General features: G+C 43.3%; 1 protein-coding gene across 4 annotated transcripts; it reads left to right on the top strand.

Moving 5' to 3' along the window:
• Positions 1 to 860: 860 nt before the first annotated feature.
• DCAF11 (DDB1 and CUL4 associated factor 11) lies at positions 861 to 60,011 on the top strand. Of its 4 annotated transcripts, none has more exons than XM_077299458.1 (15): positions 861 to 995; positions 16,003 to 16,145; positions 35,446 to 35,573; positions 41,974 to 42,092; positions 43,642 to 43,697; positions 43,818 to 43,918; positions 46,730 to 46,876; positions 48,562 to 48,616; positions 49,346 to 49,414; positions 54,339 to 54,396; positions 54,557 to 54,742; positions 55,073 to 55,226; positions 55,310 to 55,462; positions 58,329 to 58,435; positions 59,568 to 60,011. In XM_077299458.1, exons 2-15 carry the CDS (start codon positions 16,111 to 16,113, stop codon positions 59,682 to 59,684), a joined length of 1,485 nt encoding a protein of 494 aa, XP_077155573.1. In that variant the 5' UTR covers positions 861 to 995; positions 16,003 to 16,110; the 3' UTR covers positions 59,685 to 60,011. The 4 variants fall into 4 exon arrangements, with proteins under 4 accessions (XP_077155573.1, XP_077155564.1, XP_077155569.1 ...); XM_077299449.1 differs by having other exon boundaries at positions 867 to 995; positions 16,003 to 16,168; XM_077299454.1 differs by lacking the exon at positions 861 to 995 and adding an exon at positions 1,040 to 1,225 and having other exon boundaries at positions 16,003 to 16,168.
• The last annotated feature ends 12,078 nt before the right edge of the window (positions 60,012 to 72,089 follow it).

Raw genomic sequence — 72,089 nt, forward strand, 5'->3', positions numbered from 1 at the left:
GTCTCGGTCAGCTTGAGTTTCCATCACCCGAGAGCTAGTCTGTAATTTTTGTGTTTCTGATGTTCCCATGCCATTGGGGAATCATGACAATCGCTGTCCGCGATGGGGCTCACAATCTAAATTCCCTTTCAGTATGTCTTTGGAATGTGGGAGGAAACCCACGCAAACACGGAGAGATCATACAAACTCCTTGCAGATGTTGTCCTTGGTGGGATTTGAACCCAGGACCCCAGCGTTGCAGTGCTAACCACTGAGCCACCGTGCCGTCCACTTTATGCCCACTTTGATGCCAGTTCTGATGCCCAGAACCCATTTGGGCCAGGCTGGAGAGACCTGGGTTTGATGTGGGCTCCCTGTTCTATATGTCTGCAGTGTGAGCTCAGTGGCCCAAAGTCATTTAACCCTTTCATTAATGCCCTTCAGTCCCCACTTTGATGCCCATTTTTGTGCCAGTTTTATAATTTTTGTAGCTGTTGTTTTCACATCAGGGCTTCTCACTGCATTGTATGTTATTATTGTGATGATTATTATTTGTTGTTAAACCTATAAACAGAAAAGAAAAAATTGACGAATAAGAAGCTGACGAATAAGAAACCAACTTCAGCCTCGTTGTGTACAGAGACTACCTGGTCAGAGAACTCATGTAGTCGTGCAGCTTGACCAGAAGTGACTTTAGAGGTTGTATGTTAGTTATCTCACTGAGAAATAGTCTGAAACAGGTGGTAACGGAGCAATGGACTGCATTCACCAAGATATTTCTAGTAACGAAGAGGTTAACCGTCACCTCGGTAACCGAACCGACCAATGAGCACATGATCGCTCTTCCACAGCGAAACATTGTAAACAAGGGGGCGGGACAATCCGAAACCAATTGCTGGCGGCGCAGGAAAACTCAGGCGACCTGTTATCCAATCAGGCAGCAGTCACGTGCCCACTGCCCAGTCTGGGAACCGGAAGCTGCAGAGAGACGTTCTGGAGAGATGTAAACACTGTGTGTATGTATCCTTATATATAGCATGATTATCCCTCCGCGGTCTCTGTGCTGGCCCGAGCGGGAGAGGAGCCGGCCCTCAGCCGTGTGCTGTGCGTGCCCGCGTCATGTCACCGGGCAGGACCGGCTCCTAGGAGTCTGCTTGTTATTGTGCAACAGTCACTGCAGTGATGTTCCGCTGACGCCGTGAGGCCCAGCTATGGCTCTGTCCACATGCGGTGTTATGTGCCGTAGGTATGGCGTCCTGGGAGAGAGCCAACAAAGCCGGAGCATGAAGGAACGTCTGCTGTGTGAGCTAGTGAGCCGGGCTGCAGGCGGTCCAGCACTGGTTCTGACAAGCGTTCACAGAAGTAGTGTTAAAATGTTGGAATGTGCTCACAGGCTGCTGTGGGATCTGTGTGAGGAGGCCCCCGATAGTGTGAGCAGGCCCCCGATAGTGTGAGCAGGCCCCCGATAGTGTGAGGAGGCCCCTAATAATGTGAGGAGACCCCTAATAATGTGAGGAGACCCCTAATAATGTGAGGAGGCCCCTGATAGTGAGAGCAGGCCCCTGATAGTGAGAGCAGGCCCCCGATAGTGTGAGCAGGCCCCTAATAATGTGAGGAGGCCCCTAATAATGTGAGGAGGCCCCTAATAATGTGAGGAGACCCCTAATAGTGTGAGGAGGCCACTGATAGTGTGAGGAGGCCACTGATAGTGTGAGGAGGCCCCTGATAGTGAGAGCAGGCCCCTGATAGTCAGAGCAGGCCACTGATAGTGTGAGCGGGCCCCTGATAGTGTGAGCAGGCCCCTGATAGTGAGAGCAGGCCACTAATAGTGTGAGCAGGCCCCTGATAGTGAGAGCAGGCCACTAATAGTGTGAGCAGGCCCCTGATAGTGAGAGCAGGCCCCTGATAGTGTGAGCAGGCCACTAATAGTGTGAGCAGGCCCCTGATAGTGAGAGCAGGCCCCTGATAGTGAGAGCAGGCCACTAATAGTGTGAGCAGGCCCCTGATAGTGAGAGCAGGCCACTAATAGTGTGAGAGCAGGCCCCTAATAGTGAGAGCAGGCCCCTAATAGTGTGAGGAGGCCCCTGATAGTGAGAGCGGGCCACTAATAGTGTGAGGAGGCCCCTGATAGAGAGAGCAGGCCCCTGGTAGTGAGAGCGGGCCCCTGATAGAGTGAGCGGGCCCCCGATAGCGTGAGCGGGCCCCCGATAGCGTGAGCGGGCCCCCGATAGCGAGAGCGGGCCCCCGAGAGCGGGCCCCCGATAGAGCAGGCAGGTAGCATAGAAACAGCTGTATACAGGAGCATATACTGTGTATAAGGGGTCACTGCTTCTAGTGGAGAACACCACATGTATGTATTACTACCATGCTCCATAGGGGACTGTATACAGGAGCGTATACTGTGTTTAAGGGGTCACTGTTTCTAGTGGAGAACACATGTATGTATTACTACCATGCTCCATAGGGGGCTGTATACAGGAGCGTATACTGTGTATAAGGGGTCACTGTTTCTAGTGGAGAACACATGTATGTATTACTACCATGCTCCATAGGGGGCTGTATACAGGAGCGTATACTGTGTATAAGGGGTCACTGCTTCTAGTGGAGAATGGCACATGTATGTATTACTACCATGCTCCATAGAGCGCTGTATACAGGAGCGTATACTGTGTATAAGGGGTCACTGCTTCTTGTGGAGAATACCACATGTATTTATTACTACCATGCTCCATAGGGGGCTGTATACTTGAGCATATACTGTGTATAACCAATCACTGCTTCTAGTGGATAACACCACATGTATGTATTACTACCATGCTCCATAGGGGACTCTATACAGGAGCATATACTGTGTATAGGCAGTCACTGCTAATAGTGGAGAATACCACATGTATGTATTACTACCATGCTCCATAGGGGGCTGTATACAGGAGCCTATACTGTGTATAAGGGGTCATTGCTTCTAGTGGAGAACACATGTATGTATTACTACCATGCTCCATAGGGGGCTGCATACAGGAGCATATACTGTGTAACACCAATCACTGCTTCTAGTGGATAACACCACATGTATGTATTAGTACCATGCTCCATAGGGGGCTGTATACTGGAGAGTATACTGTGTATAAGGGGTCACTGCTTCTAGTGGAGAATACCACATGTATGTATTACTACCATGCTCCATAAGGGGCTGTATACTGGAGAATATACTGTGTATAAGGGGTCACTGCTTCTAGTGGAGAATACCACGTGTGTATTACTACCATGCTCCATAGGGGGCTGTATACAGGAGCATATACTGTGTATAACCAATCACTGCTTCTAGTGGATAACACCACATGTATGTATTACTACCATGCTCCATAGGGGTGTATACAGGAGCGTATACGGTGTATAAGCAGTCACTGCTTCTAGGGGAGAATACCGTATGTATTACTACCATGCTCCATAGGGGGCTCTATACAGGAGCGTATACTGTGTATAAACAATCACTGCTTCTAGTGGAGAATACCAAATGTATGTATTACTACCATGCTCCATAGGGGTGTATACTGGAGCGTATACTGTGTATAAGCAGTCGCTTCTAGGGGAGAATACCTCATGTATGTATTACTACTATGCTCCATAGGGGGCTGTATACCGGAGTATATACTGTGTATAAGCAATCACTGCTTCTAGTGGAGAATAACAAATGTATGTATTACTACCATGCTCCATAGGGGGCTGTATACAGGAGCGTATACTGTGTATAAGCAGTCACTGCTTATAGGGAAGAATACCACATGTATGTGTTACTTCCATGCTCCATAAGGGCTATATACAGGAGCATATAATGTGTATAAGCAGGCACTGCTAATAGTGGAGTATACCACATGTATTTATTACTTTCATGCTTCATATGGGGGCTGTATACAGGAGCATAAACTGTGTATAAGGGGTCATTGCTTCTAGTGGATAACACCACATGTATGTATTACTACCATGCTCCATAGGGGGCTGTTTACAGGAGCATATACTGTGTATAAGGGGTCACTTCTAATGGAAAATACCACATATACAGGTGCTTCTCACAAAATTAGAATATCATTGAAAAGTTAATTAATTTCAGTTCTTCAATACAAAAAGTGAAACACATATATAGAGTCATTACAAACATTGATCTATTTCAAGTGTTTATTTCCGTTAATGTTGATGATTATGGCTTACAGCCAATGAAAACCCAAAAGTCATTATCTCAGTAAATTAGAATAATAATAAACACCTGCAAAGGGTTCCTAAGCATTTAAAAAGGTCCCTTAAACTGTTTCAGCAGGCTCCACAATCATGGGGAAGACTCCTGACTTGACCGATGTCCAGAAGGCAGTCATTGACACACTCCACAAGGAGGATAAGCCACAAAAGGTCATTGCTAAAGAAGCTGGCTGTTCACAGAGTGCTGTATCCAAGCATATTAATGGAAGGTTGAGTGGAAGGAAAAAATGTGGTAGAAAAAGGTGCATAAGCAACCGGGATAACCGCAGCATTGAATGGATTGTTAAGAAAAGGCCATTCAAAATTTGGAGGAAATTCACAAGGAGTGGACTGCTGCTGGAGTCATTGCTTCAAGAGCCACCACACACAGAGGTATCCAAGACATGGGCTACAAGTGTCGCATTCCTTGTGTCAAGCCACTCATGACCAATAGACAACGCCAGAAGCATCTTACCTGGGCCAAGGAGAAAATGAACTGGACTGTTGCTCAGTGGTCCAATGTGTTGTTTTCAGATGAAAGTAAATTTTGCATTTCATTTGGAAATCAAGGTCCTAGAGTCTGGAAGTCTGGAGGAATAGTGGAGAGACAGACAATCCAAGCTGCTTGAGGTCTAGTGTGAAGTTTCCACAATCAGTGATGGTTTGGGGAGCCATGTCATCTGCTGGTGGAGGTCCACTGTGTTTTATCAAGACCAAGGTCAGAACAGCCGTCTACCAAGAAATTTTAGAGCACTTAATTCTTCCCTCTGCCGACAAGCTTTTTGGAGATGGAAATTTCATTCTCCAGCAGGGCTTGGCACCTGACCACTGCCAAAAGTACAATACCTGGTTTAAAAACAACAGTATCACTGTGCTTGATTGGCCAGCAAACTCGCCTGACCTTAACCCTATAGAATCTATGGGATAATGTCAAGAGGAAGATGAGACACCAGACCCAACAATGCAGACGAGCTGAAGGCAGCTATCAAAGCAACCTGGGCTTCCATAACACCTCAGCAGTGCCACAGGCTGATCACCTCCATGCCAGGCTGCAGTGATGCAGTAATTGATGCACATGGAGCCCTGAGCAAGTATTGAGTGCATTTACTGAACATACATTTCAGTAAGCCAACATTTCAGATTTAAAAATAATTTTTCAAGCTGGTGTTGTAAAGTAATCTAATTTACTGAGATAATGACTTTTGAGTTTTCGTTGGCTGTAAGCCATAATCATCAACATTAACAGAAATAAACACTTCAAATAGATCGCTCTATTTGTAATGACTCTATATATATGAGTTTCACTTTTTGTATTTAAGAACTGAAATAAATAAACTTTTTGATGATGTTCTAATTTTGTAAGAAGTACTTGTATTACTACCATGCTCCGTAGGGGGCTGTATACAGGGTTATATACACTACGATCACTGCTTCTAGTGGATAATACTACATGCATACAGTACTACCATGCTCCATAGGATGCTGAATATAGAATTACTAGATGGTGGCCCGATTCTAACGCATCGGGTATTCTAGTATATGTATGTAGTTTATTTATGAAGTTTTCAGAATAATGCAATTTATACACAGGATTCGGCCGGCCGGGCGCGACCAATTAGCGAAGCGTGGTTCAAATTCCCCTCTAATTCACGGCCGGACTGCGCCTGTCGCTGATTGGTCACGGCCGGCCGCGAACAATCAGTGAAGCCAGGGCCGGCTCCAGGTTTTTGAGGGCCCCGGGCGAAAGAGTCTCAGTGGGCCCCCCTCTTTAACACATACCATTCATGAAGCACAGATACAGCAGAGAAATATAACACAGCCCACGTAGCATATAGCACAGCCACGTGGTATATAGCACAGCCCACGTAGTATATAGCACAGCCCACGTAGTATATTGCCCAGCCATGTATATTGCACAGGTACGTAGTATATAGCACAGCTCACGCAGTATATAACACAGCCACGTAGTATATTGCCCAGCCACGTAATATATTGCATAGCCCACGTAGTATATAGCACAGAAACGCAGTATATAACACAGCTCACGCAGTATATAACACAGTTCACGCAGTATATAACACAGCCCACGTAGTATATAGCACAGAGACGCAGTATATAACAGCCCATGCAGTATCTAACACAGCCCACGTAGTATATAGCAATGTAGGAACCATATCCCTGTTAAAAAAAGAATTAAAAGAAAAAATTGTTATATACTCACCTTCCGTCGGCCCCCGGATCCAGGCGAGGCGTTTAGCGATGTTCCTCGTGACGCTCTGGTCCCAAAAATGCATTGCGGTCTCGCACGATGATGACGTAGCGGTCTCGCGAGACCGCAATGCATGGCCCGGAGCGTCGCGAGGAGCGGGAAAGGCGCCGGAAGGTGAGTATATAATGATTTTTTATTTTTTTTATTATTTTTAACATTAGATCTTTTTACTATTGATGCTGCATAGGCAGCATCAATAGTAAAAAGTTGGTCACACAGGGTTAATAGCAGCGTTAACGGACTGCGTTACACCGCGGTGTAACGCAGCCATTAACCCTGTGTGAGCGCTGACTGGAGGGGAGTATGAAGGGGGCAAATTCGCGGCCGGACTGTGCCCGTCGATGATTGGTCGCGGCCTGTCAGCCACAACCAATCAGCGACGCGGGATTTCCGTGACAGACAGACAAACAGATGGATGTGCCCCTTAGGCGATTATGTATATAGATATACTCTGTGTTTGTAACTGATAGTATACAAATATCAAAAGACTGACCATCACTTCCAAATTGAATACTGGTGTGTACAGGTTCTTGCTGAAACTAGACATCTCCATACATAAATAACAAATAAAGTAGCACTCTGTAGTGCTGTTGTCATGACACAGCTGTTGGGTGACTCGGGACCAGGGGCTCCTTCCCTGTCTCTAAAGGTACCTTCACACATAACGATTTCGTTAACGATATCGTTGCAACGTCACGCTTTTTTGTGACGTAGCAACGATCCCGCTAACGATCTCGTTATGTGTGACAGCGACCAACGATCAGGCCCCTGCTGGGAGATCGTTGGTCGTAGGGAATGATCAGCACCTTTATTTGGTCGCTGATCACCCGCTGTCATCGCTGGATCGGCGTGTGTGACGCCGATCCAGCGATGTGTTTACTTGTAACCAGGGTAAATATCGGGTTACTAAGCGCAGGGCCACGCTTAGTAACCCGATATTTACCCTGGTTACCATTGTAAAAGTTAAAAAAAAACAACAAAACACTACATACTCACATTCCGATGTCTGTCGCGTCCCCCGCCGTCAGCTTCCCGCACTGACTGTCAGTGCCGGCCGTAAAGAAGAGCACAGCGGTGACGTCACTGCTGTGCTCTGCTTTACGGCCGGCGCTGACAGTCAGTGTGGGAAGCTGACGGCGGGGGACGTGACAGACATCGGAATGTGAGTATGTAGTGTTTGTTTGTGTTTTTTTTTTTAACTTTTACAATGGTAACCAGGGTAAATATCGGGTTACTAAGCGCGGCCCTGCACTTAGTAACCCGATGTTTACCCTGGTTACCCGGGTGCTGCAGGGGGACATCGGCATAGTTGAAGACAGTTTCAACGATGCCGAAGTCGTTCCCCTGATCGTTGGTCGCTGGAGAGAGCTGTCTGTGTGACAGCTCCCCAGCGACCACACAACGACTTACCAACGATCACGGCCAGGTCGTATCGCTAGTCGTGATCGTTGGTAAGTCGTTTAGTGTAACGGTACCTTAAGACTAGGGGGCTCACTAGCTCGCCCTATTCCCCGGGATACTTCTGAAGGTGAAGATGCCTTGACTCCACCCTTGTCTTATCTCCTGAGTCATCCCTCCTTCTGTACTCTTCCCCCACTCAGGGAAGAGGGGCGCTACTGTGCACAGTAGTAGACCAACCCGACAAACAAGGCAACACTAACAAGGGTTAATAGAAAACTCCAGGCATACAAAATATTCACTCTCATATAACAGAGGAATGCATCAGGATGTGCAGGAAGGGGAAAAAAACAAAATAGAGAAGGATAAGGAATTACCACGTGCACAAACCAATCACTGATAACTTCTCCATCTCATATGAACTCTTTTCCCACCCTTAGCCATGCAGCAATAAAGCTAGCTCTGACAAGGATTTGCAACAGAGCCCAGATTATAAAGGAGAAAGGAGTGGCTAACCGAGCTCAGCTGTGAGCACAGGGATTTCCAACATGGCCGATTAACCCCTGTTCCGCCAGAAGGAATAAACACCATTAAAATTAATAAGTGCTTCTTATTAGCGCCGGAGTAGGAGCAATCAAACGCTGTGACCTTCTGGCTAGACACTGTCGTGGTAACCCCGTGACATCTATAACATGCGAACATGAAATATATGGAATTTGAATTGCATTACTGCACTAGAAAACAGGAAAAAAACAAGATACTTACTCATAATTTGGCCGATTCGCGCATGCCCAGCCGCCAACAATAAGGCGATTTTCTTTGCTGGAGACCTAACCTATTGTGAATCCTCTCCTAGGCTGATAGCCTACATTTATATGGGTAGGTAGGACCCTGCTGGAATTAAATCTGCCATGGGCTGTTGGGTGGAGTTCTCAGTCAGAGAGCCTATGTATACAAATATCAAAAGATCGCCCATCTTAAAGGGACACTGTCACCTGAATTTGGAGGGAACAATTTTCAGCCATAGGGGCGGGGTTTTCGGGTGTTTGATTCACCCTTTCCTTACCCGCTGGCTGCATGCTGGCTGCAATATTGGATTGAAGTTCATTCTCTGTCCTCCATAGTACACGCCTGCGTAAGGCAAGATTGCCTTGTGCAGGCATGTACTCCGGAGGACATGTGTGTATACTGGCTCTCTGACCAGCACTCCAATTTGCAGCAGGATCCTACCTACACATGCAGGCTTCAGCCTAGCAGAGGATTCACATTAGATAGGTTACCAGCAACCAGAGACTGCTTGTTGTTTGCTGCTGGGCATGCACGAATTGGCCAAATTCTGTGCTAAGTATCTTCGACCTTTCCTATTTTCTAGTGCAGTAATGCAATTCAAATTTCATGTATTTCATGTTTACATGCTATAGTACTACAGAGTGCATCTTTATTTTGTCATTTTTATAGTTTTGCATGTATGCACATGGTGACCACAAAAGCAATCCTTGATATCAACAGTTAATGGAAATAGGTACTGTTTTTGTGGTCACCCTGTACTGAGACCATGCGTCTGCCCCCACAAGATGGTGTAAATAAGAACTCACGTCAATTGTGTTCAACAACTCCAGAGGACACAAAACAAAATCGCTGAGCTAATGTGGATAATTTTGCTTCAAATTGGCAAAATCGACTTTGATCAGACTCCACAAAAGCAGTTGGATAAATTTCCTGCATCCACTTAAACTTGTCTGCAACTATTGGGGCCTAACATTCTCCTTACTTATGATGCAGTCACTAATAATATTTCATGAATACCTCCTGTTCATGTTCTGCAACAAGGATCTGATGGTAATTTTTACTGGTAGGATCCTCCCTGCCATTAAGGAGTGTCATTGTTACTGAAGACATTTAGGAGAGCCGAGGACTACACAACGAAGCCAGCTGTAAACGTTGTGAACTGGTCTGTGCACAATCATTGAAGATTGACATTAAGGCTGTATGCACACATTGCAGATTTTTCGCTATAAAAACACGAAAAAAACACATACATTATGCATCCCATCATTTAGAATGCATTCTGCAATTTTTGTGCACATGATGTTTTTTTTTTTTCCGCGAAAAAAACGCATCGCGTTAAAAAACGCAGCATGTTCATTAATTTTGCAGATTTTTTACGGATTTCCCACTATATTATTGCTTTGGGAACCTCCGGAAAAATAAAAACGCGGTAAAAACACATGCGGATTTCTTGCAGAAAATGTCCGGTTTTGCACAGGAAATTTCTGCAATAAATCCTGAACGTGTGCACATAGCCTAAAGGGAACCTGTCACCCCCCTCAGACATTTGTAACTAAAAGAGTCACCTTGTGCAGCACTAATGCTGCATTCTGACAAGGTGGCTCTTTTAGTTATGCTCCCTGCACACGCTGAAATAAACGTTTATAAAATGTGCCCCCTCATACCGTGAAACCGTCCCGGAGGCCAGACTTTCCTTATCAGACGCAGCACAGTCGTCACTCCAGGCCTGTGGGCGCCTCCTCTTGCAGCATTATCGTCTCCGGCGCCTGCACTGTAAGTACGAAGGGCAGCGCAACTGCGCATGCCCCCCCAAAAAACTTAATGCGCAGGTGCCGGGGACGATAATGCTGCAAGAGGAAGCGCGCACAGGCCCAGAGTGACGGATGTGAGGCGTCTGATTAGGAAGGAAAGTCCCGCCTCTGGGACGGTTTCACGGTATGAGGGGGCACATTTTATAAACATTTCTTTCAGCATGTGCAGGCATCATAACTAAAAGAGCCACCTTGTCAGAATGCAGCATTTGTGCTGCCTGCACAAGGTGGCTCTTTTAGTTACAAACGCCTGAGGGGGGTGACAGGTTCCCTTTAAAGGCTCTGCGCAAACAATGGTCAGCATGAATCAATCTGGGCAGTATTATTGCAGCCATTCTATATTTTACTCTGAAACACCGCAGTGTCTTGGAGAATTCATACTTTGTAAAGCCAGCTGGGGACTGTGTCTCAGCTGACTATTCCAAGGCAGGTCAGAGCTAACTATTCCGGGGGAGGAAGGGGGGGGGGGCAGCTTATCCCTGCCCCAATTCCATTGACCTACAGGTCTCTAACTATGTGAATAGAGGTGACCGCTGTCATTGTAATGCTGTCTGTGATGATATTGAGACAACTGAGGAAGAGGAAATATGAGTAAAATAAAATTGACCGCAGGTGAATCCGCATGTGATCACTGAACCTCGCGGCTTCACTAAGTTCAGTACATTCTATGGATGAAACTTCTCTTGCGTCTCCGCTAGAGAAATTGACATGCTGCGGTCTGGAAAGACGCACCTCATATCCGTGTCCACGGGTGAGCCGTGGGCATCTGTGGACGCATAATGGACATGGGATTTCTGGAAATCCCCTCCACTATGCTGTAACATATGGTCGCTGCGTGTTTGGTGCTGCACAAGTACGCAGCGTCCAATCTGCAAGAACTCCGGATCGTTAGCACATACCCTGATACTCAGCAATCACATGATTATTGTCTGTCTCCGGCATGGCATAACTGTTAGGTCTCGGCATTTACAGATCCTCTCTAACAGCCACTATTGTCACCAGTAGGAGGCATTATTCCCCTGTAATTTGGCATCCTCTAGTTACAGCAGTACTTGCTTCTCTCTACCCTTGTTTTTGTACAGAGTGTGTTAGTTATTCTTGAGACATATGCCATGTATGATTTACATGAAAATGTTTGACAGTAAGGGTATGTGCACACGTTGCGGATTTGCTGCAGATCCGCAGCGTTTTTTGAGGTGCAGAAACGCTGCAGATCCGCAATTGATTTACAGTACAATGTAAATCAATGAGAAAAAAAAAAATGCTGTGCACACTTTGCGGAAAATCCGCTGCGGAAACGCTGCGGTTTAAAAGAAGTAGCATGTCACTTCTTTTTTGTGAATCTGCAGCGTTTTTGTACCCACTCCATGATAGAAAACCGCAGGGGTAAAAACCGCAGCAAATCCGCAAGAAAACCGCAGCAAAAACGCACAAAAAAACGCTTCGGAACCGCACAAAAGACCGCTGGTGCGTTTTCTGCCAGGAGAGACAGAATCCGCACCAGAAATTCCTAAGCCTAATCCGCAATCTGTTGCGGATTGTATGCGTCTTTCGCAGCGAAAATGTATACACAACACAGCCCATTGAATTCAGTGGGATTCCATAATGTTGTGCTAATGCTGCGTGTTTTTCCACAGCGGAATCGCATTGCGGAAAAATACGTAGCATGCACATTCTTTGTGCGGAATTGCGGCGATTCTGCACACATAGGAATGCATTGATCCACTTACTTCCTGCAAGGCGCTATGTCCACCATGCACAAAGTAAGCGGATCATGTGCGGAAGGTACCTGGGTGTGGAGGAGAGGAGACTCTCCTCCAGGCCCTGAGAACCATATGCCTGTTAAAAAAAAAAAAAGAATTAAAATAAAAAATAGTTATATACTCACCTTCTGGCGGCCCCGGATCCAGGCCAGGCCTTAGCTATGCTCCCGGCAGCTCCCATTCCCAGTGATGCCTTGCGACAATGACCTGTGATGACGTGGGTCTCGCGTTATGCTACGTCATCTGGGGTCATTGTCGCGAGGCATCACTGGGAACGGGAGCATCGCGAGGATCGTGAAGGCTGCGGGGGACGCCGGAAGGTGAGAATATGACGATTTTTTATTTTTATTATTTTTAACAATATATCTTTTTACTATTGATGCTGCATAGGCAGCATCAATAGTAAAAAGTTGGTCACGCTAGTCAAACACTATGTTTGACAAGTGTGACCAACCTGTCAATCAGTTTTTCCAAGCGATGAAGAGATCGCTTGGAAAACGCTAGCATTCTGCAAGCTAATTATGCTTGCAAAACGCTAGTGTTTAGCAGGAATATGCATGCCAATTCTGCATGCGTTATACCCACGGCAGAGAGTTGCAGAATTGCCGCGGCAATTTAGCCTAAGTCCTTTATGTTATGGCATTATAAGGATTGAAGGGTTCTCTCTTTTGTAGTTCGTGGGTCTGTGAAATTGATATCTAAATGGATGCCAGTTACAGTAGAAAACTGCTAAATTATGTCTCATATTCATCCAGAGCAGTTATTTTCTTGCCAGTCTTGGTGAAGGAGCAGAGTTGAGTCAAGCCGCTTCTGATTAATGAAGAGGTGCACTCCTCTTCATGAATCTGGAGCCTCTTATGAGTGGCAAGCGCCTCTGTCAGGGTTTCAGGATTTCTTGCATACAGAACTCCACAGCTCGTGATGAATTAGACAATCTGTGACGTCACACCCCTGCTGCGCACCCGTTCCATTTTGACTTCTTCCAGCTGGTAGAAACTGGCATTAAAACAGAAAGAATAGTAAAACTTTGGCGCACCTTTTCAAAGCTTTTATGCCATTTTTGGGGGAGTAAAAGCTTTTTGATAAATCAGGGCCAATGAGTAAATGTTCCTCTAGAGCTTTTATGGCATCAAAGTTCTGAAAAAATGTAATGTTGTCTTAGGGTATGTGTACATGGAAGGTTTTTTTTGTATCTGTTACAAACTAAAGGCCCCGTCTCACATAGCGAGATCGCTAGCGAGATCGCTGCTGAGTCACAAGTTTTGTGACGCAACAGCGACCTCCATAGCGATCTCGCTATGTGTGACACGTACCAGCGATCAGGCCCCTGCTGCGAGATCGCTGGTCGTGTCGGAATGGCCTGGACCTTTTTTTGGTCGTTGAGGCCCCGCTGACATTGCTGAATCGGTGTGTGTGACACCGATCCAGCGATGTCGTCACTGGTAACCAGGGTAAACATCGGGTTACTAAGCGCAGGGCCGCGCTTAGTAACCCGATGTTTACCCTGGTTACCAGCGTAAATGTAAAAAAAAACAAACAATACATACTCGCCTTCTGATGTCCGTCAGGTCCCTTGCCGTCTGCTTCCTGCTCTCACTGACTGCCGGCCGTACAGTGAGAAGTGAGAGCACAGCAGTGACGTCACCGCTGCGCTCTGCTCTCACTGTACGGCGGCACTCAGTCAGAGCAGGAAGCAGACGGCAAGGGACCTGGACACCGAAAGGCGAGTATGTAGTGTTTGTTTTTTTTGGTAACCAGGGTAAACATCGGGTTACTAAGTGCGGCCCTGCGCTTAGTAACCCGATGTTTACCCTGGTTACCCGGGTGCTGCAGGGGGACTTCGGCATCGTTGAAGACAGTTTCAACGATGCCGAACTCGTTCCCCTGATCGTTGGTCGCTGGGGAGAGCGGTCTGTGTGACAGCTCCCCAGCGACCACACAGCGACTTACCAACGATCACGGCCAGGTCATATCGCTGGTCGTGATCGTTGGTAAATCGCTAAGTGAGACGGGGCCTTAAAGTTTTCTTGTGACAATTGCTTTAGGAAAAGGTTGGTAAGGGTTTTTGTTTGTTTTTTGCTCTTTAATTGGACACTGCCTAGTTTAGAACTTTTTCCCATCAGGAGCCAATTCACAGACTTGACAAGTATTTTCTTTTTTTTTTTTACCAGGACTTGTTCAAAACCTGAAATGGAAAAAAAATGCTCAAAATAGTGAACATATTATCAGCAAAGTGGTCTTAAAATAGAAATGAAGTGTTTTTTAGGCGTTTGTAGAATAAATCCACTCAAAAAAAAAAACTTGTTTAGATACCTTTGCATGGCTTTCCACCACAGTTATGTATTTTACACACGTTCTCTGCTCTTCTCGCTTGACACGGGGCATGGTTTAGCTGGAAAGGCATGGCTTAATAGCGCCCTTCCATCAAATTTTGGCTCATATTTCTGGTACAAAATAAGCCAAGTAATATTCTAGGACCAAAACACTCACTATGGGGCTAAATAAACCTTTTTAAACGGAACCTGTCACACCCAAAATCGAAGGTGAGCTAAGCCCACCGGCATCAGGGGATTATCTACAGCATTCTATAATGCTGTAGATAAGCCCCCGATGTATCCTGAAAGATGAGAAAAAGAGGTTAGATTATACTCACCCAGGTGCGGTCCCGGTTCTGTTCTGGTCCGATGGGTGTCGCAGTCCGGGGCCTCCCATCTTCTTACGATGACATCCTCTTCTTGTCTTCACGCTGCGGCTGTGGTGCAGACGTACTTTGTCTGTCCTGTTGAGGGCAGAGCAAAGTACTGCAGTGCGCAGGTGCTGGGCCTCTCTGACCTTTTCCGGCGCCTGCGCACTGCAGTACTTTGCTCTGCCCTCAACAGGACAGACAAAGTACACCTGCGCCGGAGCCGCAGCGTGAAGACAAGAAGAGGACGTGATCCTATGAAGATGTGAGGCCCTGGACCGCGACGCCCATCGGACCAGAACCACAGCGGGACCGCCCCTGGGTGAGTATAATCTAACCTCTTTTTCTCATCTTTCAGGATCCATCGGAAGCTTATCTACAGCATCACAGAATGCTGTAGATAAGCCCCTGATGCCGGTGGCCTTAGCTCACCTTCGATTTTTGGGGTGACAGGTTCCCTTTAAGTTGTTTCAGATCTATAGGTGTTGGTATATAACTAACTGCATTGTTTCTTTACTATGTTTATTAATATCAGTTAGTTTCACTTGTTCCATAATTAAAAGGATTGTTCACTATCCGGAGAACCTCTTTTCAAATTAAGTAGTCATCATAGACCCAGCAGCTAATCAGCGGCTGGTATGGGGCTGCTGTATTCTTACTTCTTATGCCTGTCCGACCATTCATCCAAGAGCTCAGTGTCAGGCTAGTAGCGGCTGCTAATTGGCTGTAGGCCTAACATGACATAACAATGTCACGTGAAAAAAAACCCTACAGAACTGGAGCCAACATTGCTGGATTTGCGTTGATTCGAGAGGTGAGTCTGTTTTTTTTTTTTTTATAAGGGGGTGTACTTAATATTAAAATGGCTTTCCAGGTTATAGACTACCAATTTAATACTTGCTTTTCATTAGATATCTTTCTGATGTAAATATGTTATTTATGAGTGCACTGAAAGAGAAACGTTGAGAAATACAAGGTCCATAAACAAAAACGCCAGCAGAAATATATGTCTGTTATGTTGATTTTTGTCTTTTTTCTGTGTGATAAAGGCTGTTTTATTAAGGCTTTTATGGTGTACAGGGGAATGGAGGATGGGAACACGCAGTAGCAGCAGTGCGGGTGGAGGAGGATCGTCAGGGGATTCGCCAAGAGGCTCCCGCAACAACTCAGGATCGCGTGGGCTACGGGATGATGATGACGAGGAGAACGTTGACCTGGCGCAGGTATTGGCGTATCTTCTGCGCAGGTAACAACACCCCACACATGTCATTGTACAGATCACATATATATCCTTCTATTTCATCCATACATGAAGCATTACGCCCTCACCTCTTCCCAAATTTATATAGTCCTATGGTTCTTGGTGTTGACCACTTAATCCTCTGTATCTGCTTTGATAAAGCCTCCACCGTAAGCTGAAACATTGCAGCGGGTGAAAAGAAGAATCATGGATTTTGGATGACACTTCCATCTTTTAATGTCGCATTGCTGTTACGAGAGGATAGTTGGCGTCTGGAGGCCATGCACTACATTAGTTTTGTGGTGCTCTCTGCTGCTCATGTCTTTCTTTATAATTGCATTGCTTGTTTGTACAACCAAATACATCTAAATGGAGAAAAGGAGGAGGTACAAACAGGTGAATATTAGCAAATGTTCTACATATTGTGCACTATAGTACTTCTTCCTAGGCCAATGTCAAACATTTTGCTCTCAAACTTCCAATTCAAACGAAGGGTGCATTTATGCTGGACATTTAAGGGGTACAATTATCCTCTTGAACACTAATTTCCCAATAATCGGCCTGTGTAAACACCCTGACAAACGAGCAAAACGCTAGTTCGTCTGGTGAAAGGATTTTTAAGCTCACTTAAAAAATCATCATTGGCAGCACACTGTCCTGTGTAAACAGGACAATGTGCTGCCGAGAGCAATGTTATTCTATGCTCACAGAATGACTGTAATAATGATTGTTCTGTCATCGTGAAGATGTGGTCCGCCTTTAAGCAGGCTATTAAATGACCATCAATCAGCTTGCATATAGCCAATTGGCAATTGTTGAGTGGTAATTCTTGCCAATAGTTTCTGATTCCACATGATGCTTAAGATTAAGACAGCAATCCGATATTTGCTTTAAACTAACATTATAGATAACGTTTATAGATAATGTTTAGATAATTTCAAGAACAAAGATCATACAGTAACAACTACAAAAAATCATAATCTTAGGCCTTATTCCTCTCTTGTGATGCTACTCTATCACATATATCACTTTCTTTACAATGTGTCCAGTTTTTGTATCTTTGTATTTTTTTATCCTGAAGTCATATAATTTATTGTGCCATATTCTTATTCTCGCTGCTGCTCAAACTGCTGTATTCAGGCATAGAATGGATGCACTCCCATTTAGTCAATGTACTGCTTTTATATGATAATTTATAATGCTAGCACAGTACTAACTTTAGTGCAGAAATAATGATTCCCATAGAAAATGATCAATAACACTTTGCCTTGTAATGCTAAAAACCCCATAAAGGGCATGTTACTAATGCAGTTGTATAGTACAGTACAACAATGTATAATAACATTGCTGAAATAATACTGTTATACAGTGTTAAAACTATACCTTTATGTAGACCGTGTGCCGGGGTGGTCTCTCCCAGAATACAGCAGGCCGAGGACAAAGAGCATGACCAAACAATTTGTCAAGGAACAACTTTTTACTAATAACGAAAACTGTGTTACCCCGGAAACGCAAGAAAGTAACACAGTTAAACCTAGCCCGGGTCAGCTAGGACCCCTGCGCTGCACAACAGATAGGCCCAGTATGTTCTATCGGGTACACTAAAATTTGCCTGACTTGTGGGTCTTCCTAAGGCCCCTTTCACACATCAGTTTTTTGCTATCAGTCGCAATCCGTTGAATTTTGCAAAAAACGGATCTGGCAACTGATGCCGCCGGATCCGTTTTTTTCTCATAGACTTGTATTAGTAATGGATGGCCTCACGTTTCATCCGTCGTTTGCCGGGTCGAAAATTGTCTGTCTGGCGGCCAGAGACGACAGGACAAAGTAACTTTTTTTTGTCTACGTCGAAAAAACAGACAGCGTCGGATCTGTCGCTGTCCGTCGTTTGCTAGAATGGAAGCCTATGGGCGCCGGATCCGTCAAATGACAGAATCCGGCGACGGATTCCGTTTTTTTTTTTTACTGAGCATGCTCCGATTTTTTTAGGATCATTTAGCCAGCCCCCCTAGTCAGATCCGTCGAAAAAACAGATCCGTCGCATCAGTTTTTCACAATCTGTGATGGATCCGTCGAGCCAACGGATTGTGACTGACGGCAAAAAACTGATGTGTGAAAGGGACCTAATGCGGTAACCGAGTTACTCAGAGCAAGGGTGTAATTAGATGAGTGCATGAGGCGGCCCATGCAGCACAGACATTCACAAACTTAGCAATTCTCTAAAATTACAATTCTGTTATACTATCTATACACAAGCTCACTCACTGAGGGGAATATCTAGCTAAGGTTCACACAGCCCTCTTAGCAAACAATGTCTCTAGTTGAGAATTTCGGTTTGGCCCCAAACTCTCTGTAAAGTCTGCGTGCGTGCACCCACAGGATCCCTGTGGTGGGGCCTGAGTTCAGGATTTACCGGCCGCTATCTGAACACAGAAGTAGCGGCCTAATCGTCCCAATGGCCGTTTAGCTTGGAGACTGTGGAGTGGATCCCGGGCTTGTCACCTGGAGCGCAGTTTTTGCCTGACAGGCTAGCAGAAGGCCATTCATGTCACAGCCGATGCTATGGGTGGAATCTAACTCTGTATCCAACCGTAGTCGTCTCCCCGATGTGATTCTTCTTCTCTGACAGGAATCACCGGAACAGTTGCACCTTTCCTCAGTAATCTGACCAGCTCCTAGCACACTGCACACACCCTTTCATCTTAACTCTCCTGTACTCCTGTCACATCTGTCTCTCTCTAACTGCACTTCAAGATGGCCGCCTGTCACTCTCAGTCATCCTTCAGTTTTCCAACTGTCGCTTGGGGCGGCTCAAACTGGTTATCTCCCTGTGTGCCTGCTGACATACAGGTGACAGTCGTATGAATCCGCAAACCGCTGCCATCTAGGGGCTAAAACACCGATAACATCTTTTATGTTTACACAGGTAAGCAGGTGTGGAGTGGGAATCTTCAACCCCCCCCTCACATTTATTTAGAGAACAAATACAGATCCTGAATAATATTGCCTTACAGCACCCAAGTATTTTCGCAACTTATAAATGTTCGCTGCATATCTGCACTGACTAACTGCAAGCTCACAACCAAGGACCAGATCTTCTTAAAACGGCCATATTCTATGAACTACTCCAATATTTCCTGCTACAACTGTCCCTTTCTGCTCATACTGATATTTCTACTTTACACAGTGACGTAACTAAAAACTAATGAGCCCAGTGCAAAACCTCTATCAGGGCCCCCAAATATCACAGGACTTTAATACTATAGGACTTCTCATATGGGCCAAAGGGACCTTTTGGGCTGCCTTACGCTACAGGGCCAAGGTTCGACTGCAATCCAAGTACCTACTAGTTACGCCCCTGGCTTTACATCATTGTCTAATTTACTGCCCTGTTCCCATGTGCTGTTGTGTATAAATATGTGATTCTTCACATACTGTGTTAAGTTATACCTAATGAAAAGGTCTAAGTAGTCTTGACATCCTGCTATTTGTCAGCACCATCTTCTGATTTAAAGGGAATTTGTCATTCCAAATTTACCCTTTAAACTAACCACATAGCGTTGTAGGAGATGGAGCAACATACCGTAAATCTGTTCGTCTGTTGTCCCTAAAAACCAACCTTATTGTAATAAGCATATGAAGGTGCTAAGTCTGCCGTTGGCTCTCTCCCCCACTGAAGTCATAATAGAGGTGACAAGTGATGTCAGAAGCGAGAGAGGGATTTTTGTTCTCTCCTCCACTGAAGCCATAATAGAGGTGACAAGTACTGTCAGAAGCGAGGAGAGAGTGATTTGTGTTCTCTCTCCTGCACAGGAACCGTGATCATGTAACTGAGCTTTATCCTAAGACCTCACTGGCTATAGGCAAGCCAGAACTGTCAATCAACTTAGGAGTGGCAGTAATCAAAATAAGTAAGTGGAACGGAGTACCTAAGAATTCAGTCACACCAAGGGTGCACTGAGCATCTTCAGTTGCTTATTACAATAAAGTTTTTTGGGGGGGCAACGGAGGAACAAATTTAATAGCAAAAATAATAAAAAATTATTGTTGCTCCATCTCCTACAATTCTATGTGGTTACTTTGTGTAAATTTGGGGTGAGAAACTCCTTTTTAAACTGTAAAAAGATATGTATTATTTCCTGTAACTAAATACAGAAAAACAAAGATACACAAATAGTAATGAGGACAGTTTGAGCATGAGTTTGTTCACTTTTGTTCAGACGATTTTGCTTTAGGATTGGAAACTCAGAAAACTTATCTATGTATCCAAAATCCTGCTGCATCAGTCTTGCCAAATATTAATTAGAAATATCTTCAATGTCTTCACACAATTACTCTTCCAGACCAAAATGAGTTTATGCCCAGTAAGGTTGTTAGTCAAAATATTCATAGGTTGGGCATACTCTGTCTACTTACCGGTGACAGCAGTGCGTTCCAGTCCCCTTTTCTGGTGCTGAGGGGCGAAAATGATGAGACAGAGGATATCTAAGTGTGCTGAGCAGGAGATTCAAGATGGTGACGTGGCGTCTGCACCCGCAGTGAAACCTGGGCGGGCTGCCATGCATCAAAAAGAAGCTGCAGCTAAGTTGTAGCAGTTCGCCAGACCCACTTCCCTGGATGAGGGATGGAGCCTCAGAGGAGAACCTCTCAAAATGAACATTCTCAGCAGTTAAGACTCTATCACTAAGGAGCCTACTCTCACTGGCGTAATGTCAGCAATAGAGATATGCAGTAAATCTCTGAATAATATTGTATACCAAGTGGGGTGCATTAAAGGGAACCTGTCAGCAGGATTGTGCACAGTAACCTACAGACACTGTCAGGTCGGCGCTGTTATACTGATTACAATGATACCTTGGTTGATAAAATCCATCTTGTGATTTTTGTTTAATTTTTATTTTAAGAGGAAGGTGTGACCATTGTGAGACATGATTTAAGGAAACAGGCTGAAAAAAAACATTGAATGAGAGGAAAGAGTGAGTGAAATGGATGATATGCTCTTACCTATGAAAAAGGACGTACATAACCATGGTAGAATCCTAGAAATTTTCTGAGCGAAACAGGATGATCTGGAGAACCAGCTATGCCGGAATAATATACGTTTTTGTTGGGGGCACCTGAGAAAGCGGAGGGAAATAAGCCCACTGAATTCTTTGAGGACTGGATTCTAAAAACATTTGGGAAAGATAATCTGAACCCACTTTTTGCTACAAAACTTGCCCATTGTGTTCCAACTAGCCCACTTTATCCAGGTAGCCCCCCACATACAGTGCTCATAAAGATCCTACACCTCAAAGAGAGGAATTTAATACTCTGTATGGCGAGAAATACTTCTGTCTTATCAGTGGACGGGCACAAGATCTCTTTATTTCCCGATTATTCGGCTGAGGTGCCGGAAAAAAAGAGCCCAATTCCTGGACATTAAACGGAGGCTCCGCCGATTAAAATTGCTTTACTAAATGTTATAGCCTGCAAGGCTTAGGATGGCAGCAATGAACTCCACCTTCTTTTTCAAAACGCCGAACGACACACTTGCATAGATGGATCAGAAGGAGAGACGCCTTCGGGACACCCAGATAAGGCAGTCAACACCTTGATATGTGTAAGATGAGTGCATAATGTGGACTTCTTTTTTTTGTGATTTTGTTACGTTATTCATGATTCTAAAGTCATAAATCAACATGGTCTAATGCGGTCCATTGTCGCTAGACAGGAAGCGACTCCAACTCACAAATGATGAGATAAAAGATCATTTTTATATAATACTAGCTGTACTACCCGGCTTCGCCCGGGTTAATGACTGCTGTTAGCAAAATAGAATGTGTTAACAAAAATTTATTCTGCACACAAAAACCACAAAACAAATAGATAGAAATGTAATTATTAAAAGGCAAAAACTAAGCAAATAGAAGCATTTCACAACATATATTAGCTTTGTTATACTGAGAATGTCTTTGTTGCCTATATTAACCAATCAGAGCTCAGGTTAATTAACTGTAGCAAAATAGAAGCTGAGCTGTGATTGGTTGCTATTGGCAGCCTGATAAATCCCCAGCCAACAGGAAGCCCTCCCCCCTGGCAGTATATATTAGCTCACACATACACATAATAGACAGGTCATGTGACTGACAGCTGCCGTATTTCCTATATGGTACATTTGTTGCTCTTGTAGTTTGCTTATTAATCAGATTTTTATTTTTGAAGGACAATACCAGACTTGTGTGTGTTTTAGGGCGAGTTTTATGTGTCAAGTTGTGTGTGTTGAGTTGCGTGTGGCGACATGCATGTAGCGACTTTTGTGAGATGAGTTTTGTGTGGCGACATGCGTGTAGCAACATTTTGTGTGTTGAGTTGCATGTGACAGGTTAGTGTAGCAAGTTGTGTGCAGCAAGATTTGTGCATGGCGAGTTTTGCGCGTGGCGAGTTTTATGTGTGGTGCATTTTGAGTATGTGCAAGTTTTGTGTGAGGCAACTTTTGCATGTGGTGCAACTTTTGTACATGTGGCAATTTTTCTGTGTGTGCAAGTTTTGCATGAGGTGAGTTTTTGACTTTTGTGTTTCGACTTTTATGTGGCGAGGTTGGTGTGTGTGTGTGGTGAAATGTGTGCTGAGGGTGGTATATGTGTTCAAGCACGTGGTAGTGTGTGGCGCATTTTGTGTTTGTGTTCATATCCCCGTGTGTGGTGAGTATCCCATGTCGGGGCCCCACCTTAGCAACTGTACGGTATATACTCTTTGTCGCCATCGCTCTCATTCTTTAAGTCCTCATTGTTCACATCTGGCAGCTGTCAATTTTCCTCCAACACTTTTCCCTTCACTTTTTCCCCATTATGTAGATAGGAGCAAAATTGTTTGGTGAATTGGAACGCGCGGGGTTAAAATTTCACCTCACAACATAGCCTATGACGCTCTCGGGGTCCAGACGTGTGACTGTGCAAAATTTTGTGGCTGTAGCTGCGACGGTACAGATGCCAATCCCGGACATACACACATACATACATACACACATTCAGCTTTATATATTAGATATACCTGTATGTAATCTCCTGTATATAGTATATACCTGTGTGTCATCTCACCTATATATAGTATATATCTGTGTGTCATCTCCTGTATATAGTATATACCTGTATGTCATCTCCTCCTATACATAGCATATACCTGTGTCATCTCCTCCTGTATATACTATATACCTGTAGGTAATCTGCTCCTGTATATAGTATATACCTGTGTGTCATCTCCTCCTGTATATAGTATATACCTGTATGTCATCTCCTCCTGTATGTAGTATGTACCTGTATGTCATCTCCTCCTCTATATAGTATATACCTGTGTGTCATCTCTCCTGTATATAGTATATATCTGTGTGTCATCTCCTCCTGTATATAGTATATACCTGTGTGTCATCTCCCCTGTAAATAGTATATACCTGTGTGTCATCTCCTGTATATAGTATATAGCTGTATGCCATCTCCTCCTGTATTAGCCCTCGTTCACACGTTATTTGGTCAGTATTTTTACCTCAGTATTTGTAAGCTAAAATGGCAGCCTGATAAATCCCCAGCCAACAGTAAGCCCACCCCCTGGCAGTATATATTAGCTCACACATACACATAATAGACTGGTCATGTGACTGACAGCTGCCGGATTCCTATATGGTACATTTGTTGCTCTTGTAGTTTGTCTGCTTATTAATCAGATTTTTATTTTTGAAGGATACCAGACTTGTGTGTGTTTTAGGGCGAGTTTCGTGTGTCAAGTTGTGTGTGTTGAGTTGCGTGTGGCGACATGCATGTAGGGACTTTTGTGAGATGAGTTTTGTGTGGCGACATGCGTGTAGCAACTTTTTGTGTGTCGAGTTGCATGTGACAGGTTAGTGTAGCAAGTTGTGTGCAGCAAGTTTTGCGCATGGCGAGTTTTGCGCGTGGCGAGTTTTATGTGTGGTGCCTTTTGAGTATGTGCAAGTTTTGTGTGAGGCAACTTTTGCATGTGTTGCAACTTTTGTGCATGTGGCAATTTTTCTGCGTGTGGCAATTTTTCTGCGTGTGCAAGTTTTGCGTGTGGCGAGTTTTGCACGTGTGGCGAGTTTTGCATGTGGAGAGTTTTGCGCGTGGCGAGTTTTGAGCGGCGACTTTTGTGTTTCTACTTTTATGTGGCGAGGTTGGTGTATGTGTGGTGAAATGTGCACTGAGGGTGGTATATGTGTTCGAGCACGTGGTAGTGTGTGGCGCATTTTGTGTGTGTGTTCATATCCCCGTGGTGGTGTGATTATCCCATGTTGGGGCCCCACCTTAGCAACTGTACAGTATATACTCTTTGGTGCCATCGCTGTCATTCTTTAAGTCCCCCTTGTTCACATCTGGCAGCTGTTAATTTGCCTCCAACACTTTTCCTTTCATTTTTTCCCCATTATGTAGATAGGGGCAAAATTGTTTGGTGACTTGGAAAGCGCGGGGTTAAAATTTCACCTCACAATATAGCTTTGACGCTCTCAGGGTCCAGACGTGTGACTGTGCAAAATTTTGTGCCTGTAGCTGCGACGCCTCCAACACTTTTCCTTTCACTTTTTCCCCATTATGTAGATAGGGGCAAAATTGTTTGGTGAATTGGAAAGCGCGGGGTTAAAATTTCACCTCACAACATAGCCTATGACGCTCTCGGGGTCCAGACGTGTGACTGTGCAAAATTTTGTGGCTGTAGCTGCTACGGTTCAGATGCCAATCCCGGACATACATACATACACACACACACACATTCAGCTTTATATATTAGATAGAGATAAAAGACAAAATAATTAAAAAAGACAGGGCAATGAACCGCCAAAAAAAGGGGAAGAAAACACAGTAATAAAGCAGTGTCAGAGGTGATGGGATCAAAAAACAGGGATAGGCAGTAAGAGAACCCACTGGGATCCACTGAAAGAAGCAAAAAAGTAAAAGCTACCAGTAATATGGTCGATATTGTGCAATGTAAAGGTGCCAGCCAGTGCTAATGGGCTAGGAGACGGTACTATGAAAGAACCTGTGATACTGCTTCCTGTTAAAGATGCTATAAGTAAAGGAGGCAAAAGAAATGCAGGGGCTGCGATGTGCAAGTGCAGTAAATCTCTCCGCTCTGCGTTGATATAATACCCCTATAAAAGGCACTCCAAGGACGATCCTGTAACTTTTCACCAAAATAACCAAAGTACAAGAGCAATAAAGGGCCAATGAGCCCTTTACCTGGGTAAAAATGGTGCTGTAATCATTGAGGCTGTCTGTGCTTCCCTATTCCCACTGGGATAACTCGACTGCAATCAGTATGAGATGCCTATATTTAAATATGCAAATACCTTCAGAGTACAGCAGTTCTGAGGCAGTGGTGTCACTCTGCGCAGCCAAGGTGATGGACAGTGTAGAGTGGGAATACTTATGCATGGTGATGTCAAATATGGGTTTTGGTGAGAGATTCATTGCATGGGATAAGTTGCTATACTCTACTCCATAGGCTAAAGTAAATTGGTTGATATCCGGGTCTTTTTTTTTTTTTTGCACAGGGGAATGATGAATGTTCCCCCTTACTCTACTCTTATTATCAATAGCAATTGAGCCTTTGGCAGAAGCATTGAGAATATCAATATTAGTGAAGGGGTTTAAATATGGTTCTTTAATTGAAAAAGTCACTCTTTATGAGGACAATATGTTACTGTTTCTAAGTAATTTGCCCAATTCATTAAAGGAGGCAATTTTAATAATAATAAATTATTTTGGAACCCTTTCAGGTCTTAAAATTATTTGGAATGAATCTTCTCTTATGATCCTAGGCCCAAAGCCATCTGCATATAAAGAATTCTGAGGTCAACTAAAAGTAGTGACTTCATTTAAATATTTTGGGAATTCAAATCAGTGAAAGTTTGACGGATTGTGAAACGCTAAATATATTACTAATGCTAGTCAGATTCCAACAAAAAACCAATGCATAAACTCCCGATGGCTGCAATCAGGAGAGCCAACCTAATTAAAATGGTTCTTATGCCAAAAACTCTCTATATTCTGCATAACTACAGACCTGTCTCTAACCTTTCCTTCATCTCTAAACTCCTGGAACGCTTGGTCCACTCCCGTCTAATCCGCTATCTCTCGGATAACTCTCTTCTTGACCCCTTACAATCTGGTTTCCGCTCTTTACACTCCACTGAAACTGCCCTCACTAAAGTCTCTAATAATCTAATAACAGCTAAATCCAAAGGTCATTGCTCTCTGCTGATTCTCCTGGATCTTTCTGCCGCATTTGACACTGTGGATCACCAGCTCCTCCTCACTATGCTGCGCTCTATAGGCCTCAAGGACACAGCCCTCTCCTGGTTCTCCTCCTACCTCTCTGACCGCTCCTTCACTGTATCTTTTGCCGGCTCCTCTTCCTCTCCTCGTCCCCTTACTATCGGGGTTCCGCAGGGCTCAGTCCTAGGCCCCCTCCTTTTCTCTCTTTACATGTCTCCTATTGGACAAACAATCAGCAGATTTGGGTTCCAGTATCATCTCTATGCTGATGACACCCAATTATACACTTCTTCCCCCGACATCACCCCTACCCTAATTCAAAATACCAAGGATTGTCTGTCTGCTGTCTCTAACATCATGTCCTCCCTCTACCTGAAACTAAATCTCTCCAAAACGGAACTTCTTGTGTTTCTCCCTTCTACTAACCTCTCTCTACCCAACATCGAAATTACCCTGGAGGGTTCAACCATAACTCCCAAGCTGCATGCCCGCTGTCTTGGGGTCATATTCGACTCTGAACTTTCCTTTACTCCCAATATCCGATCACTCACTCGCTCTTGTCACCTGCATCTTAAAAACATCTCCAGAATCCGACCTTTTCTCACCGTTGAAACTGCTAAGACGCTTACTGTCGCTTATTCATTCTCGTCTGGACTACTGCAACTCTCTTCTGATCGATCTCCCTCTTACCAAACTTTCTCCTCTCCAATCCATCTTGAATGCTGCAGCCAGAGTCATATTTCTGTCCAGCCGCTTCATCGATGCCTCCATCTTGTGCCAGTCATTACACTGGCTACCCATTCGCTACAGGGTCCAGTATAAACTCATCTCTCTCACCCACAAAGCTCTCCACAGATCTGCACCGCCTTATATCTCCTCTCTCATCTCTGTCTATCGCCCTACACGTGCCCTGCATTCTACAAATGACCTAAGACTAACATCCCCCGTATTCCGAACCTCGCACCTCCGTCTCCAAGACTTCTCTCGTGCTGCGCCAGCTCTCTGGAATGCATTTCCCCAGACGGTCAGACTGATACCTAGCTCCTACCTATTCAAGCGCGCTTTAAAAACCCATCACTTCAAACAAGCCTACCACATCAACTACTCAGTAAACTAACTTCACCCTGTTCCCTCCTTCCAATCCTTCAAAATATTATCTGCATGTGAATCTGCACCCTACTATTCATCTGTCTCCACACCCTCCATGCACATGATAACTGCACTTGATACTTGACTATTGCACTTAAACACACGGGCTGATAACCGGATCATGCAGCTTTATATGAAAATCCCTATTTATTATAATTGCCAGACCGGAAATAACAAGCACTTTTCACCTATTGTGTCCCCCCATTTCCTTGTAGATTGTAAGCTTGCGAGCAGGGACCTCACTCCTAATGTCACTATTTAAATTGTCTTAACTTGTACTGAATTTATTGTCTGTACATGCCCCGCGTAATTGTAAAGTGCTGCGGAATATGTTGGCGCTATATAAATAAAAATTATTATTATTATTAATGTCCATCTGGCTGCCTAAGCGTAATTTCTATAAAAGTGACAGTGTTTTTCGTGATTTTATATGGAAGAAGGGGAATCCTAGGATTAAGTTACAAAAGCCTAAAACCAATGGTGGTTTAGCAATACCAGATCCCTTTCTATATTATGTTTCTTTGCAATTGCAACATCTATGAGGCTGGAACAGAGAAAATGTGACACCTACCACCTTAATGACCATGCTGAGATGGGTGCTAAAGAGATACAAATTGGTTCAAATGTTGGACTCTGGAAGATTTTTGATGGCACTAACACCAACTCCCGTGACAAGGCTTGGTATGGATGGAAATTGGAAGAAAAGCCAAAGATGTATGGTACTTAAAATAATAGGTGTCATTAAATATTTATTGATTTGGAAAAACTCAAACTACTTAGAACTTGATAAACTAACAGAGTTTGATCTTTGGGAACCTGCACAATAACCCAATTGTATAATGAGGGGTATTTTAAAACATTTGAGATACTCGGGCAAGACTTTGACTTACCGAACAATGGTTTTTCCAATATTTAAAACTCAGGCATGCCTGTGCAGTTCAAGCCAAATGTAATGTATTGACCCCAGTGGTGTCTGCCCCTTTCCTGGAAATGGTGGTGTCTTGGGGAGACACAAAAGGAGCAATCTCTGTATATTATAAACTAGCTGTTTCCAGCCAGCTAACGCTCGGCACGCTCAGGAGCCTCGTGTGGTAATGTGGGGGGACGGAGCATCGTGTGGTAATGTGGGGGGACGGAGCATCGTGTGGTAATGTGGGGGAACGGAGCCTTGTGTGGTAATGTGTGTGGACGGAGCCTCGTGTGGTAATGTGGGGGGACGCAGCCTCGTGTGGTAATGTGGGGGGACGGAGCCTCGTGTGGTAATATGGGGGAACGGAGCATCGTGTGGTAATGTGGGGGAACGGAGTATCGTGTGGTAATGTGGGGGAACGGAGCCTCATGTGGTAATGTGTGTGGACGGAGCCTCGTGTGGTAATGTGTGGGGACGGAGCCTCATGTGGTAATGTGTGGGGACTGAGCCTCGTGTGGTAGTGTGTGTGAACGGAGCCTCGTGTGGTAATGTGTGTGGACGGAGCCTCGTGTGGTAATGTGGGGGGACGGAGCCTCGTGTGGTAATGTGGGGGGACGGAGCCTCGTGTGGTAATGGGGGACGGAGCCTCGTGTGGTAATGTGTGGGGACGAAGCCGAAGCCTCGTGTGGTAATGTGTGGACGGAGCCTCGTGTGGTAATGTGGGTGGGCGGGATTATGTGTGGTAATGTGGGGGGGCGGGATTATGTGTGGTAATGTGGGGTGGTGGGATTATGTGTGGTAATGTGGTGGGGGGCGGGATTATCTGTGGTAATGTGGTGGGGGGCGGGATTATGTGTGGTGATGTGGGGGCGGGATTGTGTGGTAATGTGGTGGGGGCGGGATTATGTGTAGTGATGTGGTAGGGGGCGGGATTATGCATGGTGATGTGGGGGGGCGGTATTATGTGTGGTAATGTGGTGGGGGCGGGATTATGTGTGGGGGGGGTGAGATTATGTGTGGTAAAGTGGTGGGGAAGTGGGATTATGTGTGGTAATGTGGTGGGGGGCGGGATTATGTGTGGTGATGTGGGGGTGGAGCTACTGTGCAGGGGGCTGGATTAGCGAGTAATCACGATGCCTCTTATATATATATAGATGTTTATTGGAATCTAGACTGAGAGGAGAACCCGTCTCCTAAAAGAGAGATGGCGGAAAGATGTCGGCGGCCCCGTATACAATGAGACATGGGAACATATAGAGCAGGATATTCCTAGGGTGTTTGTTAGCGAGTCAGGTAGACTCCCATTTATTCTTAGTTCATAGGGTATATAGTACACTTCTGTTATTTAAAATGAGGGTAAAATCAGATTCACAATGTTGGAAATGTAATATGATGGTGGCAGATTTAATACATTTAATGTGGAATTGCCCACATCTGAGGTATTTCAGAGACATTATAGATCTTATTAACTCAGTGTATGATTGTCAGATTCCTTTGGAACCCTTAATTTGTGTTCTTGGCTACACAGCTGAACTTCCTGCGATTGAAAATCACCGATTGGTTATTGCAGGTATACTGCATCAGGCTCGGGGAAATGTAGCTTCGTATTCGAAAAATTCTTATTCTCCAATTGTTGGAGAGGTAATAATAGCTTTGAATAACACTGTACGTCTTGAGAAATATGTTTACCAGAAAAGGAGGACATATCAGAAATTTGGGCACCCTGGCTGGAAAGAGTAAATCTGGACAGTAACGTGGTCTAGAATGTTTTGAACTATGAGCAGATTAGGTGATTACGGTAATGTGTGATTCTCTTCATAAATAGTTGTTAGCATAAGTGCCCTAACTGGTATAATAGGGTGTTGTTTTTATGTATTCGCCAATGTTTATACGGGTATCTTTGTATTCTTTTATCAACAGCAGCATTTGGACGTTGGTTTGGAAGGAAGAAGTAGGAGGGGTAAAGTGTGTGGGGTTTAATTTTTTGTATGTTTTTTTGAAATGTTTAGTAAAGATTATCTAATATATTAAAAATGTGTAGTTAGTGGGAATTCTTAGCACTGGACACAATTGTTGCATAGTTCTCCATGGGCCAGAGTATAAATTGACATGGAAGTTTCTGAATCAATTAGTTTATCCAGAGGTACGTAACAGGGTGGCTCCCTTGTCGCATTCCTGTTTGCTATGTTCATTGAACCTCTGGCAATTAAAAATTTGGTGTAGTTGTGGTGGAGAGGGAATAAGATGCGGATGTATATTTTGTATAAAGGATACTTGTAACACTCTTCTTAAAAATATTCATGCAGTTGAAGCCCTTTGGTTCCTATGATGGCTTGGTAATTAATTGGGGGAAGTTGGTGTTACTTCACTTGATGATGGTAGTAATCGCTCATCGGCAGAGTTGAAAAAAAAAATTAAATCTAAATCATTTTTGAGTTCTGAATATCTTGGTAATTAGATGTTGGGAGGTTTTTAACCCTGAATGTCTTACCAGTGGTCCAAAAGATTGGAGATACAATAAAAATTTGAGGTTCGTTACCGCTATCTAGGTTAGACAGGATTGGTAATTTTATCACAACTGCCTTATGTTTTATGTAAAAACTAATGAACTAGCTTTGGGCCGTAAGAGGGTTAGAATGAAGGTGAAATATTTAATAAAAGAGAAGGAGGGCAGGTCTTACATTTTTTTTTCAGGGGTGTTTTATAGCTGCAAAGCTGCAAGAATCAACGGAAACTAAATAATTTAGCTTTATTGGGGAACTAATTTGTAGGGAAGATGAACTCCATTTAAAGGACAGTAGAAAAGAGGAGCTGTATCTTTCAATTTTGGAATCAAGTCAGTTGGGCCGAGGAGTGTTCACTCTAGTTCTGCATTAACTAAAAGCTGGGTTTTATGGAAAAAGTTTTTTAGCATTGAGATGGCATAAGGGTGCAAACTAATATGGGATATTTTTTTTAGATAATATCAATTGCATCCAACCATAACCAGGCATCAATGGTATTAGTATTTAATCAGCTGTAATACTCATAAGAAATAGTGTGCATGTATAATTTTATTTTCCATGGATATAGTAGAGAGCTTGAATTTATTAGCTAGAGGAAGTGTGAAATGGACATTAGTAGAATGGAGGAGAGACAATGGTTGAACGTACATAGAAATATTGGAAATGTTTCATAAAGTGCGATTCACAAAATTTGACAAAATTTCACGGGGTGTATTACACCCCAAAGGCCCTAGTTAAAACGAAGCCAAAAGAAGAGGACATTCTATGTTGCCAGTACCCTGGTGCAGGTTTATACATTTGATATGGCATTGCTACGCTCTCAGGCAGTACCGGTATGGAATTTTCCAAGTTATCCACCTAAGGGCAGGATACATTTATCTATCCAATGTTGCTAGGCACTTTGTTTTAGCACTTGGCTCTACACGGCCTTTTCAGGTTGTTCCTAGGTTGGTGGGACTCATTGATCAGATGTAATTTTCTATTGAATATGCTTTATTGAAATATTTGCTCTCATAATATGTGTGCTATGTTGACAAACTAATTTGGCTTCCAAAACTGGTAAAATAACATTTAGGCTACGTGCACACTGCGTCTTCTGGCAGAAAACGCAGCTGACAATTCCTGCGTTTTTCATGCGTTTTTCGTGCGTTTTTAGTGCGTTTTTTTGCAGTGCAGTTTTGGTGCAGTTTTGTAGTGCGTTTTTTTATGCGTTTTTTATGCTGATTTGTCAGCTTTTTAAAGCTAAATAAAGAGATAAAAGTTTAAAAAAATATATATATATTTACGTGATGTCATTTCCCAGTCATTTCCTAGTCCAAGGCGGAGGAAGGTGAGTATATAATGTTTTTTATATTTTTTAACCTGTGACATACGTGGCTGGGCAATCTACTACGTAGCTGGGCAATATACTACCTGACTGGCCAATATACTACATGGCTGGGCAATATATTACGTGGACATGCATATTCTAGAATACCCAATGCGTTACAATCGGGCCACCATCTAGTGGGGTAATAAGGGTTTAACGTCACCTTGACATTGTAAGGTGACGTTAACCCCAGTTAATAATGGAGAGGCGTCTATAAGACGTCTATCCATTATTAACCCCTCAAAAAAAATTGGCATAGGCTCCCGCCCAATTTTCATGTCCAGAAAGGGAAAGCCAGCGACTGCAGGCTGCTAATTTGTAGCCAGGGAAGGGGTTAATCTTCCCAGGCTATGAATATCAGCCCACAGCTGTCTGCGTGGCCTTACTGGCTATTAAAATAGGAGGACCCCAGAAAAAAATGACATAGGGTCCCCCTATATTTTATAGCCAGAAAGGCTACGCAGACAGCTACGGGATGATATTCATAGCCTAGAGAGGGGCCATGGATATTGCCCCCCCCCCCCCCCCCCCGGCTACAACTACCAGCCCGCAGCCGCCCCAGAAATGGCGCATCTCTAAGATGCGCCAAATCTGGCGCTTAGACTCTCTCTTCCCACTCCCGTGTAGCGGTGGGATATGGGGTAATAAGGGGTTAACGTCACCTTGACATTGTAAGGTGACGTTAACCCCAGTTAATAATGGAGAGGCGTCTATAAGACACCTATCCATTATTAACCCCAAATTACTGAACACAAAAAAAAAGACACAGGAAAAAGTATTTTAATATTCTACATTTTACCATACTTACAAATCCCTTGATGATCTGTAGTCTTTTCCGACATAGTCCATTAATATCGAGTGCCCCTCGACGATCTGCCATGGAGAACAGTCACACTAGGAGACGTGACTGCTTTCCACGGCTGCACAAACACAATGACAGGAGCTAAAGCTCCTGCAGTGTGCCTGCGCATGCGCGCAAGTTTACCGGAGTTCAATGAACTCCGGGTCTCTAGCTTTACGGCACTGCTGCGTGAGAGATTTCACGGCAGTTCAATTGCCGTAAAGTGAGCTCCCGGAGTTCATTTAACTCCAGGAAAAGAACGGGCAGCTCCGATACACTGCAGTAGCGATTAACTCCTGCAGTGTATCACCGGAGGACGTCGTGGGATGTCCTTTATTTTGGGACAAGGATGATCGTGGATGGTGGCCTTCAGGGACGTATGTGGTGAGTATGTACTACATGTTACATGTGTGTTTGTGTTTTTAACCCATTGTAGTCAGTCGCCTGACGATGGGACAACTCTCCCATCATCACATTTCGATGGGAGAAGTAGTCCCACCCGACGAATGACTACAATGAGTCGCTACTGACAGACACACAGACAGACACACACACACAAGACACTATACATACCATTTCTACCATACGACTCCATTTTCGCTACACTCCGCCCACACACTTCCTCCACATCACTGACGTCACTTCCTTCTGCTGCGGTTTTGACACCCAAATCCGCATAAAATCTGCAGATGGTATTTACATCTGCAGTTTTTATGCGGATTTGACCCACAAAATGGGAGTCAATGGGTGCAGAAACGCTGCAGTTCTGCACAAAAGAAGTGATATGCACTTCTTGGAAATCTGCAGCGTTTCTGCACGGATTTTTCTGCACCATGTGCACAGCTTTTTTTTTTCACATTGATTTACATTGTACTGTAAATCACAGTGCAGTTCTGCAGCAGAAAAAAACGCTGCAGAACTGCACTAAATCTGCATCCTGTGTACACAGCCTTAATAAGGCACTTCTGTTTTATATTTTAATGGATATAAAAAACACGGGATACTATTTTCCTGAATTCCTGATATTGATTTTTGTATGAAGCATCTTTACACGCAAAATGTCATTTTGCGTCTTTGGAAGAAAGACATATTCCCGGTTACATTATGTTGGAGGGGTGGTGGTGGATCTTGAATTAAGCTGCATGTATCCTGAAAAATAATAGTGAAAAAGCATTCATAAAAACTCTAGTTTCTTAATTATCTGTTAGTGTAAACAGGCTAACTTGCAAAACGCTTGTTCATCGGGTAAAATAATCTTTTACGCATCATTAAAGATCATAGTTTTCTGCGGTGCATTGTCCTGTGTAAACAGTACTTACACTAATCGCTGTCATTTCATACCGTCAGTCTGTCCATGTAAGCAGACCATTATTGTACAGGAGGTCATAGATTTTCGGTGTCCTGAGAATCCTCTGAACGTTGCAGATGTTTCAATACAATGTCTGACTGTTTAACATTATGTATTTTACACAAAAAAACATTTTTTTGGGTTGGGTTAACCAAAAATTATATTTTCAATCCATCAAATAAAAATTAGCATGCCACTTCCACCCATGGCTCAGCCAGGCATTGTCAGTAGTCTGGTTGAATGCTCGGTCTCTTTCAATTCCTGTAGCTGATGACTCCGTTCTTACACATCTTTACGGAAGCAGAGCATATTAAATATTGCATATTTATTAGAGAAATTTTGAGAATGGCCATTAAACAGTGGACTGAGCTGTGGTATCCTTCTGGCCGTCGCTGGACCTACGAATCAATGATTGGTGAGAGTGCCCGGATGATGGATCCCCACCTATCTTACAGATAGGTCATCAAAATCAAAGCCTCAGACGACTTTTAAGAGATCTAATGTCAGTGGGACGTGAGGGCACCATTGCTTACCCAAATAAAAATGGCCTTTTTTTAACAATTGCTGTGGCCCTTCTAGTTCCGAGATCCTTATTATTATATCTTACATATTGCTCTGGTTGGCACCTAATGTGTGCAATCAAGTGTAAAAGTATAGGCAGTATATTCTGGCCTTTGTCAGTCAAATTACTTTTAATATTAACCATTTAGTTGAATCCTACCCTGACATCCACTTTTCAGAATCATTTCATTATAATTTTACAAAAGTAAAACACATCACACACCTCTGCAAATATTCTCCCATTATTCAACACTTTTACTGGTCAGGGATATTTCCATTCTCCCAATTTATAGTAAAGGAATGTTGTATTCTTACTAATGTTTTCTATCCTCTGTATTTCAGGGGGCAGGTTCGGCTAGTGCAGGGAGGGGGGCCCGCCAGCTTGCACTTGGTGCAGTCGCTGTCAGATTCTGATGATGACAATGACAGTGCTTGGGAGGGCTGCTTGGGAGACCGCTATAATCCTCCAGGTAAGTAATAATTCAACATCTTTGAACTTTTATCTCACAATTGTTTCTTATAGGTCTCAGTGCATAATTATTCTGAAATCCACATGACCATATAATATTGATCCAATCACTAGATATTTTGGCTGATTCATGATGAATAGGAACATTAATATTGTGGGTGTGAGGCTAGGCTGCCTAGGTGTCCCCACACCAATGCCAGGCCTTGTGCACGGCTGGCACTTGTCCTATTACCCAGAATAGGATGCACGCATAATACCTGCCATGTGCGCAGTAACACCGCTCATTTTCCGATGCAAGCGCGAAAGATGATGGAGGACAACTTTAAAGTGGTAGTCCAACAAATCCATTTTATACAGGATAGTAATGGTGTGTCAGAAAATCTGAAAAAACTGGGTCAAAATCCTCATATATTTACATTCAGATCATGAGAATGAGAAATGGATATGAATTGTACATTCGTTCTCACCTATAAGGGAACTATACATAGTTTACATAGTTATTAAGGTTGAAGGAAGACTTTAAGTCCATCTAATTCAACCCATAGCCTAGCATGCGCTAACATGTTGATCCAGAGGAAGGCAAAAAAAACCCATGTGGCAAACAGTAAGCTCCACCATGGGGGAAAAAATTCCTTCCCGACCCCACATACGGCAATCAGACTAGTTCCCTGGATCAACGCCTTATCAAGGAATCTAATATATATACTCTGTAACATTATACTTTTCCAGAAACGTATCCAGTCCCCTCTTAAATTTAAGTAATGAATCACTCATTACAACATCATACGGCAGAGAGTTCCATAGTCTCACTGCTCTTACAGTAAAGAATCCGCGTCTGTTATTATGCTTAAACCTTCTTTCCTCCAGACGTAGAGGATGCCCCCTTGTCCCTGTCACCGGTCTATGATTAAAATGATCATCAGAAAGGTCTTTGTACTGTCCCCTCATATATTTATACATTAACATAAGATCACCCCTTAGCCTTCGTTTTTCCAAACTAAATAGCCCCAAGTGTAATAACCTATCTTGGTATTGCAGACCCCCCAGTCCTCTAATAACCTTGGTCGCTCTTCTCTGCACCCGCTCTAGTTCAGCTATGTCTTTCTTATACACCGGAGACCAGAACTGTGCACAGTATTCTAAGTGTGGTCGAACTAGTGACTTGTATAGAGGTAAAATTATGTTCTCCTCATGAGCATCTATGCCTCTTTTAATGCATCCCATTATTTTATTTGCCTTTGTAGCAGCTGCCTGACACTGGCCACTGAATATGAGTTTGTCATCCACCCATACACCCAGGTCTTTTTCATTGATGGTTTTGCTCAGAGTTTTAGAATTAAGCACATAGTTATACATCTTATTACTTCTACCCAAGTGCATGACCTTACATTTATCCCCATTAAAGCTCATTTGCCATTTATCAGCCCAAGCTTCTAGTTTACACAAATCATCCTGTAATATAAAATTGTCCTCCTCTGTATTGATTACCCTGCAGAGTTTAGTGTCATCTGCAAATATTGAAATTCTACTCTGAATGCCCCCTACAAGGTCATTAATAAATATGTTAAAAAGAAGAGGGCCCAATACTGACCCCTGTGGTACCCCACTACTAACCGCGACCCAGTCCGAGTGTACGCCATTAATAACCACCCTTTATTTCCTATCCCTGAGCCAGCTCTCAACCCACTTGCACATATTTTCCCCTGTCCCCATTATTCTCATTTTATGTATCAACCTTTTGTGTGGCACTGTATCAAAAGCTTTTGAAAAGTCCATATACACTACATCTACTGGGTTCCCTTGGTCCAGTCCGGAACTTACCTCTTCATAGAAGCTGATCAGATTTGTCTGACAGGAACGGTCCCTAGTAAACCCATGTTGATATTGGGTCATGAGGTTATTCCTCTTCAGATACTCCAGTATAGCATCCCTTAGAATGTCCTCCAGGATTTTACCCACAGTAGAGGTTAAGCTTACTGGCCTTTAATTTCCGAGTTCAGTTTTTGTCCCCTTTTTGAATATTGGCATCACATTTGCTATACGCCAGTCCTGTGGTACAGACCCTGTTATTATGGACTCTTTAAAGATTAAAAATAATGGTCTATCAATGACTGTACTTAATTCCTGCAGTACTCGGGGGTGTATCCCATCCGGGCCCGGAGATTTGTCAACTTTAGGGATTTTTAGATGCCGCCGTACTTCCTGCTGGGTTAAGCAGGTAACATTTAATTGGGAATTTTTATCACTAGTCATATTGGCTGCCATGGGATTTTCTTGTGTAAATACTGATGAAAAAAAGTCATTTAGCATATTGGCTTTTTCCTCATCCTCATCCACCATTTCACCCAGACTATTTTTAAGGGGGCGAAAGGTTTTCAACCTCTATACAGCGATATATAGCAAAATGTTGAAATGGAAAATATATCAGGAGGTTGCATAACTTTGTGCTGTTCATTAAAGGGAATCTGTCTGCAGGAAATATACCCACCCTTCCAACTATTTATATTCGTATGCAGCTCTTTCATAGACAAGTCCAGCAATACCTTTACCTGGCCAGCCTGTTCTTCCTTTACTGAGAAATCAGAGTTTTACTTGGTATGCAAATGATATTAAAGATCTGACATCTCTGTCACTCCAGCTCTATTCACTGCCTAATGTTGCCTTCTCCTTGAGGTTGGCTGATGGGTTTTTTGCCTTCAAGTCAGACAACATAGAGGCTGTCAGTCAAGTGGTAGGAGGAGGCGGCGCTGGTTGGGGAACAGAGTTGGAGTTGGAGTGACAGAGGCTTCAGATAGCTCTTCAGCGTCATCTATTATATAAAGCTGAATGTGTATGTGTGTGTGTGTGTATGTCCGGGATTGGCATCTGCACCGTCGCAGCTACAGCCACAAAATTTTGCAGTCACACGTCTGGACCCCGAGAGCGTCAAAGGCTATGTTGTGAGGCAAAATTTTAACCCCGCGCGTTCCAATTCACCAAACAATTTTGCCCCTAACTACATAATGGGGAAATAGTGAAAGGAAAAGTTTTGGAGGCAAATTGGCAGCTGCCAGATGTGAACAAGGGGGACTTAAAGAGTGAGAGTGATGGCGCCAAAGAGTATATACCGTACAGTTGCTAAGGTGGGGCCCCGATATGGGATACTCACCACACACGGGGATATGAACACACACACTGCCACGTGCTTGAACACATATACCACCCTCAGCACACATTTCACCACACATACACCAACTTCGCCACATAAAAGTCGAAACACAAAAGTCGCCGCTCAAAACTCGCCACGCCCAAAACTCGCCACATGCAAAACTAGGCTCACGCAAAACTCGCCACACGTGCAAAACTCACCTCATGGAAAACTCGCCACACGCAAAACTTGCACACGCGGAAAAATTTCCACATGCACAAAAGTTGCTACACATGCAAAAGTTGCCTCACACAAAACTTGCACATACTCAAAACGCACCACACATAAAACTCGCCACGCGCAAAACTCGCCATGCGCAAAACTTGTCTATTATGTGTATGTGTGAGCTAATATATACTGCCAGGGGGGAGGGCTTCCTGTTGGCTGGGGATTTATCAGGCTGCCAATTTAGCTTACAAATACTGAGGTAAAACTACTGAGCAAATAACGTGTGAATGAGGTCTAATACAGGAGGAGATGACACACAGATATATACTATATACAGGAGGAGATGACACACAGGTATATACTATATACAGGGGAGATGACACACATATATATACTATATACAGGGGAGATGACACACAGGTATATTCTATATACAGGAGGAGATAACACACTGGTATATACTATATACAGGGGAGATGACACACAGGTATATACTATATACAGGGGAGATGACACACAGGTATATACTATATACAGGGGAGATGACACAGGTATATACTATATACAGGGGAGATGACACACAGGTATATACTATATACAGGAGTTGATGACATACAGGTACATACTATATACAGGGGAGATGACACAGATATATACTATATACAGGAGGAGATGACACAAGTATATACAGGAGGAGATGGCATACAGGTACATACTATATACAGGGGAGATGACACACAGATATATACTATATACAGGAGGAGATGATACACAGGTATATACTATATACAGGGGAGATGACACACGTATCTATATATATAATTGTCTAAGGGTTTTTCCGTCTGTCTGTCTGTCTGTCCTGGAAATCCCGCGTCTCTGATTGGTCGAGGCCGCCAGGCCTCGACCAATCAGAGATGGGCACAGTATCGACGTAGATGTCATAATGTTGCCATGGCGACGATGATGTCATAAAGGTTGCCTCGACCAATCAGCGACGAGCACAGTCTGCTGCAAATTGTGGAATCATCATTGTCCATATACTACGGGGACATGCATATTCTAGAATATCCGATGCGTTAGAATCGGGCCACAGTCTAGTATACTATATACAGGAGGAGATGACACACAGATATATACTATATACAGGAGCAGATGACACACAGGTATATACTATATACAGGAGCAGATGACACATATATATGACACACATATATATATATATATATATATATATATATATATATATATATATATATATATATATATATATATATATGATATAAAAGAGGAGATGACACATAGGTATATAGAGGAGGATATTACATACAGCAGGTATATACTATATACAGGGGAGATGACATACAGGTATATACTATATACAGGGGAGATGACATACAGGTATATACTATATACAGGAGATGACATACAGGTATATACTATATATAGGAGGAGATGACATACAGGTATATAGTATACACAGAAGAGATGACATACAGGTATATACAGGAGGAGATTACACATAGGTATACACAATATACAGGAGGAGATGACATACAGCAGGTATATACTATTTACAGGGGAGATGACATACAGGTATATACTATATACAGGAAATTACATACAGGTGTATACTATATATAAGGGAGATGACAAACATGTATATACTGAGGGGAAAATGAGCGGTGTGAGGTGAAAATGAAAAGGTGTGAGTGCCAAATGAGAGGAGTGAGGGAAAATAGTGGAGTGATCAGAAAATGACAGATGTGAGGTCGAAATGACAAGTGTTAGGGGGGAATGAGAGGAGTGAGGGTGAAAATGAGAGGTGTAAGGGAGAAAATGACAGATGTGAGGGGGAAAATGAGAGGCGTGATGGGAAAATAAGAGAAGTGAGGTGCTATAACTAACCACAGATATTTACTATGCCCAGGCAACGCCGGGCTCTTCAGCTAGTTTGCATATAAATTTGAAGGCTTATTTCTCAGTATTGGAGGAACTGACTGGCCATGTAAAGGTATTGCTGGACTTGTCTTCGAAATAGTTAAATGCACATATAAATATTTTGGGTGGGTGAAAATCTTGCTGACAGATTCCTTTTAAATTAAACTTCTTATACGTATAAGAAAACCTAATGATATTCTTGTATTAATGTTTAAGTCATAAAAAATAATTTATTGTCTCTTTGGTTACCGTATTTCTTTTGCTCAGGATTTCAGACCATTAGTGGTCTGCTTGTAGCTGTTCTTCAGCTCATGAAAGCCCTCTTCTATTGTCAGGTCCCCATCGTGGGAAGGAGGCCTTGTTGCTAGAGTAAATTTAATTTATTATAGGCAGGGTAACATGGCTCTTTAAGTTCATTTTCCATGTCAGTCTTTTGGGAGTATTTTCTACTGACTTTTAGCCTGACATTTTTTTGGTAGCTCTTGCCGCATTACTAGAAAGATAGAAGAGTTTAGTGGTGTGGTGGAGCTTCCTTCTGCCCTACAGATTTTGTGTAATTTATAATTAGGTGGTTTTCTGGCAAACAAACAGGCAAAGATGCAAAAAGGATTGACTTTTAGGATTGCTTCATCCAATAGGTGATGCTGCAGTTCAAGTACACTTTCTCTCTGAAGAGGCTAATAACATATATAAATTCCCAGAGGAGCATCACATGGCCTTTTAGTCTCCTTATGCATTGTCCACATTCCTTGTTAGATGCCTTGTCAGAGGACTCTCATTTTGCCAAATCAGATCTTCTGTTTTGCATTCAAACTACACACAAATATGTGTCTACAAGTGGAGTTTCTGGTTTGGCTTCTTATCCTAAGTGATGAGTTAAAGCTTGTTGAAGGCTCGATATTGGCTTTTAGGCTTGCTATATCCAGTAGGCTGTGTTAGCCTTCAAGTCCTTTTCCTCCCTGCAGAAGCTATTTGTATATGTCTCTTAATAAACTTATGACATTTTACTCCAACGCTTTTTGCACTGAGAGAGCAGTGTATGAAATGCCGGTCTAAGTAACGTCGCATTCATGTTGCATGAATTTTTTTTTGTTTTCTGCTCTTGCAGTTGATACCATGCCAGACACTGCAGTACTGGATCAGAGCCAGATAAGAACACAGGTCTTGCTAGCTACTGGAAGGCTAGGAGCCCGCAGACAGCAGAATATTACCTGTCAGCTTCTGGAGGTAAACTTGCATTATTATGGTTGGATCTTGTGCCTCCAGGAACAATGGGGCACATATATTCACTCTACTTTCTGTTCAGGGGTGACAATGTGTTGAGAAGCTGAATGTCCCCCATACATGTCTGATGCTGGATATATTATATAGTCGGCATCTGTGTCTAATGGCAGAGCTGGACTCTGTTTGCTACTGTTAACCATTTAGTTGCCTGTGCCGATCACTGACAGTGGCATTTAAATGAAACTTTTGCTGGTTTGCCTGCGAATCGACTACGACAACTAGATTCCAGGGTACCAATGGGTGGCCATGGCAGCTGGGGACTGGCTGAAGGCTCTGTGACTGCCATGTTGGTACTCTAGAGGAGCTCAGTCATGGGCTAAGCTTTATAGCAGACTGTGATTTTACTGTATACTACGATACTGTAGTATTGAAGTATATTGTATATGTGATCAGCTAATCACAGGTTCCAGTCCCCAAACTGCACGAAAAACTCAAATAAAAATGTAAAAATAAGTTTAAAAAAAAAAAATATATATATATATATATATATATATATATATATATATATATAAAAGGAATCGCTATCCATTTCCTCCATGAAAAATAAAATATTAAGAAAATTAAACATCTGGTATTGAAACATCTGTAAAAATCAGGTTTATCAAAATGTAAAATGAACACTATACAGAAAAAAAAAATCAAAATGCCTGAAATGTGTTTTTCAGTCATTATGCCTCACAAAGTAAATACAGTAAAAAGTGATTAAAATGTCATATTGACCCCAAGATGGTATCCTTGAAAACATCAGCTCATCACACTAAAAACTAACCCTCACAACTTTGGAAAAATAAAAGTGTAAAATGGTGACAGAAACCAATTTTTTTTATATGTACTTCTTTCTTTATTTTTTTTTTTTAACCATGTAAATTAAAAATAATATATATATACAAGTTTGGAATTACCATGACCATAGTGATCTGGAGTATCATGTTGACAGGTCATTTGGTCCGTTTTACCACCCAACGAAGATTATTAAAACAAAGCTGAAAATACAATGGTGGAATTACATTTTTTTCACCATTTATCCTACTTGTAATTTTTTTCCCGTTTTTCCAGTACATTTTATGCTACAGAACATTAATCAAGTTAAGGCTCTTGGAAAAAGAAGGGGACAAAATTTAAAAGTTACCTAGTCCTGAAGGGCTTAAGCTAGCTTTGTGTGAATTCTGGTAGAATTTGCAACAAAAAACTGTCTTTCATCACTTGCACCATATGTATTTTTTAGTTCGATCAAGCAGCATCATCATCATTTATCATGAGTAAGTGTGATAAATCTGGTGCATATTAAGGTCTCAGTTTACACTGCCCAAAAGTTAGACTGTATTACTAAATATGCCTCAGTGAGTTGTTGTAATATTCCCCCTTTTTAAATTAAGTTTTCACAAATTATTATTGTTATTTTAGACTGGCTATATCAGGCCAGCAATTATTGGTAACAAATCTGAATATTTTACTAAATTTTTTATACCATTGTTGGCTTTGTCGAATACAGAGAGAGCGAGGAGGTTGTGGATTCTCGCATGGCGTGCGCTGCCGCATGACATCTCAGTGAGTATTTAGATTTAGGCTTATGGTGACTTTGCCTGTTTTGGTAATACTCCCCAATGAGATACATTGCAGCGGTCTGTGTCTTAAACAGTAAAAATCTTTAAAATTGCTTTGTTGCAGCTTTCTGCCAAACCATGTTTCTGCCACGGATTCTTACTCTCAGAAGGCCTTCTGTGGGGTATATGCTTCAGATGGATCCATCTTTATGTCTGCTTGCCAGGGTAAAGTATTTTCTATATTGCTACTTCTTGCACTTCTTGCACTATCTACAACTATTTAGTGTGTTAATGCAAAGGCCTGCATTGTCCACAAGCAGCATGAATCATACATTGGCTGGGGAATTTCAGCCTTGTACGCTTTATTCTGCTGCATTTCAGAGAAAAGATACTTTGAGAAGCTGTCAGGGAAACATCGGTCTCTGACTAGTCCAGGGCAGGTCCCCAGTGTCTTCTCCCTGCCGGTCTCTCCGTGAGTGTGTGTATGGGGACATACCAGCCAGACTAGAGGAGCGGGCAAGGAGAAGCCTCCAGGGGTCTGCCTTGTATTCTAAATTGCTTCTTATATTTACAATACACTGGGGATAAGTGATGCATTCCATTGTTCTTTTGAGCACGAACCTGGGATTAAGATATAACTATTTCTTTACTATAGTTTACTTTCTCATCATTAAATGGATTGTCCGGACATATAATTTTGATGACTTATCCTTTAAATATGTCATCTGTATCAAATTGATGGAGGTCCAAGACCCAGCGCCCCCATCAAGCAGTTGTTATTAACTCTTCTCGGAGGTTGATGTCACTCGTAAATGGCGCTGGAACTGTTCTGCTGCATTCAAAGTGTAATGGCCACTGATTGAAGGTAATAGGACCTGACCTGCATTTCTAGGCAGCAGCCAAAGCACATTGAATGTGAGCCGTGCTGTTCACTGTTTGCATCCAGCTGCCACCATATCTATTAACAGCTGATCAGTAGGGGATGCTGAGTGTCGGACTCCCACTAATTTAACATTTTGACATAGGCCGTTTTGTATTTTTTAATCCCATACTTTGTAGCCAGTCGTACTGTCCGCCATGCTCTATACGCAGTGATGGCTGAAAGTGTTGTCACCCTTGAAATTGTTCCAGAAAATTAAGTATTTCTCCCATAAAATTATTGCAATTACACAGGTTTTATTATACACATGTTTATTTCCTTTGTGTGTATTTGTGTGCTCGGAGGACAGGATGCACACTTGTTGTCAGCAAGTCACTTTTCTGTTTATTCAGGCAAGAATGCTGTTTCCATTTACAGCAGTGTAACTCATGTAGCCCCCCCTGTTACCCAGGTCATGATGACTTTATTTACCATATACACAAAGCATGTTTTGCAGAATCTTGAAAACATTGCATATGAGATAAGAAGTATAACATCCTTGAATATGAGACTATGAGGCTACAACACTAATATAAAACAAATTCTAGAACAAGAAGGAAAAACACTAACCCTTCTATTTCAAAATTGTGGCAAGTAACAGGTGTGGGTAATATGAAAATCACGCCTGAAACCAGATAACAAGGGGAGAAGTTGACTCAGTCTTTTCATTCTGTGACTATGTGAGCCAAACTAAGCATGGAGAACAGAAAGAGAAAAGAACTGTCTGAGGACTTGAGAACCAAAATTGTAAATCTCAAGGTTACAAGTCCACGTTCAGAGATCTTCATGTTCATTTATCTACGGTGCGCAACGTAATCAAGAAGTTTACAACCCTTGGCACTTTGGCTAATCAAAGTGGACATGGGCGGCAGAGAAAAATTGATGACCGTTTGCAATGAAGGATAGTCAGGATGGTGGATAAGCAGCCCAAACAAGTTCCAAATAAATTCAAGAGGTCCTGCAGGCTCAGGGTACAACAGTGTGAACACGAACGTCGACATTTAAACAAAATGAAATGCTATGGCAGGAGACCGAGGAGAACACTGCTGACACAGAGACATAAGAAAGCTTGCTGTTGCGAGTGTGGGAAAGCTGGGCTTGCTTCCTAGGTTACTCAGCAGGACAGTGACTCCAAACATATTTCAAGAAGCTCCCAAAGATGGATGGAAACAAAGCGCTGGAGTCAGCAATGAGTCTGGATCTAAATCCCATTGAACACCTGTGGTCTTAAAATTGCTGTGGGGAGAAAGCACTCTTTAAATATGAGAGACGCGGAGAAGTTTGCAAAAAAAAAAAAGGTCCAAAATTACACTTGAGAGGTGTAAGACGCTTGTTGATGTTATAGGAAGCGATTGATTGCAGTTATCTATTCAAAAGGGTGTGCAACCGAATATTAAGTTGAGGGTGCCCACAATTTTGTCTGGCCAATTTTGGATGTTGTGTGTGAAATGATGTCCAATTTGCCTTTCTTTCTGGAGTTTTTTGTGTTGTTCAAATACACACATAGGAAATAAATATGTGTAATTGCAATAATTCTCTGGAAGAAATACTTCAGTTTCTGGAACAATTTCAAGGGTGCCAACACTTTTGCCCATGACTCAATGTGTGGATTACACTAACTATAGTATTTGACTTTGGCACACATGTTCAGTCTGTCTTTTCATGTGAAACGAATGACAATTCTTTTTGGTTATGCGTTATATGGGCTATGTGTTCATTGCCCATATGTTATATCTAGCTGGTTGGGTGGCTGCAAACTACCGACATGCCTGTTGGACCAGGGTCCTGAAAGTCTTTTTGTTTAACTCTAGTCTACACATAACTGTTCATATTAATTGAAAGTGTTTTAGAGTGTGTATTCCACCTTATGAAGTAGGGACGTAGAGACTTGTACGTATGTTCCAATGTTTTTAACAAAATGTATGTATAGAACATAAATGAATTTGCATAGTTGATTTCTAAAATGAATATCGCTGAGTGCCTTGGTTGTGCACTAATGTCTTTTTCTGTTGTCCTATAGTTATAGTAGAAAAAAACAAATTGTTCATATCTATGGTCAGTTGGGTCAATCACCCAAACATTGTGAACCCTGTCTTTTGTTTTGTATTCAACCTCAGATCAGAATATTCGCCTTTACGACTGCCGCTATGGGTCTTTCAAGAAGTTTCGAACAATAAAAGCTCGAGATGTGGGCTGGAGTGTCCTTGATGTAGCATTTACTCCAGATGGGGGACATTTCCTGTACTCCAGCTGGTCTGACTACAGTTAGTATATACCCATTTATCCAAATATAAAAAATTTTTTTATCTCTGCCTATTCTTTATACTAGGATCATTTTCTGAATAATCCGAATAATCTTACAAAGGATGAAATTGGTCCAAGTAGGACGTTTTACACTTTCAGATATTTTGCTATGATACATGAATTTTTTTTCCTTCCTCATCTGTTAAAATAGTCCTAAAATAATACTTTTCAATTGAAGTTGTCTTTCAGATGCTGTTTGCACACTATAAACTTTGTGATTGGTAGCCAAATTGTTACGCTCGTCAGATCAGTTTGATGGAGGATACTACAAACTTTGATCAGCTCAGTTGGCTATTGACACACACGTTTAGATTGTTATTGGTTTGATTGGTCATAAATTAGTTGGATATCTGCTTACGTAAAGTCACTCTTCAATTGAATTGAGCTGACTTGTCACTATACAGATATCCCTTTTATTACATGATCCCTTTTAGACAGTCAGTAGCATGAAAAGCATGATTTGACATAGATCCCACACTTCCATCAACCAAGAATCATAGATTGACATACTGTGTTTTCATAGTTGCTGACTGGCTCAGAGGAATCATGATAAGCCACGTGATTCCACAGAAACAAGAATGTATTGTAACCTTTCAAGAAATGCCATGAAAGAAAGCCAAGAGACCGACACCGGCAAGACTCACTCCAAGGGTACAGGTGCCGAGTTGAAATGGAAGACAACAATCAAATATCCAAAATCATCATATAGAAGAAACGAACTGGCTCTCGCCGTCCGAATAAAAATTGTCCTTTAATATGGAGTCATGTAAAAACAAGACAGGTAGGCAAAAAAGTGGTAAACGTGCAAGACGACGATCGTTTCACGCTAAATAGCGCTTCTACGGGTCATGACGTGAAACGGTCGTCGTCTTGCACGTGTACCACTTTTTTGCCTACCTGTCTTGTTTTTACATGACTCCATATTAAAGGACAATTTTTATTGGGATGGTGAGTGCCAGTTCATTCCTTCTATATGGTGATTTTGGGTATTTAAACCTTTCACTTTGTTTGAAAGTTTAGTATATGTACTTGTACCCTGTATTTGTATAAGTTACAAATCTTTAAAGTAGTGAAAAGCTGAGAGACCAAATTCTTGATGAAAGCTGCAGAGTATTATGCAACTTCAGTCTGTTTCCCCTGCCTCCTGCTTGTAAGAGCTGACAGGTAGAAACCAATCAGCAGAAGACAGGCAAGGACCGCATCACATAGGAATATACTGAAACTCTGTTGTACACATCAGGGGACAGCAGTTTTGTCACCTTGTATAATAATACTATGGGACATAGAATGGATAATGCAAATATGGTTTATCTCTTGTATGGACATATTAGTTTGAAAACTCTGATAAGTTTATTGTATGCTGAACAACAAGAATATTAGTGGACCTTGTTGACAGTGTGGAGGTATGGATAAGAGAATGTTTTTTGGTATTATAAAATGTAAAAAGAAAAAACAACAGGAACAGTGGTGGAGAAGCACCAGGGTGAGTATCAGCTGCCTATGATGGAAAAACATTGATTCCAAAACTGGTTTCTAGTGGTGGCTTAGATTTGTCCAGACTTGTTATTAATATTATATGCACATAGGTAAGAATATTACAGTACACATTTTTATATGCAATAATTAAGTTTTTCATTGATTACAGTTCACATCTGCAATATATATGGGGACACAGAATCGCACACTGCACTTGATCTCAGGTACTATTTGCAGCAACAATATGTTGGATATCGTACATATTTTCTGTATCATGTTGATTTTGTGCATTGTACTTCCATCTAGGAAAGTAATTTTAATCCTGTCCTGCTGGTGGGGTGCATTAACATGTACATCACAATGCCCAGTGACTAAACAGCTTGTAGCTGTAGTAAGCAGCATGGAGAAAAACTTTCAGCACCATCACGTTACCCTTTAGATGTCACTAAGGCTATGGTCACTTTATTTTCAGACCACACTTGAAAAAACGTATTTGTGCGGAACTCCCAATAGAGCCTTTCACCATAATGGGGCAGAAGGAGTCACTCACTTCGTGCTCTGTCTATCCTCTGTTCCTACTGTCTTTTTTAGGAGCAGTTAACCACAATTGTGTGCTCTCCTAAAAAAGACAGAGACTGCCAGAACAGAGGCTAGACCGAGCACAAAGTGATTCCTTCTGTCTCATTATAATGAATGACTGCATCAGGGATCTTGTACGAATCTGGTTTTTAGGGCTGTAGATGGTGGCTGCAACATAACCACAAACATGTGGCCTGAACAAAATGTGAACATACTCTAGGTTCTTGACTTGTGCCATACAAAGGTTTACCATGTTTTTTCAAGCAATTTAGTAACAGTTCAGGCATTTACATTTATTATGGCATCTTTGTTGCACTATATGAATATTTGGTAGCCTTTTAATTCTTGTCTGATCTTTCCTTTGATCCAAATAGTCCATCAGAGAGACGTTTTGCTGTATTTTCCCTCACAGTATCCCGTGACGGTCGGGAAGTGCTTGGTGGGTGAGTACACAAATGGAGTATGATAAGAAATATATCTGCATATATATATATTTTTAAATATGGTTAATTCCAAGGTTTTGAGCATAAATTACATAAAGATCAACAAGGAAATTAACAGGTACAGTGTACCAACATTTATAATCATGGTGCCAATATACAACGTCAAGTACAATGCCACAGAGGAAAGAGCCACAATAGATGTGTAAGGGAACATGGTATTTTATGGTTTATATGAATAAGCAGGACAGCTGTCAATACAGAATGCACAAGTAGCGGTAATATCGAGACCTGTGCAATACCTGACAAGGATCTAAGAGGTAAGGTTTCTCCTTGTGGAGAGTGACATGCCAGGTCTGGCATGCCAGTATGAGACTTAAACTAAGCCTTGCATGCTCCTCTAGGAAATGAAATATGTAAATTGTCTCTTCAGAGAGGATGAGGATTTGAACTCTAGTGCCACCGATTGGAAGTGGCAATCTTGCAAGTCATTATCGACCCTTTAACGAGCCTTAAAGTATGACTTAGGATAAAAGCTAAATCAGAATCTCAATTTGTAGGCATCGTGTTTCGAGGTATTGCCCCTCATCAGTACAAAGTATGAGATCTGATTTGGCCAAGTGAGAGGCTAAGACTGGGACCTAAGGGGTAATGTTTCTCTTTGTGGAGAGTGACATGCCAGGTTTGGCATGCCAGTATGATCATTGGTTTTAGCACTAGAAAACAGGAAAAAAAATTCCAAGTGCGGCGAAATTGCAAAAAAAGTGCATTCCCACACTTGTTTTTTGTTTGGCTTTTTTGCTAAGTTCACTAAATGCTAAAACTGACCTGCCATTATGATTCTCCAGGTCATTATGAGTTCATAGACGCCAAACATGTCTAGGTTACGTTTTATCTAAGTGGTAAAAAAAATTCCAAAGTTTGCTAAAAAAAATAATAAATTTGCGCAATTTTTCAATACCCGTAGAATCTCCATTTTTTTTGTGATCTGGGGTCGGGTGAGGGCTTATTTTTTTGCGTGCCGAGCTGGCGTTTTTAATGATACCATTTTGGTCTTTTGATCGGCCGTTATTACATTTTAATGCAATGATGCGGCGATCAAAAAAACGTAATTCTGGCGTTTCTAATTTTTTTCTCGCTAGGCTGTTTAGCGATCAGGTTAATTCTTTTTTTTATTGATAGGTCGGGCGATTCTGAACGCGGCGATACCAAATATGTGTAGGTTTGATTTTTTTTTTTTTTCATTGTTTTATTTTGAATGGGGTGAAAGGGGGGTGATTTAAACTTTTATATATTTTTTTCATATTTTTTTAAAACTTTTTTTAAAATCCAATCGCTCCTATGTAGCTGAATTACAGGCTTGCTATGAGCGCCGACCACAAAGTGGCCCTCACAACAAGCCGACATCAGCAACCATAGAGGTCTCAAGGAGACCTCTGGTTGCTATGCCGATGCATCGCTGACCCCCGATCATGTGACGGGGGTCGGCGATGCGCTCATTTCCGGCCCAATGGCTGGAAGCGCCGGTTAAATGCCGCTGTCAGCATTTGACAGTTCATTTAACTAGTTAATTGCTGTGGGTGAATCGCTATTTCACCCGCCGCTATTGCTGGCATGTCAGGTGGGCTCAGCGCCGGAGCCCACATCAAAGCAGGGGATCCGACCTCCGCAGTAATAGTACGGCTGAGGTCAGTAAGGCTTCTTTCACACTTCAGTTGTTTGGCGTCAGTCTGCTCCGACATAGTGACGGATCCGTCACAATTGTTGAGAAAACGGTTCTAACGGATCCGTTTTTTTGACGGATCAGTTACTTGGGGGTTGTCTGGGAAAAGTATCTACATTTTGGAGCATGCACCAATTGAAAAAGCTGATTGGGGCGACGGATCCGCCGAAATGACGGTCGCGACGGATCCGTCGCCCATAGGTGGCCATTCTATGGAATGGCGGACGCAACGGATACGTCGCGAACCGCTATTTCGGCACAGACAAAAAAGTTATAATGTCCGTCAATGTCTAGACAACGTCCGCCAAATTTGGACGGATCCGTCGCATGGCGGATGGAACGGACGACCAACCGCCACAATCCGTCACTAATGCATGTCTATGGGAAAATAGCAGATCCGCCAAAAAAAAATAGCGGATCTGCTATTTGAGGAAATGGCGGTTTCAGACTGACGCCAAAAGACTGAAGTGTGAAAGAGGCCTAAGGGGTTAAACGGCTTGCATGCTCCTCTGGGAAATTAAATATGCAAATTGCATGCAAGGTGTTTGTCTCCTTATACTGGCGTGCCAGACCTGGCATGACACTCTCCACAAGGCGAAGCCTTACCCCTTAGATCCCAGTCTTAGCCTCTCACCTAGTCAAATCAGATATCATACTTTGTACTGATGAGGAGCAATACTTTGAAACGCCATGTCTAGAAATTGAGATTCTGATTTGGATTTTATCCTAAGTCATATTTCAAGGCTCGTTAAAGGGTCGATATTGAATTGTAGGATTGCTTCTTCCAATAGGTGGCGCTAGAGTTCAAGTCCTCTTCCTCTCTGAAGAGACAGTTTGCATATATCTGACAAGAGCATATAGAAAAGTCATTTGAATATAAGAAGTGAAGAAGAAAAAAACTAGAACCTTTATATGTAGTCCCTGTCTTTGAACCATTCCTAAGTGTCCAATCTTTTTTTCATACTTTTTTTCATATGAATGAAAGTTGTGTCTTCAGAGAGGAAGAGAACTTGAACTTTAGTGCCACCTGTAGGAAGTAGCAATCCTTAAAGTCAATGTCAAGCCTTTAACAAGCCTTGTCACATGACTTAGAATAAAAACCAAACCAGACATTATATGTGCAGATAAGTGCTTTGGGGTGTCTGCCCCTCCTTTGTGCAACGCAAGAGGTCTGATTTGGCTGGATGAAAGGCCTCTGATGGGAGCCTATGGGGGAACATTTTTCATAGGAAAGCATATATCTATTTTTTTTTATTGAGAACATATAGGGGTCAGGTGAGGCCATCTAGGTTAATAGTATAATTTTGCAACCTATAAAGTTTATGGAGCATAATTTACTGATGAAATGTCCACAAATCTATATATTCAACAATTCCAAACAGGCATAGTTTGTAATCCAGTGAGAGGAGAGGGCCAAGTATATCTCTTTACACATCCGATACTGATCTCCACAATGAGAGAATTGGATTTACTTGTATATTGACATTATGTTTGCTTGTGAGTAGCAGAGATGGTAAGAAATACAAATATTAGTTTTGTGCCTTTGAAAACATGAATACTTTCTTCCAAAAATGCCAACACAAATGTTCAACTGATATGTTACATTATTACAGCTCAGCTCCATTGTCACATATGAAGCTGAGCGGTAATGATGCTAGTGCACAGGTATGGCTCTGGTTTCTTAAAAAAAAAGGCATTTTTTCGATCCTTTATAACCAGTAAAACCATTTAAAATATATAATCATTGTATGACCATTTAAGATGACACCGTCGGAATTAGTGTATTAATTTCATACCATGCAGGTCACTCTTTCAAAATGTATAAAACAAAATACAGTACAGGTAAATGACGTTTTACAGGGGTTGTCCATGAAAACATATAGGGTTAGAGAAATGTAAAATAACAGCTCAGGTGTTGCTGAGACTTCCAATACACTGTCATTGACATCTAGTACACACCATGGTAATAATAAATGCAAACAAAGAGGAAACAAGGGGGGGGGGGAGACTTAAATGTAGTCTTTTTAAAATAGAACTTTTATTTACGCTATATTAAAAATAATATCTGTTTTGTGGTATGCTTGGGTACCCTCCATATTCATTATGCCCAGCCAAGCTGAATATAAATGGCTCCTTGAATGCTGAATGTACACCATCTGGCAAGGAGAAAGGGTAGTGCTAACACACAAAATGCCATCAGACAATGCCCAATGGGGTACAATATGTCTCTGTAATATATAGGTGTCATACCAGACAGGACATCCCTGTTTATAGTTTAATACTAGGGAATATATCAGAAAGACACTAGCAAAGTAGTAATCTATAGTAATTTATTACTGTCTTGTAACTAGTTGGAGGAAAGCTGAAATATTGTTACAGCCGTGTATATTTGATCTCTGCAGCATCCTATCAGACTAAAGGGAATGCCGTGCTCTGTGCTGTACATTATGATGAGCCCCCAGCTCCACCCAAAATGGCACGTAGTCATGTGACATGCAATCATCTGCACGCGCGATTAATGTGCTTTTATTCAATATGATTGTGCTTGTAACTATGACAATAAAAGTGGCACAGTGATATTTATCTATATATGTATGTGTGCGCATAATATGCTGACAAAATTCTGATGTCAAATTTGTGACTGACCTCAGATATTTATATTTATGAACAATGGTATGCAAAACAGAGCTCCTACTATTTCCCTCACTGGTCCTCTTCCCACAGGAAGGGTGTCCCAACTCACGTTTCGCTTGATAACCCAGCTTGTTCTAGGGGGCAGGGCACTCATCACAATGAATAGAAGCATATATATCAGACACACACTATTGCATATTACATGACCACGTGTCTTCTTGGGTCAAGCCGGGGCACTGATAAATGCCTTTACAGCACACATTAGGGCTGGATTAGATCTTATAGTCCTAAATGTCAAAGCTGCCTAGTCAAGCAGAGATACATTTACTGTCACCAAAAGATAACTTGTGAAACATTTCATACCAGCCAAATTGGTTGTGCCCCAGGTATAACTGAATGGCGAGGGACCCACGTTCTCGACATTGTTACAGGCTTCAGAGTTGGGAATAGCCTTTTTATTTAAAGTCTTGAATTAATTAATGGTAGTTCCAAGAATGCAAACACCTAGGGACATACATCCTGGAAAGCTAGATGAGGAATTTATATGGATCATGTACCTTCTCTTCACAGAGCCAATGATGGATGTGTGTATGTGTACGACTTAGAACAAAACTGTCGCATACTGAAGGTACAACATCTTTCCTAACATTTTATTACATTTTCATAAAGTGAAACCTGAATGTTTTCCCTGTCCTCTCTTTTCATCCCATTGCTCTGTTTTCTTTCTAATCCATTCTCCAAGTGTACAGTTTTTGGCCACCATTTATATTTGGTCTCCTTCCTCCTAGATTGGTGCTCATGAGGATGATGTCAATGCTGTCTCTTTTGCTGATGATAGCTGTCACATCTTGTATTCTGGCGGTGATGATGCTCTTTGTAAAGTTTGGGATCGTCGAACAATGCGCGAGGATGATGCCAAACCAGTTGGCCTCTTAGCTGGACATCAGGATGGTATCACATTCATTGACAGCAAGGTGAATACTTTGAAATTAGGATATCGGTGTTGCTTTTGATTTTTTTCTTTTTGTTTTGCTATTCACTGTGATCTGAATTACTTCATTTTTATATTATCTTTTAACTTCAGAGTTTTGTCTTTTGATCTCCAGTTTCTCACTCTTTGTGACCAGATTCTCATCTCTACAGTATGTGTCTTTTCTGGTTTCATATTTTGAATGAACTTGTGCCAACATTACTTGTCCTTTCATGTCTCCATCTTCAGTTTTTTGGGGTTTTTTTGTTTTTTTTAAGTTTGGCCAATGGTTTTTCTCCTCTCATAACAAAATATTTTTTTTTACAAATCCCAGGGTGATGCAAGATATTTGCTTTCTAACTCAAAAGATCAAAGCATTAAGCTGTGGGATATCCGGCGATTTTCAGGTCCAGAAGGGCTTGAGGCCTCGCGTAGAGCAATCACCCAACAGAATTGGGATTACAGATGGCAACAAGTGCCCAAGAAAGGTGAATTAATCCCTTCAGTTAAACCAATAGTGTTTACTTTATTTTGACTTTCTATTTCATGCATTGCTTTGTATACTTTGCAGCTCTCAGGAAAAAGCGCCTTCCTGGGGACACATCTCTGATGACTTATCGTGGCCATGGTGTCCTGCACACTTTGATCAGGTGTCGCTTCTCACCTGCGAACAGCACTGGTCAGCAATATGTGTACAGTGGGTGCTCAACTGGCCGAGTTGTGAGTAAGTACATAGATTACCGTTATTTAAAATATTAAAGGGGTTGTCCCCTACTAGCACAACCTCTTCTTGAACAAAATGTTTTTCCCCGATAAAATTAAAAAAACTATACTCGCCTCCCGTGCTGGCACCGTTCCTGTGGTGTCAATACTCGTTGTGCCAGGGCTCTTGTGCGGTGTTGTGATACGTGGTGCCCAATCAGCACTGGCGTCACTGTCTCAACCTTCGTACAGATTGAACATGAAGAGGAAGCAAGGGATCAACTGCAGACTGGACTTCATCTTCATGTTCAATCCGTACAAAGGCGGAGTCCGTAGCGACAGCTCTTATTGTGCCCTGGGCACCACGTGTCACAACACCACACGAGAGCCCTGGGACCGCGAGTTCTGACACCTATGGAACGGCGCCAGCACAGGAAATGAGTACCGTATATACTCGAGTATAAGCCGACCCGAGTATAAGCCGAGACCCCTAACTTTGCCACAAAAAACTGGGAAAACTTAATGACTCGAGTATAAGCCTAGGGTGGAAAATGCAGCAGCTACCGGTAAATAATAACCAGAAATCCGAATACATAATAAACTAATCCGGGAAGAAGCACTAGTGTGGATAAGGTAATAACCCGGATTACTCAAATCACCGCTCCAAACATTAGATATCAGAAAAAGGAGAAAAGGGAGCCAGATATATAAATATATGAATGGAAAAGTCTTTATTATTACACAATATTAAAATAAGGACATAAATTACCATGACAGGTATACCACAACAATACATGGCGGGGGAAGAAAAATGAACCCTAACCCTCAAAAACCCCCAGCGCTATAGGAAATAGTTGTGTAAATAATTATGGCTAGTATCCACCATACAGCAACCGCTATAGGGGATAATCCAAGGTAGATGGTAAACACCATATAGCACAAGATGGTGGTTGCATAGGAAGCAGAAAAAAGAGTAACCGCTGTGTCAGTATACAACAGACAGTATGAGGCAAGTGCACTAATTAATTGTAAGTATTGACCCAAGGCACAACAGAAATAAAATCAGAAATATGCTTACCCATGCAACAAGGGGGGGAGGAAAAGGGGATCCCGCCGGTGGAGAGTTTTGAGGGTTTTTGAGGGTTAGGGTTCATTTTTCTTCCCCCGCCATGTATTGTTGTGGTATACCTGTCATGGTAATTTATGTCCTTATTTTAATATTGTGTAATAATAAAGACTTTTCCATTCATATATTTATATATCTGGCTCCCTTTTCTCCTTTTTCTGATAGCTACCGGTAAATGTCAAAAATAAAAATAGGTACCAATAAAAGTAAAATTAATTGAGACATCAGTAGGTTAAGTGTTTTTGAATATCCATATTTAATCAGGAGCCCCATATAATGCTCCATACAGTTCATGATGGGCCCCATAAGATGCTCCATACAAAATACGCCCCATATAATGCTCCATACAGTTCATGATGGGCCCCATAAGATGCTCCATCTTAAAATATACCCCATATAATGCTGCACAAAGGTTAATAATGGCCCCATAAGATGCTCCATAGACGCATTTGCCCCATACAGTGCTGCATAAAGGTTAATAAGGACCCCATAAGATGCTCCATAGAGACATTTGCCCCATATAATGCTGCACAAATGTTGATTATGGCCCCATAAGATGCTCCATAGAAATATTTGCCCCATATAATGCTGCACAAATGCTGATAATGACCCCATAAGAAGCTCCATAGAGATATTTGCCCCATGTAATGCTGCACAAATGCTGATTATGGCCCCATAAGATGCTCCATAGAGATATTTGCCCCATATAATGCTGCACAAATGCTGATTATGGCCCCATAAGATGCTCCATAGAGATATTTGCCCCATATAATGCTGCACAAATGCTGATAATGACCCCATAAGAAGCTCCATAGAGATATTTGCCCCATGTAATGCTGCACAAATGCTGATTATGGCCCCATAAGATGCTCCATAGAGATATTTGCCCCATATAATGCTGCACAAATGCTGATTATGGCCCCATAAGATGCTCCATAGAGAAATTTGCCCCATATGCTGTTGCTGCGATAAAAAAAAAAATGGCATACTCACCTCTCGTCGCTCAGGCCCCCGGCACTTGCAATATTCACCTGTCCTCGTTCCACCACCGGGCGCCGCTGTGTCTTCCGCGACCTCTGCAGAGGGCGCGCACTAACCATGTCATCGCGCCCTCTGACCTGAGCATCACAGCAGAGGATGCGGAAGACGGAGCCCGGCGGTGGAACGAGGACAGGTGAATATCGCGCAATGCTGCTCACCCTCCCCATTGTACTCACCTGTTCCCGGCGCAGTCCCTGGCAGCTTCCCTGATGGTCTTCTCCGGTGTCGGCAGCTTCTTCCAGCTTTGAGCGGTCACCGGTACCGCTCATTACAGTAATGAATATGCGGTTCCACCCCTATGGGAGTGGCGTCGCGTCCATATTCATTACTGTAATGAGTGGTACCATGTGACCGCTCAACGCTGGAAGAAGCTGTCAGCGCCCGGAGACCATCGGAGATGCAGGGACCTCGCGAGGAGCAGGCGGGTATGTCACAGCCGCCGCTCCCCCTCCCCCGCCGACCCCCTGGGACAATGACTCGAGTATAAGCCGAGAAGGGCACTTTCAGCCTAAAAAAAATGGGCTGAAAATCTCGGCTTATACTCGAGTATATATGGTATACATTTTTTATTTTATCGGGGCCAAACATTTAGTTCAAGAAGGGGTTTTCCTAGTAGTGGACAACCCCTTTATGCAAAGAAGAATGAATGGTTGTTCCAGAGCAACTGAAAATGTATTATTAATTAGCATGTTATATTTTCTCATCTTTTTGGTTTTCTCAGTTTACGACTTGTTAACGGGTAAGATAGTGATGAAACTGTCGAATCATAAAGCCTGTGTGCGGGACGTAAGCTGGCATCCATGTGACAACAGACTTGTGAGCAGCTCTGTAAGTGATAAATACATGCAGTGTAAAAGAAGTATCATACTAATACTAACCACAAAGAAGCTGGCCTTCCCCACTCAACCCACTCAATACATTTTGATAGTTTTTGAGTCATTTTTTTGTATATCATTATATAAAGCAGTGTTCCCCAACTGCAGTCCTCAAGAGCCACCAACAGGTCGTGTTTTCAAGATTTTCTTAGTATGGCCCAGGTGATGGAATTATTGCCTGTCTAGATAATGGAATTCTCACCTGGGCAATACTAAGGAAATCCTGAAAACATGACCCGTTGGTGGCTCTTGAGGACCGAACTTGGGGAACACTGATATAAAGGATAGATCCATAGTAGACATGCGCACATCAGGCAACATTGAATTTTGTCTTTACATGTGGATTTTCCAAGGAAATTCAATTTGCATAGAAGTTAGTCTTCACAAATTTAATGCCCCTTACTAAACTCGTGGGTCTCCCTGTAAAAAAATGCTTATACTCACCTCTCTGGGCCCTCCTCATTATCACCCGTCCTCATCGCATAGTTAGATACCCAACACTCACCTTGAAATTCTCCGGCCTCTCACGCTGGGCAAAGACTTCCGGCTCTGATTAGGCTCTTGGGAATTGTGTGCAAGCACGAGAAATTCACAACATGAAACCATTACCTTGCTCACAAATGCATAGACCCGTCCCAAACCTCATCACTCTCGGAAGTCTGGGCTCAGTGTGAGAAGACCGGCAATTTCAGTGCTTGCATGTTTGATGTATATTTAAATAATAGTAAAAGCATTTACAATATCCTTGCCTCTTAAATTCCTTGGTGTTCCCACGTTGGTGTTCACTAATCCGCACTGAACATAGTGAAGTTACATCCTTGCTGACTGCAATGGTTTTTTGATATGATGTCACTATAGTCAAAATTTCACTATGGCAGTGACCTGCCAATTTTAAAATTAAAGTCCTGTCTCCACATAGTAATGTAAAGCGACAACGCCATAACACTACAGAATTAAGATTACAGGGTCTTTTATTTTAATATTGGGTCCAATTGTGATTGAAAAAAACTTTATGCAACTTACTGACGGCTCTTCATTATTTGTCAGATTAGCTAAAATTGACAGTACCTTTATTGTACTTGCAGTGGGATGGTACAGTTCGAGTCTGGGATCACCGCCAGTCTGAATTTTATGAAGAGGATTTACGCACCCCACCACTTGAGTCTGAAGGAAGCCCTGCTAGCAGTTCCTCCTCCTGGTAGCCAACTGCAATGACCACTAACACACTTGCACAAACAGGAAACAAACTTGGCTTGCTATCAAATTGAAGATAAATGGGACATCAATGAATTTATGCTTAGTATGTGTAGTTTGGTGAATGTAATGAGATGAAGAATAGATTTCTTCAGAATTGAAATAACTATGGACTGTTGCAACCTTCTGACTGAGATAATGACAGGTGTCACATCTGGTGGTGGGATTCTGGGACCACAATGACATTTGTTATTGACATATAGTAGAAGAAAAATGTGTTATGGTGTGTGTCGTTTGCTGGCTTTAATTTCTATAATAAATCTGTCCCAAATTAATTGGATAGTGAATTTTTTTTAGTAGAAACAAGTCTCCAATATTTGAAATTTGTGGAGGCGATTCATTAAAAAGGTTATGCCAGAAATCTGGCATAAACACCTTAATAAGGCACAATATTTTGGTGCAGCTCAGCAGCTGCACAAAAATAATGTGACTTTTGGCATTTACACGCCAGTCCCGACTAGCTATGTAAGTATGGGCGTAGCATGGGTGACAATGGGAGTTGTCACACCCACCTGTCATATTTATCATAAGTCCCCCTACTAAAGTGGCGTACCTCACTCCAGAAACATACCCCATCCCCCGGCCGTTGAACATCTCTGGTAACCGGACATGCTGTATGAAATCAGATGTGCCTGATTCATTAAGTCGCGCACAGTGCTCAATAACTCAGGTCACTGTATTCCAGCGAGCGCTTCATTAAAGGGGTACTTCGGGGAGATAAAGCTCAGCTATCCCATCCATTCCCTTCCGACACTGTTCAAAGGCTGACACCTCTCTGAATAAGAATAAAACATTGACCTTGCTGACACCCTATCAAGCAGTCTGTGGCCGACACCTCTCTGGGTGGAGGTCCCTCAGCCAGCCGCCATCCAGTGCACTTTCTACACAATGCAGTGTTCCTGGTTGTAATGCCGCTTCCCTCCATAGTGGGCTCGCGGTATTACCAGCTTCCCCAGTTCTTCTAATGATATTTGGAGGCGAAGGGGAGACAGCACAGGTAAGTGCACAATGTAAAAACTGTCTCGAAAGGCAAGGCCTCTGGGCTGATACTAGTCTCGTGTTTTTATGCCGAAGCTAGGCCGGGAGCCTTATGTGCTGATATTTTGGCTTCAAAGTTTAACTTATGCCAAGCATGTTATCCTCATTTTGTCATTGAAGAACACTTAGAGGGTTCTGTTGTCCACCAGACCAGTATCAGTCTTAAGGCCCCGTCTCACATAGCGAGATCGCTAGCGAGATCGCTGCTGAGTCACAAGTTTTGTGACGCAACAGCGACCTCAGTAGCGATCTCGCTATGTGTGACACGTACCAGCGATCAGGCCCCTGCTGCGAGATCGCTGGTCGTGTCAGAATGGCCTGGACCTTTTTTTGGTCGTTGAGGTCCCGCTGACATCGCTGAATCGGTGTGTGTGACACCGATCCAGCGATGTCTTCACTGGTAACCAGGGTAAACATCGGGTTACTAAGCGCAGGGCCGCGCTTAGTAACCCGATGTTTACCCTGGTTACCAGCGTAAATGTAAAAAAAAACAAACACTACATACTCACCATCTGTTGCCCGTCAGGTCCCTTGCCGTCTGCTTCCTGCTCTGACTGAGCCGCCGTAAAGTGAGAGCACAGCAGTGACGTCACCGCTGCGCTCTGCTCTCACTGTACGGTGGCTCAGTCAGAGCGGGAAGCAGACGCCAAGGGACCTGACGGGCAACAGATGGTGAGTATGTAGTGTTTGGGTTTTTTTACATTTACGCTGGTAACCAGGGTAAACATCGGGTTACTAAGCGCGGCCCTGCGCTTAGTAACCCGATGTTTACCCTGGTTACCCGGGTGCTGCAGGGGGACTTCGGCATCGTTGAAGACTGTTTCAACGATGCCGAAGTCGTTCCCCTGATCGTTGGTCGCTGGAGAGAGCTGTCTGTGTGACAGCTCCCCAGCGACCACACAGCGACGCTGCAGCGATCAGCATCGTTGTCTGTATCGCTGCAGCGTCGCTGTGTGAGACGGGGCCTTTAACTACCCAAGGTCTGTAGGAGGGTACATGGGGTTAATACAGCACATTATCTCCGTGAAGACTGCCCTCCAACTGGGGCTCATTAATTAGCTCCTTCAGGTGGAGCCAGTCTGACAATGGTGATGCGAAGGATTATCCTGAATGCTGATGGATTACCCTGTTACATGTAAGCCTGAGTCTGGTCTCTTGTGTTGCACATTCAAGGGTAGCCCTAGCCACCACATCATGGCCTCATAGCACCTCATGGGACCTTAGGGTCTCATAGCACCTCAGGGTCTCCTGGTGCCTCATGGCACCTCGGTGCCTCATAGCACGTCATGACACCTCGGCCTCATGGCACATCAGGGCCTCACAGCGCCTCATGGCACCTCAGTGCCTCATAGCGGCTAATGGCACCTTTAGAGCCTCATAGCGCCTTATGCTTTAGGGCACTTCATAGCTCTTCGGTGCTTTATAGGGCCTCTTGGAACAAGAGTCTCAGTTCAGCATACTATTTTGTCAGCGGTCTCAGACTTGACCCTTAATGGCTAAAGTTGGGATGCGGTGAGGTCGATGCTAACTCTCTCATGTTGGCGGGGGGGGGGTGTCCTTCCCGACTCCACATACTGCAATCAGATTAGTTTCCTCCATTACAGTTCTTAACAAATTCTAGTCCCATACCTGTAATATTATATTCATCAAGGAAGGCATCTCTGCCCACTTTGTATTTTTTATCGTGGATCAGCAGCGCACCTTCACGTGGTAGAAAATCCCATACTCACTACTCTTACAGTTAAGAACCCATAGTTGCTGCTCTTACAGTTAAGAACCCATGGTTCCACTGCCCTCACAGTAGAGAATCTCCACTGGTTGGAAGGAAACCTTCTTTTCTCTGGCTATAGAGGAGGATCCCGTCTCCGTTCCACTGCGGTTGTACAGATATCATTTAAAGGATCTCGTGCTGTTCCCTCATTTATTTGCATCTATTTATGTATATGACACAACCAATGGTAGGTTTATTTGGGATTTGATAATCCCATGGCCGATCCTGTATAGTAAGTACCGGGCTTCCTCAAGTTCTATAGCACATTTTTTGGGATTCGCCGTCAGGCCCGCAGTTCTGGTCGAATCTACTACCGAAGTGGGTATGCCAGTTAGTACTAAAGATGATATATTTGAAAAAGCTGACCGTCACATCCATACATAGACTAAGTGTGAACAGGTGCTGAACCTAGAGTAACCAACTCATATACAGTCAAGTAAAAAAGGCAGCACACTGCAGCGCTAAGACATGCAAACATGAAACATGAAAACTGAACTGCAATACTGCACTAGAAATATGAAAAATGAGAGCGTTTAGCGCATAAAAATGGCCAATTTTATGTGTACCTGATAGCCCCTTTACGGCATCTCTCTTATATCAGGTCCTACGCTTGCCTACCTCGCTGAGAATAAACGTCTCCATGTGAATGGGTACCTGTGAAAAACCTCTTCCTAGACTCATATTCTCTCTCTCTGTGGAGGGGTACTGGACCTGCTGTAATTAAAACACCTGAGGCTAGGAGGCGGAGTGCTCAGTCAGAAGGCTAAATAATATATTTGAAAAAGCTGACCGTCACATCCATACATAGACTAAGTGTGAACAGGTGCTGAACCTAGAGTAACCAACTCATATACAGTCAAGTAAAAAAGGCAGCACACTGCAGCGCTAAGACATGCAAACATGAAACATGAAAACTGAACTGCAATACTGCACTAGAAATATGAAAAATGAGAGCGTTTAGCGCATAAAAATGGCCAATTTTATGTGTACCTGATAGCCCCTTTACGGCATCTCTCTTATATCAGGTCCTACGCTTGCCTACCTCGCTGAGAATAAACGTCTCCATGTGAATGGGTACCTGTGAAAACCTCTTCCCAGACTCATATTCTCTCTCTCTGTGGAGGGGTACTGGACCTGCTGTAATTAAAACACCTGAGGCTAGGAGGCGGAGTGCTCAGTCAGAAGGCTAAATAATATATTTGAAAAAGCTGACCGTCACATCCATACATAGACTAAGTGTGAACAGGAGCCTTCTGACTGAGCACTCCGCCTCCTAGCCTCAGGTGTTTTAATTACAGCAGGTCCAGTACCCCTCCACAGAGAGAGAGAATATGAGTCTAGGAAGAGGTTTTTCACAGGTACCCATTCACATGGAGACGTTTATTCTCAGCGAGGTAGGCAAGCGTAGGACCTGATATAAGAGAGATGCCGTAAAGGGGCTATCAGGTACACATAAAATTGGCCATTTTTATGCGCTAAACGCTCTCATTTTTCATATTTCTAGTGCAGTATTGCAGTTCAGTTTTCATGTTTCATGTTTGCATGTCTTAGCGCTGCAGTGTGCTGCCTTTTTTACTTGACTGTATATGAGTTGGTTACTCTAGGTTCAGCACCTGTTCACACTTAGTCTATGTATGGATGTGACGGTCAGCTTTTTCAAATATATTATTTAGCCTTCTGACTGAGCACTCCGCCTCCTAGCCTCAGGTGTTTTAATTACAGCAGGTCCAGTACCCCTCCACAGAGAGAGAGAATATGAGTCTAGGAAGAGGTTTTTCACAGGTACCCATTCACATGGAGACGTTTATTCTCAGCGAGGTAGGCAAGCGTAGGACCTGATATAAGAGAGATGCCGTAAAGGGGCTATCAGGTACACATAAAATTGGCCATTTTTATGCGCTAAACGCTCTCATTTTTCATATTTCTAGTGCAGTATTGCAGTTCAGTTTTCATGTTTCATGTTTGCATGTCTTAGCGCTGCAGTGTGCTGCCTTTTTTACTTGACTGTATATGAGTTGGTTACTCTAGGTTCAGCACCTGTTCACACTTAGTCTATGTATGGATGTGACGGTCAGCTTTTTCAAATATATTATTTAGCCTTCTGACTGAGCACTCCGCCTCCTAGCCTCAGGTGTTTTAATTACAGCAGGTCCAGTACCCCTCCACAGAGAGAGAGAATATGAGTCTAGGAAGAGGTTTTTCACAGGTACCCATTCACATGGAGACGTTTATTCTCAGCGAGGTAGGCAAGCGTAGGACCTGATATAAGAGAGATGCCGTAAAGGGGCTATCAGGTACACATAAAATTGGCCATTTTTATGCGCTAAACGCTCTCATTTTTCATATTTCTAGTGCAGTATTGCAGTTCAGTTTTCATGTTTCATGTTTGCATGTCTTAGCGCTGCAGTGTGCTGCCTTTTTTACTTGACAGTACTAAAGATGATGTCATCCAAGTACCCTGATGCATATGTCCGATGGGGTTCTAGCACTATGTCCATCAGCCTCTGGAACGTGGCTGATGCCCCATGAAGTCCAAAGGGCAAGATAACATGGAGATACAGACCCTCCGGAGTTATGAAGGCGGTCTTTCTTTTGCTGACTCCGTAAGAGGCACCTGCCAACAACTCTTGGTCAGATCGAGCGTGGTAAAGTACTGGGTCTGACCCAGTCGCTCGATCAGCTCGTCCACCCGGGGCATTGAATAAAGATCGAATTTCAACTCCTCGTTCAACTTACGGAAATCATTATAGAACCATAATGATCCGTCCGGCTTCGGGATCAGTACAATGGGACTAACCCACTCCGGGACTCCTCGGTTATTCCCAGCTGGAGCATTTTTTTACCTCACTCGCGATGGCTTGTCTCCGGGCCTCGGACACATGGTACGGATTCATTCGTACCTTTACATGAGGCTAGGTGGACAGAGGTACGACCGGGTAGTCCCGAAAATACATCCATATTCTGTTGTACTAATTTCTGCACCTCTCACCGCTGCTGTTTCGAGAGAGTGTCTCCTATCTTTACCTCTCTGTCGCCCTCCGTCCGGGCTGATATCAGAGGGTCCCCAGATGACATGTCTGGAGTTGCATCCATAAGCATACACTCCCGGTTCTTCCACGCTTTCAACAGATTGACGTGATACAACTGTTCGGGTTTTCTTTTCCCGGGCTGGTTAACTCGGTAGTTTACTTCCCCCACTTTTCCCAAACTTCATATGGCCCTTGCCACTTGGCCATAAGCTTGCTTTCGGTGGTGGGCACCAAAACCCGATCTCCTGCTGCGGACTGTGGACTTTTTGTTATATACGCGGCCCTGCGCTGCCTGAGCATTCCCCAAATGCTCTTTTACTATAGGCATGATCACTGCCATTCTGTCCTGCATATTGGCTACGTGCTCAATGACACTCTTATGTGGCGTAGGTTCCTGCTCCCACGTCTCTTTGGCTATGTCCAGCAGACCCCTAGGATGCCTGCCATACAGTAGCTCAAAGGGTGAAAATCCTGTGGAAGTCTGGTACCTCGAAAATATCAAGTAGGGCAACAACATGTCCCAATCCCTTCCATCCTTGGAAACTACCTTCTTCAACATGGATTTGATTGTTTTTTTGAAGGGCTCGACTAGTCCGTTGGTCTGAGGGTGATACACTGACGTGCGCAACTGTTTTATTTTGAGAAGCTTGCATAGTTCCTTCATCACCTTGGACATGAAAGGAGTCCCCTGATCAGTGAGGATCTCCTTCGGTAGCCCAAGGCAACAGAACATGGCAACCAAATCTCGGGCTTAAGCTTAGCCCAGGTGTGCCGAAGCGGATTGGCCTATGGGTACCGAGTGGCGTAGTCTACGACCACTAATATATGTTGGTGGCCCCGGGCACATTTTACTATCGGCCCTACCAGATCTATAATGGGTAGAGGTACCAACGGACTCCGGTAGTTTGTGATGGGTGAGGTTAGCTGGTACTCGGGACACGTTTCTCAGAACCTTTGCACCCCAGCGTAAACTCCAGGCCAAAAAAAAAACGCTGCAGTATGCGCTCCTGCATATTTTTGGCCCCCAAATTCCTTTCCAACATATGGGTGTGAGCCATTTTGAGCCCTGCCGTATGGTAGGATTAGAGCACTACCAGTTGTTTTACCACCTCATCCCGGATTTTATCAACTCCTGGTTGATCGTCATACGTGGGAACTCCGTCTCTGCACCCTGGAGCAGAGCTGTCCCAAACTTTCCAGGGCCACTTCCAGCTCGGGGATCAATGGGGTCTCCTCGACCTCTCCTGCCAATACCTCTATTGGGGTTACACTCTGTCCCTAGGTTGGCAACCCCTATGGCAGGTATCCCTGACTCGGTATTTTCAGGTTCCTCCCCCGGAATAACATTTACCCTGGGAGGTTAATTTTATTTTTCCATACTGACCAGAAGAGGGGCAAATCCCTTCCCAGGACAGACCCATAAGGAAGGGTCTTCACTACCCCCACCACATGTTTAATTTCCCCGCATGGCTTAACAAATGAGAACTCCACTGTCAGGTACTCGCGGAGTTCACCATGAATGCATACAGCACACACATTTTTCCCTGTGGGTTCTGAGCCCGAGATTAATGACCCATGCACAAGTGTCACCAGGCTCACTGAGCCCAAGAGGGCCTCAGCATGGTGTCTGTTGACGCCCACCTGGCATAGATGCGGTTCACCACTGGGACAAACGGATCCCCGATGAAAACGGCCTGTGCCATCGACATATGGCGAGTATACCCGCAGTCCATGGATTCAGCTGTCGGGGCAGTTGGCAGCCACATGTCCTGGCCCTTGGCACCGCCAACACTTAATAGCTGTGGCACGACTGGACCTTGGGGCCGATTTAGGGGAACTGGGTCTCTTGTTACTCTCACTTCGGGGTACCCCCTCAGTACGGGCTCGGTCCTGGTTGGCCCCAGCAGAGGGTCGGCTCCTGGGCTGATGGGGCCCGACGTGATAACCGTAGTGGAGCAGAGTCCCATATAAAGTCCTGAGTGGCCGTATAGCGCTCAATAAGGCTGACCACCTGGTCTAGGTTGCCGGGATCCCCTTGGCCCACCAACCGCTGAATAGCGGCTGGCAGAGTTCGTACTAGTTGGTCAACCACCACTCTCTCCACCATCTGGTAAGGGGTTAAGGTCTCCGGCTGAAGCCATTTTTTACCAGTTGTAACATGTCATATGGGCCCTAGTGTCCTGGCCGCGAGTGGGTCCCCCCATTTGTCTAGGGCCCCAGCGCTTGCCCGTGCGTCGGGAGCTGACGCCGGCCCTGATAGAAACACGTCACCACTTATGGATTTATCACCCACTCCTGGATTTAGCCTACAGAAAGTGAGGTAAAATACTGACCAAATACTGAACGTGGCTTTATAGTAAGTCTGTGTGTCCGTATACTGCTCTGTGTGCGTGCTAATGCAGAACGTTGCTGCCTGCAAAAGTGAGTGCTTCTGAGAAGTCATTTGAACAATCATTGGGGTTCAGTTGATGAGACTCCTGCCCACCTCACACAGATTTGCAGCTCTTTGAACGGAATATAACATATAAAGAGAAATTGACCACAATTTGTTTTATAAATGAAAAAACATCATTTGAAAATCTACCGTATTTTTTGGCATATAAGACGCACTTTTTCCCCCCCAAAAAAGGGGGGAAAATGGGGGGTGCGTCTTATATTCGCAATGCAGGCTTGCCGTGGACCGTGGCGGCAGAGGTGCGGTGGCAGAGGTGCGGCAGCAGAGGTGTGGAGATGAGGAGGCGCAGTGAGAGGGGTCCCTTTCCCCGGTGAGGTGATGCAGCAGCCCGGTAATGCAGCAAAGCCGGGTGAATCCTGTTGTTATCGGTGCGCGCGGCCATCTTCCTGAGGCCGCACGTGCGCATATGGAGGTCTCTGCTGCCCGGGGCTTCAGGAAAATGGCCGCGGGATGCCGCGCGTGCGCAGATGGGGATCGCGGCGGCCATTTTCCTGAAGCCCCGGGCAGCAGAGCTCCATCTGCGAACGCGCGGCCTCAGGAAGATGGCCGCGCGCACCGATAACAACAGGATTCACCCGGCTCTGCTGCATTACCGGGGCTGCTGCATCACCTCACCGGGGAAAGGGACCCCGCTCACTGCGCCTCCTCATCTCCACACCTCTGCCACCGCGGTAACAACAGGATTCACCCGGCTCTGCTGCATTACCGAGGCTGCTGCATCACCTCACCAGGGAAAGGGACCCCGCTCACTGCGCCTCCTCGTCTCCACACCTCTGCCACCGCGGTAACAAAAGGATTCACCCGGCTCTGCTGCATTACTGGGCTGCTGCATCACCTCACCGGGGAAAGGGACCCCTCTCACGCCATACCTCTCACTGTGCCTCCTCATCCCAGCACCTCTGTCGGTAACCACTGCTGCCACCCTCCCATGGACACCAGGCCGTGGCGTCGCCCACCTAAGCAGGAAGGGACCCTGCTCAGGTGCACACCGTACCGCCTCACCCCACCTCTGCCGACACCATGCCTCCTGTGACCCTGCTCTGCCACCACCAGCCCACAGGTAAGATACTGTAAATTCGGACAATAAGACGGACCCCCATCTTATAAAAAATCTTTTTTTCTGCAATTTTCACCCCAAATTTGGGGTGCGTCTTATGGTCCGGTGCGTCTTATATGCCGAAAAATACGGTAATTTCCATATTCAGCCATCAGACGTTGATACTACCAATCTCCTGTGAGAAAAATGGAGTAAGAAAATATCCACAATTAAAGTTCAACCAAGGAATAATTTGTTAACGCAATATATAAAAAGGTAATAGAAGTAAAAGATCCATGTCAATGATAGAGCTATTTAAAACAGAAGATCGGGTGCAACAAAAAGAGTAGAGTGCGACACCGCAGGTACATTGTAGTCAAGGAGAGCCTAATAAAAGGACCCGTATATACATAAAGTGACACTGCACCAAGTCCATAAAGCTAATTCAAAAAGACTCATGCAGCTGCATCAATGCAAGTAAATATAACGTAATTCTACCATCATGCGTCAGTCATAGTATTGAAACATAATATTGACTGCAGCAGCATGACTATCACAAAAAATGGTGATTGCTCTTACCCATATCTGTCCTGTGGTGTTGCACACGCTGCCCCAACGCGCGTTTCGTGTGGGCTTCCTCAGGGGGTGTTGGGGCAGACCACAATACATGTAAACCCCTCTGCCAGGTGTTAAACATTTCTCTTAAAGTGGTGCATGTAGACACTGGGCGTCATAATGGCGGTGCGGATCTTGGGAGCGACCCGCGCGTGTTATACGTCATCTCCGGAAGTGACGCTCCGGCCTGAGATCCTATTGGAGACACGCGAACCAGCAAAAGTTCATGACACTCAGCTGTCCGAAGGCACCAGTGGTGTCGCACTCTACTCTTATTGTTGCACCCGATCTTCTGTTCAAAATAGCTTTGTCATTGATATGGATCTTTTACTTCTATTGACTTTTATATATTGTGTTAATAAATTATTCCTTGGTTGAACTTTAATTGTGGATATTTTCTTACTCCATTTTCTGCATGTATGCAATCCTATTGCGAGTAAATCCATGCCTATTGCACTTAGTGGTCCGGATACATAGGCTTAGAACTGTGTGATATATGATGTTTTCTGTCTTAGTGATTTTGTATTACAATCTCCTGTGAGAAGAGCTTTTATGTCCCTTTGGCAACTCCTGTGCTTTTATTTATTTTTATTTTTTTTCAAGCTAGCAGTGACAATACAGCTTAAATTTTTCATGTTTTGGTTTACATTTCTTAACAAAAATAAATGTTTTAATCATAGCTGTTTTTCAAGAAATTTAATCAGGAGACTTAATCTTCATGCACATGTGAAATGGAGCCTGGGCAGCAGCCCAGGAACAGAGACTCCCTTTGACTCTGGGTAACAGAGCTATAGGTACACCAGATGTCGATACATACTGTCTCCATCTTTTGTTATACACATGTTTATTTCCTTTGTGTGTGTTGGAGCAACATAATAAAAAAAAACTGAAAAAAATGTAAATTGGTCATAATTTCACACAAAACCCCCCAAAAATGGGCTGGACAAAATTGTTATCACCTGCAACTTAATACTTGGTTGCACACCCTTTGGAATAAATACCTGCAATCAATTGTTTCCTATAACCATCAACAAGTTACAAACTTAACTACCAAATTTAATAAAAATGGATCTGATAGTAAATTTTTAGAAGAGGACCAATCAAAAGTTAAAGAAACCCCAGGGTCTGACCGATTACAGAACCAGCAATATATACGTATAACAAGTGTGGGCATAATTGATGTACCTATCATTACCCAATATAACGCAAACACAAAAATCCTTAAAAAAATTGTGAGGAAATATTGGGATGTACTAAAGGATGATTAAAATATTGGTGAGCAATTACCAATGTATGCACATTTAGAAAGGCCTTGGGAACCTTTTTGCTCCTTCAATTCGAGAGCCCTGTTGCTTATAAAAAGAAGGATATACTCCCTCTAACTTTTACTGTTTTTTCCCATGCAATAAATGCAAAGTGTGCATATAAATGCATACTAACAAAACAAACAGAATTCTGCAAAGGAGGGGCCTTGGGTCACCCCGAAAGAGAGTTAAAGTATTCTCTCAAATACGGCGATACCACCCTCATATTGTGGCTCTGGTAGAAACACACCTGACTAGGGATTCGGCTCGGTACTTGCAGAAACCATGGGTGCAATGGTCTGTACATGCATTCCATACTAGTTACTCTAGAGGGGTCTCTCTTTTAATACATAGAGATGTCAGATGGGAGGTCGGAGAGGTGCGAAGAGACCCTGAGGGCCGATTTATCTTTGTACATGCATGGGTAAATTCAAGAGATTATGTAGTAATGTGTTTATATAATCCCCCCCCTGCTAATATGTCAATTATAAAAAAAAAAGCGGTGAGTTTTGCCTTGAACTACCCAGATGCACATATTATGTGTATGGGAGATTTTAACCTAGTGATGGATGATATTATTGACAGACTTAGATTGGATGGTGGTGGTTCTGGGGTCATCCCCCCTTCATCTCGCCTATCAGCATTTATGGAAGGATGTGGATGGTTGGTCTTATGGAGATTACGTCACCCTGATGAAAGAGAATATACCTGTCACTCATCCGTTAAACGTACTCTGTCCCGCCTGGATTACATATTTGGTTCCAGTAATTTAGCGATATGGGTGTTGGAGATAGTACATGGAAATAGGGATGTCTCAGACCATAGCCCGGTAGTTCTCAAGCTTAGGTTCGGTCGGGCTAGACAAAATGTAATCTGGAAATTAAATCCCTTTTGGTTAAAGTTGATAGATTCTAATGATAGAACTCTGGACCAGTTAAATTGTTTCATAGCGTCCGATCCAGAACCACAAAATATCAACATGTTTTGGGATGCCCTTAAAGCGTACCTGCGAGGCTGTTAGTCTGCTACAATTTCTTTTATTAAGCGCGTGACTGCACAAGAAGATGAGGATATGGAGAGGCGCATGAAAAACTCAGAAGCAGCT

This window comes from Ranitomeya variabilis, chromosome 1 (assembly GCF_051348905.1).
Source record: "Ranitomeya variabilis isolate aRanVar5 chromosome 1, aRanVar5.hap1, whole genome shotgun sequence".
Classification (NCBI taxonomy): Eukaryota; Metazoa; Chordata; class Amphibia; order Anura; family Dendrobatidae; genus Ranitomeya; species Ranitomeya variabilis.

Excerpts from the sequence above, each read along its gene's own strand:
- DCAF11 (XM_077299449.1), top strand. The coding sequence starts at position 16,014 with ATGGGAACACGCAGTAGCAGCAGTGCGGGTGGAGGAGGATCGTCAGGG. Across the intron at positions 42,093-43,641 it reads TTACCTGTCAGCTTCTGGAG|AGAGAGCGAGGAGGTTGTGG; the intron begins GTAAACTTGCAT and ends TGTCGAATACAG. Across the intron at positions 55,463-58,328 it reads CTCAACTGGCCGAGTTGTGA|TTTACGACTTGTTAACGGGT; the intron begins GTAAGTACATAG and ends TGGTTTTCTCAG.